Source organism: Jaculus jaculus, chromosome 2 (assembly GCF_020740685.1).
Source record: "Jaculus jaculus isolate mJacJac1 chromosome 2, mJacJac1.mat.Y.cur, whole genome shotgun sequence".
In the NCBI taxonomy this organism is placed as follows: domain Eukaryota; kingdom Metazoa; phylum Chordata; class Mammalia; order Rodentia; family Dipodidae; genus Jaculus; species Jaculus jaculus.
The window spans coordinates 9641080-9711168 of record NC_059103.1 but is presented as its reverse complement, the minus strand read 5'-3'; the positions used below and the strand labels follow the sequence as shown (position 1 = coordinate 9711168).

Here is a 70089-nt window from a genome sequence, read left to right as displayed (position 1 = left end):
CTCCTCCTCCTGGATTGGGCGGGTCCAGGCTGGTCTCGGGTTGGACACGCCCCTCCTGTCTAGACCACGCCCCCTTCCTCCGGAGGCGGGGCTAATGAGGTCTAGACCAGCTCGGGACCGCGGGACGTTGACTCTGAGATGAGCCCGGAGGGAGGCTTGCACAGATGCGAGCCCCTGGGGACGAGGTAGAAGGGGTTCCACCGGGACGGTGCCTCAGCGCCGCCTCGTGGGGTTTGCAGACCCCTGCACAGGGCCTCATGCCATTTTCGTAACGGTTCACCATTTATCTTGCAACTTCCATACATCGTTTCTGAATCCGCACGAGAACACCGGAGAGGTAAACAATAGCCAAATCCCAATTTCATAGTAGAAAAGACCCAGGCTGCAGACTTGAGATAGGCAGCCTTAACGACTTCACTGCAATTATACATCCATAGAGCCGTTGGACGAAACCTCACCTTGGACTACCCACCCCGGCCTCAGTTTCCAAACGTGTTCAATGAGGGTTTGAAAGTTGTCTCCTCTCAAGTTTCTTGGCTCGATAGGAAATCTGCCCCGTGGGTTGTGAAAGCCTCATGGAAAGTTCAACTCAACAACTAGGTTTCCGGAAGTTCTCATAACTGAGGAGCATGTAAACACACTCGTGGCTGGGGAGATAGCTGAGTCCTACAGTGTTTGCCTCAAAAGCCTAAGAACCTGACTTTGATCTTCAGTACCCATGTAAATGCCGGCATGAAGGGGCACTTCTGTAATCTCAGGGCTGGGGAGTAAGTAGGAGACAGGTGGATCCTTGGGGCATGTGGACCAGCCAGTCTAGCCTAACGGTGTGCTTCAATGAGACATCATCTGTTTCAAGCAACTGCCTTCCATCACTGAGCCAGCTTCCCAGCTCCCATGAGACCCTGTCTCAAGAAAGAAAAAAAAAAAGGTGAATCAGGAGAGACTGCTCAGGGGTTAAATGTGCTTGTTTGCAAATCTGTCCGTCCAGGTTTGATTCTCCAGTTCTCTCATAAAGCCAGATGCACAAAATGTCACAAATGTCTGGAGTTCTTGTTCAGTGGTAAGAGGCCCTGACATGCCCATTCTCTCTTTCTATCAAGTAAATAAAAACATTTTTTAAATTACAAAAGGTTGGGCTGGAGAGATGGCTTAGTGGTTAAGACACTTTGCCTGTAAAGCCAAAGGACCTCGGTTCAATTCCCCAGGACCCCTATATGCCAGATGCACAAGGCGGCGCATACATCTGGAGTTTGTTTGTAGAGGCTAGAAGCCCTGGCACGCCCATTCTCTCCCTCTCTCCCCCCCTCAAATAAATAAATAAAAATTTAAAAACTATATAAAAGGTGGATAGTACATTCCTGATGATAATACCCAAAGGTTGTCCTCTGGTCTCCACATGCACTGTGTAAGCACATTCCTGCACTTTGCATGTATGTGTCTATGTATGTATGTTTGTATGTGGGTGCACATGCACATTTGTAAGTGTGTGTGGAGGCCAGAGGTCAATGCTGAGTATCTTCAATTGTTCTCCACCTTTTGTTTATTTGCTTGTTTGTTTGTTGAAGTAGGGTCTCACTGTAGCCTAGGCTGATAGGCCATTCACTCTGTAATCCCAGGTGGGCCTCGAACTCACAGGGATCCTCCCACCTCTGCCTTCTGAGTGAGCACTGGGATCAAAGGCATGCACCACCACGCTTGGCTTCTTTTTATTTATTGATTTATTTTTCTTTTTGGAGACCGGGTCTCTTACTGAACCTAGAGCTCCCTGATTCAGCTGGACTAGCTAGCCAGCAAGCTCCAGGGCTCTGCCACCCAGTGCTGGGATTGCAGGCATGCACCACCACACCCAGCGTTTTTACATGGGTTCTGGGAATCCAAACTCAAGGCCTTATGTTTGCACAGCAAAGTGCACTTTACCCAATGGGACATCTCTCAGCCCCACAGTGACATTCTTTTATTTTTACTTTATGTATTTGAGAGACAGAGAGAGGAAGAATGGATGTCCCATGGCTTCCAGCCACTGCAGACGAACTCAAGATGCAGGCACCACCTTGTGCATCTGGCTTATTTGAATACTGGGGAGTCGAACTGAGATCCTTTGGCTTTGCAGGCAAATGCCTTAACTGCTGAGCCATCTCTCCCAGAGTGACATTATTTAGCACAAATCCCATGCATCTTCACATACCAATGCAAGGACCTGTTAGCAATAGGTAATAAATATCAGTTAGACCTTAGAATTTGGAAAAAGAGATCTTGTAGTTAATTTATGCCAGGTTCCTTGATGCACACAGGGGCTTTTTTTTTTTTTTTTTTTTTTTCTTCTGAGACAGGATTTTGCTCTAGCCAGGCTGACCTGGAATTAACTATGAGGACAGCCTCAAACTAAGGACGATCCTCCTACCTCTCCCTCCCAAGTGTTGAGATTAAAGGAATGTGCCATCACTCCTGGCATGACCCTTTTTTTTTCTTCTGAGAGAGAGGGAGAGAATTGGCACATCAGGGCCTCTAGCCACTATAGTCAAACTCCCGATGCATGCACCACCTTGTTGTGTGTCTGGCTTATGTGGGACCTGGAGAGTCAAACATAGGTCCTTAGGCTTCACAGGCAAGCGCTTTAACTGCTAAGCCATCTCTCCAGCCCCCACTGTGACTTCTTCAAAGCTGCTTAGATAACTAGCAGTGGAAGATTATCCCAGTTCTGCCAATCTCTGCCTTGCTGCTTCCTCCCACTCTGATTTCTGTGCTAACAAACTTCCATGTTTGAACTCCCTCAGGTAATATTTCCTGAGCTCCAGTGATGGAGGAGACGCTGTCCTGTGTGCTCAGGGTACAGGTGCAACCCTCAGCCAACAGGGGCTTTCTAGTCTCTAGAGGAGAAAGACAGTGGGTGAGTGCTGACTGTCTGTATTAGTTACTTTCCTTGTTGCTATGGCAAAATGCCTGACCAAGCCGGGCGTGGTGGTGCATGCCTTTAATCCCAGCACTTGGGAGGCACAGGTAGGAGGATCACTGTGAGTTCAAGGCCACCCTGAGACTACATAGTGAATTTCAGGTCAGCCTGAGCTAGAGTGAAATCCTGCCTCAAAAAACTGAAAAAAAAAATAATTTTTTTATTTGCACACAGAAAGAGAGGGCCAAGCGTGGTGGCACATGCCTTTAATCCCATCACTCAGGAGGCAGAGGTAGGAGGGTCACCATGAATTGGAGGCCACCCTGAGACTACACAGTGAATTCTAGGTCAACCTGGGCTAGAGTGAGATCCTACCTCAAAACAACAAAATTAAACAAACAAAAGAGAGACAGAGAAAAAGAGAAAATGGGCACACCAGGGCCCCCAGCCACTGCAAAGGAACTCCAGATGTGTGCACCACTTTGTGCAACTGACTCTACATGGGTGGTAGTGGGAAATTGAACCTGGGTTGTTGAGCTTTGCAGGCAAGCACCATAACCACTGAGCAATCTCTCCAGCCTCCACAGTATATATATGATTCTTGAGTCTCTGGTCCCCTGCAGGGCTGGGGTTATGGGAGCACATGTTCATGCATAGCAGTTTAACTGGAGTCTGGAGATTCAAGCTCTGGCCCTCTCAGGACCCCTCAGGACCTCATGCTTGCACAGAAAGCACACTTAATTGCTGAGCCATCTCTGCAGCCCAAGAATGGAGCTTCAGGTTAGGATGTTTCAGATTTGAGGTGCCAGGAGAAATGTTCAATAGGTCTGGAGCTGAGCACAGAAATCTGGGTTGCGATGGAGCCTGAGAATAAGTGACAGAGGGGAGCAGATGAAGTCATCAAGAGATTTATGGAAAAGACATAATGGCCTGAGACCAAGCTCTGAAAAACTCCAGTATTTAGAGGTCAGACAAAGCCCAAGCTGCCAATGCAGAAGCCAAGAAGCTGAGGGGGGGAAAAAAAAAAAAGGTATGATGTGGAGTTCTAGATCCAAGGGAAAAGAATGTTGCCAGGGCCGGGGACATGACTGGGGGGATAAAGCTCTTGTAACGCTAGCGTGAGTACCTGAGGTCGGACCCCGTCCATGTAAGAGAAGGAAGCTGGGGCAGGCTTCTGTAATCACAGCAAGGCAACACTGAGAAGGGAGGCAGAGACAGGAGAATTTCCCAGAAGCTAGCCTGGTGAACGCAGCAGTGAACAACAGAAATGAGAGATCCTGCCTCAAACATGATAGGAGAAGGTCACCCCCCAAGAGTTGTCCTCTGACTTCCACATGCATGCTGTGACCACACACATGTCCATACTCAAACATATGAATACATGCACACAGCCATCATACATATACATACACACTTAAAAAATAAAGCCTGTAATTAGGGCTGGAGAGGTAGCTCAGCAATTAAGGCACTTGTCTGAAAAGCCATGGGGCCTGGAATGGATTTCCTTCCCAGTACCCACTTAAAGACAGATGCACAAGGTAGCGCATGAATCTGGAGTTCATTTGCAGTGGCTACAGGCCCTGGCGCATCCTGCCTCTTCCTTTCTCTCTCTCTCTCTCATAAATAAATAGGGCTGAAGAGATGGCTTAGTGGTTAAGGCACTTACCTGCAAAGCCAAAGGACTCAGGTTCAATTCCCCAGGACCACATAAGGCAGGTATACAAGGTAGCACCATATGTCTGGAGTTTGCAGCAGTTGGAGGCTCTGGTAGACGCATTCTCTCTCTCTCTCTCTCCCTCTCTAAAATAAATAAAAATACAATATATATTTTTAAAATATTTCTTAAAAGTTCTTTTTGAGCCAGGTGTGGTGGTGCACATCTTTAATTCCAGCACTCAGGAGGCAGAGGTAGGAGGGTCACTGAGAGACTACATAGTGAATTCCAGTCAGCCGGGGCTAGAGTGAGACCCTATCTCCAACCCCCTCCAAAATTACTTATTTATTTTTATTTTATTTGTATGTGCGTGTGAGGAGGAGAATGGGTGTGCCAGGGCCTCTTGGCCCTGCAAAGAAATTCCAAATGCATGTGCCACTTTGAGCATCTGGCTTTTACATGGATACTGGGGAATCAAATTTGAGCCAGCAGGCTTTGCAAGCAATTACCTTCAAGTACTGAGTCATCTCCCCAGGCCTCCCCCCAAAAAATATTTTAAATGCCAGGTGTAGTGGTGCATGCCTTTAATCCAAGCACTTGGGAGGCAGAGGTAGGAGGATTTCCATGAGTTCGAGGCCACCCTGAGACTACAGAGTGACTTCCAGGTCAGCCTGAGCTAGAGTGAGACCCTACCTTGAAAAATAAAAACAAGCCACACAAGCGCCTTAATCACTAAGCCATCTCTCCAGCCCCACACCTGGCTTTAAATATATATATATATATTTATTTATTTGACAGAGAGAGAAAGAAGCAGATAGAGAATGGGTGCTCAGGGCCTCCAGCCACTGCAAACAAACTCCAGACACATGCATCACCTTGTGCATCTGGCTTACGTGGGTCCTAGGGAGTTGAGCCTGGGTCCTTTGGCTTTGTAGGCAAATGCCTTAATGGCTAAGTCATCTCTCCAGCCCTAAAAAAATATTTATTTATTTATTTGCAAGCAGAGAGACAGAAAGAGAGGGAAAGAAAATATGGGCATGCCAGGGCCTTCAGCTGTTGCAAACAAATTCCAGATACATGTGCCTCTTTGTGCATCTGGCTTTATGTGGAGACTGGGGAATTGGACCCCTGATCATTAGGCTTTGCAATCAAATGCCTTAGCCACTGAATAATCGCTCCAGTCTCCCTTTTTGTATTTTTTAAAAACTTTATTTTTATTTATTTATTTGAGTGAAAGAAAGAGAGAATGGGCATGCCAGGGCCTCCAGCCACTGCAAACGAACTCCAGATGCATGTGCCCCCCTTGTGCATCTGGCTTACGTGGGTCCTGGGGAATCGAACAAGGTCCTTTGGCTTTGCAGGCAAACGCCTTAACCACTAAGCCATCTCTTCTAGCAAGACAGAATCTTGCTAGGTATCCCTGCCTGACCTGATACTTGCTTGGTAGTCCAGGCTGGCCTTAAACTCAAGATCCTCTTGCCTCAGCCTATGATTGCTGGGATGCCATGCATATGCCATTACTAGCATCATTTGTTTTTGCCTTAGTTTTTGTACGTGTATGTTGGTATTCATAAGTGTATGGTCGCACTTGAGTGGATATTCAGTGAAGTCATGCCAGTTGTAGTATCTTGAAACCAGCATGGAAATCAGCAAGTGCTTCTAATCACACTTTCCCTTCCCTGAAGAGCTGGTTGTTAAAACATTCATTACAGGAGCCTCGGGACAAAGCTCAGTCAAGAAACTGTTTGCCTTCCAAGTTTGGGCCCCAAAACCCACATAAAAATGCCAGATCTGCGCTGAAGAGATGGCTCGGTGGGTAACGTGCTTACTGCACAACTGTGAGGCCTGAGTTCGAATCCCCAGAACCCATGTAAACGGCAGATGTTGTAGTATATGTCTGCAGTCCCAGACCCATCATGGTAAGGTGGGAAGCAGAGGTGAGAGAACCCTAGAATCTCACTACCAATCTGTAATACCAGTGCTGGGGAGATGGAGACAGGCAGGTCCCTGGGGCTGGCCAGATAACCAGTCTAGACTAATTGATAAGCTCCAGGCCAATCAAAAGGCAGGGCTAGGGCTGGAGAGATGGCTTAGAGGTTAGGCGTTTGCCTGTGAAGCCTAAGGACCCCGGTTCGAGGCTTGATTCCCCAGGACCCACGTTAGCCAGATGCACAAGGGAGCGCACGCATCTGGAGTTCATTTACAGTGGCTGGAGGCCCTGGTGTGCCCATTCTCTCTCTCTCTCTCTCTGCCCCTCTTTCTCTCTCTGTCTGTCACTCTCAAAGAAATAAAAATTAAAAATAAAAAAAAAAAAACAGAAGGCAGGGCTAAACTGGGCGTGGTGGCGCACGCCTTTAATCCCAGCACTCAGGAGGCAGAGGTAGGAGGATCGCTGTGAGTTCGAGGCCACCCTGAGACTCCATAGTGAATTCCAGGTCAGCCTGGGCTAGAGTGAGACCCTACCTAAAAAAAAAAAAAAAGTCAGGGCTGGGGAGATGCCCAGTGGTTAAAAGCACTTGCTGTCTTTCTGTGCAGATCTGAACCTCATGAAGCCTGCTTCAGTGCGTGCACACCTCAATCCCAGTGTGCCGACGACAGTGGGGAACAGGAGAGCCCAGATGCTCTCAGAGCAGTGAGTCTGATGTTTGCTGAAAACAGGTGGAAGGTGGGGACCGATGCTCCAAGACTGTCATCTGGCCCCCACACATGTGCAGTGGCATGCACACACGCACACACGCACGCACATGCTCACAAAAGGTGGATGGTAATGCTGCCCTCTGGCCTCCATCTTCACACCTACCTGTGCATACACATCCATCCATGAATTCACAAAAGTACATTGTTTGGAGCTGGAGAGATGCCTTAGTGGCAACGGCAAAGGACCCATGTTTGATTCCCCAGGACTCATGGAAGCCAGAGGCACAGGGTAGCACATGCATCTGGAGTTCGGTTTGCAGTGGCTGGAGGCCCTGGCGTGCCCATTCTCTCTATCTGCCTCGTTACCCCTCCACCCCTCTATCAAAAAAAAAATAAAAAATAAAAATACATTGATTACTGCTGTTTGTAAACACAAGGTCGTACTATTAGCCCTGGAGGGCTTTAAATTTGCAATCCTGCTGTTTCAACCTACCAAGTACTGGGAATACAGATGTGCCCCACCACACCCACCTATTCTCAACTAAATTAACCACCTCCCCACACATGCCCTCCTCCTGCCTCCCCTTCGTGTATCTCTTGGCCGCCTTCACTTCAGCGCCGTGCAACCAGTAGCATTTCATTCCCTCACATGCAAAGGGCGGTCCCTTAGTTTTAGTGCAGTGCAAACTGCTCTGACAAAGAGACTTGCTGGGCATGGGGCCAGCAAGCCCAGTGCTCTGAAGGCTAAGGTGGGAGGATTGTCACAAGCGTTAAGCCAGCCTGTGTGACATAGTGAGTTCAAGGCTAGCCTGGGCTACAGAGTGAAACCGTGTCTCAAACAAACAAACCGATCTCCAAATGCAATGACTTAAGCAAAAATCCCCAAATGGATACTTTAGGACCATGACGACATCACTGCCGTCTTCAACATGTGCCTCCCATCTCTGTGACTAGTAAAGCCACCAAGGTATCTGATTCTTATGCATTGGGAAGGGAGAGACTGTGGGAAGCATAAGTTCATCCATGTTTAAAAGACATCACTAACTTCTGCTCAGAAGTTGATCAGGTACAAAGAAAACTGGGATGTGTAGTCATGCATATGTATACAGATAATTCCTTACTATGAAAAGTAAGGGAGGGGCCTGGAGAGATGGCTTAGCAGTTAAGGTGCTTGCCTGCAAAGCCAAAGGACCTCAGTTCAATTCCCCAGGACCCATGTAAGCCAGATGCACAAGGTAGTACATGAATCTGGAGTTCCTTTTCAGTGATGGGAGGCCCTAGCATCTCTCCCTCTCTCTCTGTGTGTGCGTGTGTGTGTCCCTCTTTCTTTCTCTCAAATAATAAATAAAAATAAAATTTAAAAAAAGAAAGGGAAGGTGCATGGGTGTGGCTAAGGCAAGAGGAATTTGAATTGAAAGTCACCCTGAAAAGAAATACAGACAGCCTATAAACATGTAAAAAATGTTCTACATTCTTAGCTTTCAGGGACATGCAAATTAAAACTATCTTGAAGCCATTCTGCATGCAGTTCAATGGGAGAAAGAGAAAACACCAGAGAAGATACTCAACAGCGGACACTGCAAGCCTTACATTTGGCCAGCCAGGCCAAATGAGCCAACGGGTGCAATAGTGGCATGTCTGTCATGGTGGAAACCAACTGCCCTCTAATTGGGCTGGAGGCCTGCTCCATGGAAGGGAACACATCCCTGATACTGAAAACTTAAAACAGGGGTAGTCATGAGCCCTAGGGATGTAACGTCTGCTACTGTCTGGCTAAATGTATATACTATGCTTATCAAACTGCCCAGTAAGCACTTCTCTTAATGTTCATACCCTTATATTAATGCTACTTTCACTTTTGGTAGTGAATCTTCTCTTTTCAGATGGCAATGACCTTGGGATGACTTAGAAGGCATCATGGTGCTGGAAAGAAGTGACGGGAGTGCTCAGCACTGCAATATCTCTATCACACCTTCCAAGGCTCAGGGTCTATTGTGGAAGAGGTGGCAGAAAGAATGTAAGAGCCAAAGGAAGGGTAGGACTCTTTACACCGTGCTCCCCCCAAACACAAAATGGCCTGGATATCCATGACCTCACAGTTCCTGACACTACCTACACAAGACCGTCATAAGAGGAGGACAAGATCATGACATCAACATAAAAGAGAGACTGAGATGGGGAGAATGGAGTTTCAAAGTGGAGAAAGTGCGGGGAGGGAAGGCATTACCATGGAATTTTTTTTTATAATCATGGAAGTTGTTAATAAAAAAAAATTGGAAAAAAAATTAATTAATTAATTTTTTAAAAAACTATTTTGAGCCGGGCATGGTGGCGCATGCTTTTAATCCCAGCACTTGGGAGGCAGAGGTAGGAGGATCCCCATGAGTTCAAGGCCACCCTGAGACTACATAGTGAATTCCAGTTCAGCCTGGGCTACAGTGAGAACTTACCTCGAAAACAAAACAAAAAAAAATTTTTTTTGAGATTCCATCTCATTCCTGTCAGAATGTCTATCGTCAAGAAATCAAATGATGGTCTGGAGAAGATGGCTCAGCGGGAAAGGTGCTCTCCTACAAAGCCAAAGGACCCCAGTTCAACTCCCCAGGATGCACATAAGCCAGATGCAATGTGGTGCATGCATCTGGAGTTTTCAGTGACTGGAGGCCCTGGCATGCCCATTCTCTCTCCATCCCTCTCTCTCAAATAAATAAATAAATAAAATATAAAGATAAAAGAAATCAAATGACAACAAATGCTGGTGAGGATGTGGAAAAAGAGGAATCCTTCTACACTGTTGGTGGGAATGTAAACTGGTCCAGTCATTGTGGAATTCAGTGTGGAGGCTCCTGAGACAAGCTAAAAATAGATTTACTACCAGATGTGGTGGTGCACACCTTTAATGTCAGCACTCGGGAGGCAGAGGTAAGAGGATCTCCATGAGTTCAAAGCCACCCTGAGACTACAGAGTGAATTCCAGGTCAGCCTGGACTAGAGTGAGATCCTACCCCGACAAAACAAAAGAAAAAAAAAATTACCTTATGACCCAGATATAGCAGTCCTGGGCATATATCCTAAGGATTCATCACATTGCCTTAGAGATACCTGCACAACCATGTTTATTGCTTCTCTATTCACAATATCTAAGAAATGGAACCAGCCTAGATGGCCCTCAACTGATGAGGGATGAAGATGTGGCACATTTATACAATGGAGTTCTATTCAGTGGTAAAGAAAAATGGAATTAAGAAATTTGCAGGGAAATGGATGGATCTGGAAAGGATTATACTTAGTGAGATAACCCAGGCCCAGAAAGCCAAGTGCCACATGGTCTCTCTCTCATATGTGGGTCCTAGCTACAAATGATTGGACTTGTATGTGAGTTGGAATAAAACTCGATAGAAAAGCTGGGCGTGGTGGCGCATGCCTTTAATCCCAGCACTCGGAGGCAGAGGTAGGAGAATGACCACGAGTTCAAGGCCACCCTGAGACTACATAGTGAATTCCAGGTCATCCTGGGCTAGAGTAAAACCCTACTTCAAACACACACACACACACACACACACACACACACAGAGAGAGAGAGAGAGAGAGAGAGAGAGAGACACAGAAAGAGATGAGACAGAGACAGAGACAGAGAAATTCAATAGCAGAGGCCAGAAAGCTAAAAAGAGGCTATAAAGGAGGAAGGAGACGGGGGAGGACTTAAGGGGATGGTATTGTATATATGTAAGTATCAGAACAGATTATTAGGGGCGGAAAGGCCTAAGGGAGGTCAGGGAAGAGATTGAGTAAAGGAAAGATGGGGGAGGGTTAGTCAAAATCTAAGAGGGTATGAATAAGTCATATGAAAATCAACCTTTTTGGACAATGCAACATCCAGAAGCCATAGACTGTAACTAGAAAAAAAGGATGGGATACCTTCCAGTGAGTTATTGGCCGGGGGGGGGGGGGAGGTTCCCTGATGCTCCCAAACATTATAGGCCATTGCTGAGGTGCTTGGTTTCCCACCAGGAATAGATGGTAAAACCCTATTGCTGAAGACTCCACATGCTTGTGTTGCAGGGTCACTGAGAAACCCTGCTGGAGCTGAACTGAACACCTCCTCCATGTAGACCAGCTGACAGAAAGCTGGAAAAAGCTATACTGCATGCAGCTCCATTGGAGACAGAGAAGACATCACTGGAGATAACCAACAGTGGACATTGCAAGCCTTAAGTTGGGCCAGCCAGAACAAATAAACCAGTGGGTACAATAGTGGCATGTATGTTATGGGGGAAACCAATTGCTCTGAAGTTGGACTGGAGGCCTGCTCCATGGGAGGGAATACATCCCTGATACTGAAAACCTATGATGGGGGAAGTCATGAGCCGTAGGGGTGTAACACCTGCTGCTGTCTGGCTAAAAGCATATACCATGCTCATCAAACTGCCCGGTAGCACTTTTCTTAATGTATATACTCATATATGAATGCTACTCTCACTTTTGGTTAGAGCAGCTCCTCTTTTCAGATGGCAGTGACCTAGGGATGACTCAGAAGGCACCACAGTGCTGAGAAGAAGTGGTAGAGGAGTGCTCAGCACTGAAACATCCCTATCACACCTTCCAAGGCCCAGGGTCCATTGTACAAGAGGTGGCGGAAAGAATGTAAGAGCCAAAGGAAGGGTAGGACTCCTTACAATGCACTCTTTCAGACACAAAATGGCCTAGAAATCCATGACCTCACAGTGTCTAGCAATACCTACACAAGAGCATCATAAAAGGAGGAAAATATGATGACATCAAATGAAAGAGAGGTCTAAGCCAGGCATGGTGGCACACGCCTTTAATCACAGCACTTGGGAGGCAGAGTTAAGAGTATCGCCATGAGATCGAGGCCACCCTGAGACTACATAGTGAATTCCAGGTCACCCTAGGCTAGAGTGAAACCCTACCTCAAAAAACCCATAGTAATAATAATAATAAAAATAATAATAATGAAAGGTCTATAATTATGAAAATTATTAATAAAAATAAAATAAAGTAAAATTAAAAAATAAGACTGATTGAAAGGGAGAGGGGATATGATGGAGAGTGGAGTTGTGAAGGGGAAAGTGAGGGGGCAGGGAATTATCATGGTTTATTGCCTATAATTATGGATGTTCTCAATAATAAAAATAAACAAATAAATCAATAAATAAAATAAAAGAAAGTCACCCATTTGCACTCTGCCAGAAGATTTCAGGTCATGTTCTGGGACTCAAAGACTCCCTCCCTGACCACACAGGTGTTGGTGCCCCGCTGCAATACTGGCCCCATTCCTAGTGCGTCCTCTGCCAGACTGGGTATTTCGGGACATGCGCCACCTGTAAAGCACTTGGTTTATCACACAGAAGCCTGGAGGAGAGCTGGGTCAACAATGAACCGACTGGTAAGAAGTGCCAAATGGGGCTGAGGAGATGGCTCAGCACTTAAAGGCACTTGCTCTGCAAGCCTGCAGACCTGAGTTCAATCCCCAGGACTTCTGTAAAGCCAGAGGAGGACGTCTAGTGTTCCTCTATCACTTCTTATTTATTGATTGATTTGTAAGCACAGAGAAATAGAATGAAGAGAGACAGAGGGAAGCCTGGCACGGTGGTGCACGCCTTTAATCCCAGTACTTGGGAGGCAAAGGTAAGATGATCGCCATGAGTTCGAGGTCAGCCTGAGACTACATAGTGAATTTCAGGTTAGCCTGGACTAGAGTGAAACCTTACCTCTAAAAATAAAAACAAGGGGTGGGGGAAGAAAGGAAGGAAGGAAAGAAAGGGCGTGCCATGGCCACCAGCCACTGCAAATGAACACCAGCTGCTTGCAGCACTTTGTGCACCTGGCTCTATATGGGTACTGGTGAATCAAACCTGGGTCATTAGGCTTTGCAGGCAAGTGCCTTAACCACTGAGCTATCTCTCCAGTCCCTCTATTGCTTCTTTTTTTTTTCTCAATTTTTATTAACATTTTCCATGATTATAAAAGCTATCCCATGGTAATACCCTCCCCCCCACACTTTCCCCTTTGAAATTCCATTCTCCATCATATCCCCTCCCCATCTCAATCAGTCTCTCTTTTATTTTGATGTCATGATCTTTTCCTCCTATTATGATGGTAGGTAGTGTCAGGCACTGTGAATTCATGGATATCCAGGCCATTTTGTGTCTGGAGGCAGCATGTTGTAAGGAGTCCTACCCTTCCTTTGGCTCTTACATTCTTTCCGCCACCTCTTCCGCATTAGACCCTGAGCCTTGGAAGGCTCTATTGCTTCTTAACATGGAGTCAACACTGAATCTTGAGCTGCCATTTTCATTCAGACTGGCTGACACTGAACCCCAACGATGCTCTGCTCCCCACAGGACTGACGTTACAGGAGTGTATGGCCATACTCAGTCATATATGTGGGTGCTGGGGAGTCGAACTCAGAGTGAATCATGCCCTCTTAGGCCCTCATGCTTGCATGAAAATGTTCTTACCAACTGAACTATCTCCACAGTCCCATTTTTTGTTCTTTTTTGATTTTTTTGGAATAGGTGTCACACTCTAGCCCAGGCTGACTTGGAATTGACTATGAAGTCTCAGGGTGGCCTTAAACTCACAACAATCTTCTTACTTTTGCCTCCCAAGTGCTAGAATTAAAGGCATGTGCCACCAGCCGAGCTCTTTCTTTCTTCTTTTCTTTCCTTTCCTTTCCTTTTCTTTCCTTTCCCTCTCTCTTTCTTTCTTTCTTTCCTCCTCTTTTTCTTTCTTTCTCTCTCTCTCTCTCTCTCTTTCTCTCTCCCTTTCTTTCTTTCTTTCTTTCTTTCTTTCTTTCTTTCTTTCTTTCTTTCTTTCTTTCTTTTATGAGACAGAGAGTCGGTATGCCAGAGCCTCCAGCCACTGCAATCAAATTCCAGACGTGTGCAGGATCTTGTGCTCATGTGTGACCTTGCATGCTTGCATTACCTTGTGTGTCTAGCTTATATGGGATCTGAAGAGTTGAACATGGGTCCTTAGGCAAGTGCCTTAATTGCCAAGCCATCTCTCCAGCTCATCGCTTATTTTTAAAATACTTTTTTAAAAATTATTTATTTATTTATTTGAGAGCGACAGACACAGAGAGAAAGACAGATACAGGGAGAGAGAGAGAATGGGCACACCAAGGCTTCCAGCCTCTGCAAACGCACTCCAGACGCGTGCGCCCCCTTGTGCATCTGGCTAACGTGGGACCTGGGGAACCGAGCCTCCAACCGGGGTCCTTAGGCTTCACAGGCAAGCGCTTAACCGCTAAGCCATCTCTCCAGCCCATCATCCCTTATTTTTTTAAAGACAGGATCTTGGGTTGGAGAGATGGCTTAGTGGTTAAGGTGTTTGCCTGCAAAACCAAAGGATCCAGATCTATTCTCCAGGACCCACGTAAGCCAGATGTACAAGAGGGTGCATGCATCTGGAGTTCATTTGCAGTGGCTAGATTCCCTGGTGTGCCCATTCTCTTTCTCTGTCTCAAATATATAAATAAAATATATTTTTAAAAAGGACAGGATCTTGCTATATAGCCCAGGCTGACCTCAAAGTTACAATCCTCTCTCAGCCTCCCACGTGCTGTTATACCACCACATCCAGGGGAAAAAAAGACACTGTTTCTTTTTAAAAATATTTTTAAATTAATTAATTTATTTATTTGCAGAGAGAGTGGGAGGAAGAGAGAGAATGGTAGAATGTGTGTGCCAGGGCATTTAGCCACTGCAAACAGAACTGAGATGCATGTGCCACTTTGTGCATCTGGCTTTATGTAGGTACTGGGGAATCAAGCCTGGGTCCTCAGGCTTTGGCACAAGTGCCTTACCCACAGAGCCGTGTCTCCAGCCCAAAAAGCTGCTTCTTAAATAGATGAAGGGACAAATTAAATGTATTAATTGCTTTACTTTAACCACTTCTAAAATATGCTGGAATCTATGTCAGGTCCCATGACAAATGAAATTGGCCACAGTTGACTGGGAGGTAAATCAAATCTTCCAGTGGGCCAGCTGTGCCTGTTCCTCCAGCCACAAGAGGAAAATTCACTTATCACCGGATAGACTGCAGATTTCTAATTTAGGCATATAAAACAGGAAAGCCTTTGGACTGGGGGCATGGCTTAGCAGTAGAACACTTGCCTAAAAACCCCTAGTGAGGGCAGGGGACACGGTTTAGCCATCAAGTGTTTACCTGGAATCCCCCAGTGAGGGGGCTGGTGGTGTGTCTCAGAAGTAGAGCTCCTGCCTAGAATCCCCCAGTGAGGGGCTGGGGGCGTGGCTCAGCGGTAGAGCTCCTGCCTAGAATCCCCCAGTGAGGGGCTGGGGGCGTGGCTCAGTGGTAGAGCTCCTGCCTAGAATCCCCCAGTGAGGGGCTGGGGGCGTGGCTCAGTGGTAGAGCTCCTGCCTAGAATCCCCCAGTGAGGGGCTGGGGGTGTGGCTCAGTGGTAGAGCTCCTGCCTAGAATCCCCCAGTGAGGGGCTGGGGGCGTGGCTCAGTGGTAGAGCTCCTGCCTAGAATCCCCCAGTGAGGGGCTGGGGGTGTGGCTCAGTGGTAGAGCCCCTGCCTAGAATCCCCCAGTGAGGAGCTGGGGGCGTGGCTCAGTGGTAGAGCTCCTGCCTAGAATCCCCCAGTGAGGGGCTGGGGGCGTGGCTCAGTGGTAGAGCTCCTGCCTAGAATCCCCCAGTGAGGGGCTGGGGGCGTGGCTCAGTGGTAGAGCTCCTGCCTAGAATCCCCCAGTGAGGGGCTGGGGGTGTGGCTCAGTGGTAGAGCCCCTGCCTAGAATCCCCCAGTAAGGGGCTGGGGACGTGGCTCAGTGGTTAAGTGCTTGCCTAGAGTGGCAGTTTGAATGTGTGTCCTTCAATAGACTCAAATGTTTTATTAAAACTTGTAACTTGGATTACCAGCTGCTTGGCTGGAAGAGGTGTCACTGTGGACAGATCCTGAGTTTCAGCCCTAGGGTGTTACTGGGGAGGGGAGGCACAGATCCGTTTCCAGCCTAAAGGTCCTCAGTGCTTGAGCCCTGCCTGGCGTTACCTGCTATTGGCGTGGTGCTTGCTTGTGGTATTGGTGCTGGTGGCGGTTTCTTCTCTCTCCTCCGTGTGGATCTGTGCCAGGGGCCCAGCCTCTTTCACCATTATGGAACTTCCCCTGGACCTGTAAGCCTGAAATAAATCCCTTCCTCCCTTACACCATGTCCTGCGTGGAGGTTCGCCCCAGCGACTACAACACCTACAATGAGCAAGGCCATAGGTTCCATCTCCAGCACCGAAGAAAGAGAAAGAAAGAGAAAGAAAAATCCAAACAAACGAAAAGAAATGGAGAGATACCTGCTATGAGTAGAATTGGTTTCTCCCCAGCATTCCTTTGACCCCTCACATCAGCATTTTGAAACATGAAGGAATGCAGGCCCTCGGTAATAAAGGGGTTCATGCAGTTTATAGAGGTCAGTGACACTGAAGGTCACTCAGGGACATCTCAATCTGTCAACACTCTCCTCTACGGCTCCCAGTAGTGACACTTGGAGCTCTTCCATCTGGGGAACCAGATCTGGACTCAGAACTGAGCCCAGACATGTAAAATGTCACTGTCACCAGCAGATGACCAATAAGCCAGCCCAACCTATCTACACCCTTACAGGAAAGCATGAGGTGTCTTCCAGAGTGACCTTCCAGTGAGCAGAGGACCTTCAGGCATTCATGGCTGTCACGCAGTCCCTCCTTCCTGTGCCACCTCTAGCCTAAGCCTTCCCTCCACCTCCAAACAAGGAGATGGGAATGTCACAAGTCGCAGGTGCATTCAATGTACGTATGCCTGCATATGCACATGTCTGCTAGCCCACATGAGCACAAAGCATTCATCACAGTCTCATGGCCGCCCCAGGCTGTCAGGGCTGAGCCTGCACTTTCACTATCAAAACTCCTGGGCTGAGAGGCTGGAGAGATGGCTGAGCGGTTAGGTGCTTGCCTGTAAAACCTAAGGACCTCGGTTTGAGGCTCGGTTCCCCAGGACCCAAGTAAGCCAGATGCACAAGGTGGCGCATGCATCTGGAGTTTGTTTGCAGAGGCTGGAGGCTCTGGTGTGCCCATTCTCTCTTTATCTATTTGCCTCTGTGTCTGTTTCTCTCAAATAACTAAAAATAAAATTTAAAAAAAAAAAACTGCTGGGCTGAGGTCAGGAAGATGGCTCAGTGGTTAAACGCACTTGCCTATAAAGCCTGTTAGTCTGGATCCAATTTCCCAGCACACAAACCTGGATGCAAAGTCCTGCATGTGTGGCACATGTACATAAACACATGTGAATAAATTTTTTAAAAATGTTGTTTGGGTGTCTGGGGGAGCTGGGGGGCTGGAGAGATGGCTCAGTGGTTCAAGGTACTTGCTTGCAAATCCTGCTGGTTTGGGTTCCAATTCCCCAGCACCCACATAAAGTGGTACATACATCTGGCATTTATTTGCAGCAGCAACGCATGCACTCACACACCCACGCAAATAAATAAAGCTTTTAAAAAGAGCAAGTGTCTGAATAGAGGAATAGATCAAGGGGATTAATACTGGGTTAGGCACATGCCTACGTGTACATGTGTGCACATACACACATGTGTAAGCATGTATGCAGCATGTGCATGAGTGAGGCCCACACACCAGGGGACGTATAGCAAAAGAGGGACCATCAGAAAGACAAAGCCTACAAAACCTAAGAACCCAGGTTCGATTCCTCAGTGCCACTGAAAACCAGAAGCACAAAGTGGCGCATGCATCTAGAGTTCGTTTGCAGCTGCGAGAGACACTGCGCTTGCTTGCTCTCAATCTCTCTCCCTCCCTCCCTCCCTCTCACAAATAAATAAATAAAAGACTGGGTGGAAAGAAAGATGGAGACACGCTTTCTCCGTCCGATCTGTCTCTATCTTTCCATCTCTCCCTCTCCCTGTGATTATATTCAGGTTCTGAATGTGGTAGAAAGAGGATGGGCTACTGTTGGGGGCCTGGGCTGCCACCTCCCCAAACTGCAGATTCGAAAGCAGACAACATTCCATTCGTCCCCGTACGTAATCCTCGCCTCCGTCTCTTTCCTACTGTCCTTTCTCACGCCTGTTCCTTCGGTCCTAGCTGTTGGTCCATCACCCCCTCCGGACCGCAAAAGGCAGAGGCGTCTGCCCCTTTAAAAAGCAAGGGCCCCCCGGCAGGGTTATTGTCTCTCCTCGCAGCCAATCAGCGGCACCGCTGGGGGCGGGGAATCCAACCCTTGATTGGTCACCGCGCGCCCCGCCCCGCGCGGGATCCCGGGAGCTGTCCGGCCGCCTCGGTGCTGATCCCGCCGCCGCCCACGGGCCGCGAGCCGCCGAGAGAGGGGGCACTATGAGCGGGGGCGTCTACGGCGGAGGTGAGCCGGACTCGGGTTGGTTTGGAGCTCGCGGCTTCGCCCTGCAGTCCTGCGCCCCGAATCCGCGAGTCCCAAGCCCTGGGTACCCCTGGGCCTGTCATCCCCGCGCTGGAGCGGGTCCAGCTCGAGACCGGGGTCTCGCGCCACTTCTGCCTCGCGTCCTCCCCGACACACACCGAGCATGCATGCGCCCGTGCGCACCTCTCCACCCTTCAACCCACCGCCACCGGGCCACTGGCCAAGCGCGGACTCCGGTGGCCTGAGCCTTCACTCCCAGGACCCCATCAGCTCCAGGTTGAGGTCCCACCTGCTCCCCCTGGCTGATGGTAGAGGTGGCTAGACTGAGGCTGTGCGTCCCAGCTACCCCGGGCGGAGGGGGTGGGGACGGAGTTTGGGGGAGGTCCCCTGACACGTCTGTCTCCCCCACACAGATGAAGTGGGAGCGCTGGTCTTTGATATTGGCTCCTTCTCGGTCCGCGCTGGGTACGCTGGGGAGGACTGTCCCAAGGTGAGACTTCCAGTACCCCTCCCCAAATCCCCGAGGGTTCTGTCTACCTTGCCTGGAGGAATGACCCAAGGGCTCACAGCGCATCCAAAAAGTTCCCGCTGAGTGGGAACATGCGACTTAACCCAAGCGCGGTCTGAAGGCCTTGAGCGCTACTGGGCAAGGGGCAAGAGGGTGAGCTTGCTACTTCCTGCCCATCCTTCGCTTTGCCAGGCTGACTTCCCCACCACGGTGGGGCTGCTGGCCGCTGAGGAGGGGGGCGGGCTGGAGCTGGACGGGGAGAAAGAGAAGAAAGGGAAGATCTTCCACATCGACACCAACGCGCTGCACGTACCTCGGGATGGAGCGGAGGTCATGTCACCCCTGAAGAATGGCATGAGTAAGAGGTCCCCATCTACCACCTCCTGGCAAACACTGGAAGCCCACCCCACCGCCCTCACAACTGGGTACACACCACCCCCACCACACCACCCCCCCACACACACACCCACGAACTCTTCTTCCCACGTGCCAAGGGCCTCTTCACTGCTCCTCACAGCTGCCTGGTCCTCAGCCCAGGGCCCCCCCCCCAATCACATTTTGGGACTCGGGGAAGGGAGACTGTGTGCTGAAGTTGGACTCCCCAGCCCAGACTTGGCCTTTTTCCTTTTTCTTCCTGTCTCTGATCCCTGCCTTCCTCCCCATCTGTATCTGTCTGTCCACGCTGGTCCTTTGTCCCCTCAGTCGAGGACTGGGAATGCTTCCGAGCTATCTTGGACCACACCTACAGCAAACATGTCAAGTCTGAGCCAAAGCTGCACCCCGTGCTCATGTCTGAGGCCCCGGTGAGTGCTTCATCCAGACCCACATCCAGCCCCGGGTCCCCGAAGCCGCATCCTTTCCACCATCACTTCTGACTGAGAGCCACGGCTGTCAGTCATGGTTCACCTTTCTCAGATTTCCTTTCCAGCACTGCCATCTTGAAACGCGTTCCTCCTTCCATGGCTTAGTCTCCATCCCTCCTTCTCTCTTCCAGCTCTATCCACTCCACCGCACTTGGTTGTCTCCCCACCCTCACTTCAATTTGGGGGCAACATTATGTAGACACATAAATTGGTTGGTGGGGGGGCGTTATAGCTCAGTTGGCAGAGTGCTTGCCTGGCATGTACAAAACCCTGAGCTCAACACTCAGAACAACTACAACAACAAAAATGTCAAACCTGGAATTTCAGCACATCCTCAGTTGTGCAGTGAGTTCAAGGCCAGCGTGCCTAGCATGCAGGAAGCCCTGAGTTCCATCGCCAACAACACATAAAACAGGCCTGTTATCTTAACAGTTAGGAAGTGGAGGCAGGAGGATGGGGAATTCAAGACCAGCCTGGGCTACATGAGACCATGTCTCAAAAAATAATCGATTTAGCCAGGTATGGTGGTGCATGTCTTTAATCTCAGCAATTGGGAGGCAGAGGTAGGAAGATCGCCATGACTTAGAGGCCACCCTGAGACTATATAGAGAATTCCGGGTCAACTTGGGCCAGAGTGAGGCCCTACCTCAGAATACCAAAATAAATAAATAATAATCAATTTGAGTTATAAATTATATTAAGATAAAAATAGACAGTTTTAATGTTTCTTTTCCATTCCATTTTGCAAAGGTAACTGCTTTCTGACCTTTTAGCTAATTTTTAAATATTTCCTTCCATGTCTCTGTTTTGGGTTTCGTATGTATGTGTACTATGTATTTTTAATGATTTTAATATATTTTAATTTACTTATTTGCTTGTGTGTGTGTGTGTGTATGCCAAAGTTTCTTGCTGCTGAAAACAAACACCAAGTGCATGCACCACTTTTTGTTTTGTTTTGTGTTTTTGGTTTTTCTAGGTAGGGTCTCACTCTGGTCCAGGCATGCACAACTTTTAAGTGTACTTTAGAAGTATTTTATTTATTAATTAACCTATTATATATATACTTTTATTTTACTTTATTTATTTGAGAGAGAGAAATGGAGAGATAGAGGCAGGTAGAGAGAATGGGTGCACCAGGGTCTTCAGCCACTGCAAACAAACTCCAGACGCATGTGCCACCTTGTGCATATGGCATACGTGGGTCTTGGGGAATCAAACCTGGGTCCTTTGGCTTTACAGGCAAGCGCCTTATCCACTAAGCCATCTCTCCAGCCCTCAGTTTATATTCTTCTCTAACTACGTTGGCTAGTAACCGCTGAGACAGGCATAAAAGTAGGGTCACTTTTAAATTCCTGTGCATTTTTTTCTGTTCCCTAGAACTAAAAGCTTAGTTAGTTTAGTTTTCTTTTACCCTCTTAGTTTTCTATTTATTATTATGGTCTTAAGTTACTCATCAATTATTATTATTATTATTATTATTATTATTATTATTATTATTTTGGTTTTTCAAAGTAGGGTCTCACTCTAGCTCAGGCTGACCTGAGATTCACTATGGAGTCTCAGGGTGGCCGTGAACTCACGGCAATCCTCCTACCTCTGCCTCCCGAGTGTTGGGATTAAAGACATGCGCCACCACACTCGGCTTATTCATCAATTATTTATGTTGTTTTTTTTTTTCCTTTTCCTTTTTCTTTTTTTTTTTTAAGGTAGGGTCTCACTCTGGCCCAGGCTGACCTGGAATTAACTATGTAGTCTCAGGGTGGCCTCAAACTCACAGCAATCCGCCTACCTCTGCCTCCCAAGTGCTGGATTAAAGGCGTGTGCCACCATGCCCAGCTTTTATCTATGTAGTTTTTTAATTTTTACTTATTTATTTGAGAGAAAATCAGATATGAGAGAGAGAGAGGGAATGGGCACAACAGGGCTGGAAGCCAAATTCTCCAGCTGCTGCAAATGAACTCCAGACACATGTGCCACCTTGTGCATCTGGCTTACATGGGTACTGGGGTATTGAACCTGGGTCCTTTGGCTTTTTAAGGCAAGTGCATTACCTGGTAAGCCATCACTCCAGCCCATCTAAGTCTTTTCTCAAGACATTAATTACATTAGATATTTATTAATTTCATATTCTGAAAGACATCTCTCTTGGAGCCCTCTGACATGTTCTTCGACCTCCTATCGCACATGAGAGAGCAGCTGTTACCCCAACATTTTTCTTCAGTATCTCCTTGGAGAATTATTTTGCTGCTCTTCTGAGAAGTTGGTTCCTCTACTTACCCCTGTGTCAGGAGTTGTTTTGAATGACTCCTTTCCTTGATTTACTCCTTTGTTCTCACACAGAAGGTGCTCTAGTAACTTCCCTAGAAATGTATAGGAAACAATTTTTCTTTTAAGACCTTGCATAGCTGTCCTTAGGTTGACAGTTTAGCTAGGTATCATACTTCAGGTTTGAAGGCATTTTTCTTCAGATCTTCAAGGAACATCTCCACTGTTTTCCAACATCTATTGTTGATAATAAGAAGGTTGAAGCCATCTGAATGCTGTTTTGCTCTGGTGGTTTTATATTATTATTATTATTATTATTATTATCATTATCATTATCATTATTATTATTGTTTCAGAGGGAGGGGAAGAGAGGGAGGCAGAGAGAATTAGCACACTAGGTCCTCAGCTTCTGAAATTAGATGCTTGTGCCACCTAGTGAGCGTGTGCAACCTTGAACTTGCCTCACCTTTGTGATTGTGGCTTATGTGGGATCTGGAGATTCAACATGGGTCCTTAGGTTTTGCAGGCAAGCACCTTAACTGCTAAGCCATCTCTCCAGCCCTCTGGTGGTTTTTAAAATTTATGAATGCTTATAGAGCTTTTCACGCCATCTTAAGTATCTTGAGTGAAATTTCATCATATTATGAACTGCTATTAGTTTATTTTCATTCATTGCTCTTGGTATATTCCATCTGGAAAAATGTCTTTCAATTGAATGAATTACTTTTAAATTTTTATTTCAGTGTTGGAGAGGGCATGCTAGGGCCTTTTGCTACTGCAAATGAACACCAAATGTTAAATGCCATTTCATTTTGTGCATCTGGCTTATGTTGGTGGCTTGAAAATTGAACCTGGATGGTAGGCTTGCAAGCAAGTGACTTTAACCACTGAACCATTCTCCCAGCCCCTCAATTGAGTGAATTTTTAAAATTGTGTATTATTTGTTTCTTTGAATTTCTTTCTTTTTATATTTTATTTTATTTTATTTTTTTGGCTTCTCAACATAGGGTCTTGCTCTAGCCCAGGCTGACCTGGAGTTCAGTATGTAGTCTCAGGGTGGCCTTGAACTCATGACAATTCTCCTACCTCTGCCTTCCAAGTATTGGGATTAAAGGCATGTGCCACTATGCCTGGCTGTTTCTTAGCATTTCTTCTGTGCCCTCTTTTGAGAAATCTTGTTACTTTGACTTTGCATGTACTGATCCTCTAATTTTCTCAAGAGCCCATTTGGAGGTATTAGCAGGGGAGCACAGCCCCTCGTGTTCCCTTGACTAAAGACTGCCCCTCCTCTGTTTGGGGAAGGTCATGCTCTTTGACAAAGTACACAGCTCTGGAAGGGACCACATACATGGAGCAGTGAGGGAGGAATGGACACCTGCCTAACCAGCCAGATCAGCAGAATCAACGCTGGTGATCAGTGGGGTGACAGATATCACAGTCAGATCACCCCTCACATCCTCTAATTTTCTTATATCTTCTCTTCTTCTATTTTCCATCTTTATCTTTCCCTCTGATTCCCAAGGTATTCTAGCTATGATTTTTTTTTTCATTTCTGCTCCTGTATTCTTAATTTCCCCATGCTAATTTTTTCCTTTATGGATATTATTTTTTTGTGTATCCTGCCCTTGTTTTATGAATATATATCATCTACTTAAATTTTTTAACTTTTATTTATTTGACAGTCAGAGAGAAACAGAAAGAGAGAGAGAGAGAATGGGTCCACCAGGGCCTCTAGCCACTGTAAACAAACTCCAGATGCAGGTGCCACCTTGTGCATCTGGCTTATGTGGGTCCTGGGGAATTGAACCTGGGTCCTTTGGCTTTGAAGGCAAACACTTTAACCACTAAGCCATCCCTCCAGCCTTTTTTGTGTGTATGTGAGGTAGGGACTCAGTCTCCAACCCAGGCTGACCTGGAATTCACTATGTAGTCTCAGGGTGGTCTCAAACTCACAGTGACCCACCTACCTCTGCCTCCCAAATACTTGGATTAAAGGTGTGTGCCACCATGTCAGGGCCTCCAGCCACTGCAATCTAACTCCAGACACATGTGCCACCTTGCGTGCATGTGTGTCTTGTGCTTGTGTCCACTTATGCATCTGGGGAGTGGAACGTTGGTCCCTAGGCTTCGCAGGCTTAACCACTAAGCCATGTCTCCGGCCCTATCATCTATTCCTTTACTAAGGCTGGTCCTGCTTTGTTTTTGGTGTCGGGAATCTTCCTGAGTTCTCTCTTCAGATTACTTTCGTTCCACGCATGCTCATTGTAGAGACTCTTCTCGGGTCTTCTCGGGTACTTGGTTGTCTGTTTCTGTTTAAGGGTGGTGTACTGAAGAGCTGGCAAGAAGCTCAGTGCACAGAGAGAGGGTGTTCACTGTGACCTCTGCATTAGGAATATCTTTTTTTTAAGGTCTGGTCTCACTCTATCCCAGGCTGACCTGGAATTCACTGCAGTCTAATCTAAGAGTGGCTTCAAACTCACAGTAATTCTCCTGTCGCTGCCTCCTGAGTGCTATATAAGATTATCTTAACTAGATGTTTGGGGGAAGGCTTTGATATTGCCATATTTAGATTTTAAAAAATTTAAATATTTTATTTACTTATTTGAGTGAGAAAGAGAGAGAATGGGCACCCCAGATCCTGTAGCTTCTCACTACAAATGTGTGTGGCACCTTCTGCATCTGGCTTTATGTAGGTTCTGAGGAGTCGAACCTGGGTCCTTTGGCTTTGCCAGTAAGTGCTTTAACCATTAAGCCACCTCATCAGCCTTGATCTTTACCTTTCTTTTCTTTTCTTTCTTTTTTTTTTTTTTTTTGTTTTTTGGTTTTTTTTGTTTGTTTGTTTTTCAAGGTAGGGTCTCGCTCTAGCCCAGGCTGACCTGGAATTCACTTGGTAGTTTCAAGGTGACCTTAAACTCATGGTGATCCTCCCACCTCTACCTCCCAAGTGCTAGGATTAAAGGTGTGTGCTACCACACTCAGCTCATATTTAGATTTATTTATTATTTTTACTATTATTGTTATTTGGTTTTTAGAGGTAGGGTCTCACTCTAGCCCAGGCTGACCTGGAATTCACTATGCAGTCTCAGGGTAACCTCAAACTCACAGCAGTCCTCTTACCTCTGCCTCCCAAGTGCTGGGATTAAAGGCATGCGTTGCCACGCCCTGCTAGATTTATTTTTATTTTTAATTTTTCTGTTTATTTTTATTTATTTATTGAGAGCAACAGACAGAGAGGGAAAGAGGCAGAGAAAGAGAGAGAGAGAGAGAGAATGGGCACATCAGGGCCTCCAGCCACTGCAAATGAACTCCAAATGCGGGCACCATCTTGTACATCTGGTTTACGTGGGTACTGGGGAATCGAGCCTAAAACTGGGGTCCTTAGGCTTCACAGGCAAGTGTTTAACCACTAAACCATCTCTCCAGCCCCAGATTTATTTATTTATTTATTTATTGTTTTCAAGGTAGGGTCTCACTCTAGCTCAGGCTGACTTGGAATTCACTATGTAGTCTCAGGGTGGTCTTGAACTCACAGCAATCCTTCTACCTTTGCCTCCCCAGTGCTGGGATTAAAGACATATGCCACCACACCTGGCTTAGATTTATTTATTTTTATTCTTATTTTTTGGTTTTTCAAGGTAAGGTCTCACTCTAGCCCAGGCTGACCTGGGATTCACTATGGAATTCGCTCTCAGGGTGGCTTTGAACTCATGGTGATCCTCCTACCTCTGCCTCCCGAGGGCTGGGATTAAAGCCATGTGCCACCACACCCAGCTTCATCTTTAGATGTTTTGATGTGATCCCACAAACTTTCCTGGCTGCCCCTTTCTTGGAATGAGTATTCTTAGCATTCCATATACTTGTGCACGGTGCTACTGAGTTCTCTGAAGCACAGTGACTCACTTCCATCCGTGTCACACATCCCATCCATTTAGGGACCGCACAGCTTCCCACTCTGGAGAATAAACTTCCAGTCTGCTGAAGCTGAGTTGCTCAGTAGCCCAGTGACATGGAGTTTGATAGAGTTCAGGGGTCTACTCCAGAAATAGCTTGCTGCATAGCCTTGACTGACCTGGAACTCACTATATAGCCTGGTCTAGGCTCAGACTCACAATCCTCCTGCCTCAGTTTTTTTTTTTTTTTTCCCAGTGTTGAGATTACAGATCTAGATCTACACACGTTTCTTCTATGGGCATATCTCTTCTGGATTTCTCATACAGACAGGAACCATACACCATGACTTTTCAACGTGTCAGTATTTTGTTTTGTGCTGGGGATTGAACCGATAGCATCACACATGCTAAGCATGACTTCTACCGCGGCGCTGCCTCCTAGCCCTGCATCTGCATGCTTTCACTTCAAGTATTTCTCATGTTCATCCATGTTGTAACATGTATCAGCTCTTCGTTCCTTGTTGTGGCTAAATACTATTCCATTGTACAGATAAACCACACTTTATTTATTCATTTATTCACCCATCCATTAGCTATTGTGGTTAATGCTATTATAAACATTTGTGAGCACAGATTTGTTTGAGTGCTGTGTTCAGTCCTTCTGGGTGTGGATTTAGGAGAGGGTATGATCTGGCTTCTATGGAAATTCTCTCTTTTTTGTGGGGGGAGGGTTCTAGATAGGGTCTCACTCTAGTCCAGGCTGACCTGGAATTCACTCTGTAGTCTCAGGCTGGCCTCAGACTCACAGCAATCCTCCTATCTCAGCCTCCCGAGCGCTGGGATTAAAGACGTGCACCACCATACCTGGTTTTGTTATGGAACATCTATGTTTACCTTTTTAAAACATATATTAGCAGGGACTTTTTAAAAATTTTTTGTTTATTTTTATTTATTTATTTGAGAGAGAGAGGCAAATAGACAGAGAAAGTGAGCGAATGGGTGCGCCAGGGCCTCCAGCCTCTGCAAACGAACTCCAGACGCGTGCGCCCCCTTGTGCATCTGGCTAACGTGGGTCCTGGGGAATTGAGCCTCAAACCGAGGTCCTTAGGCTTCACAGGCAAGCGCTTAACCGCTAAGCCATCTCTCCAGCCCAATTAGCAGGGACTTTTGCCACTGCAAGCAAACTCCAGATGCATGTGTAGCTTTGTGTCTGGCTTTTTTTTTGTTGTTGTTGTTGTTTTGGTTTTTGAGGTAGGGTCTCACTCTAACCCAGGCTGACCTGGAATTCGCTATGGAGTTTCAGGGTGACCTCGAACTCATGGCGATCCTCCTACCTCTGCCTCCCGAGTGCTGGGATTAAAGGCGTGCACCACCACGCCCGGCTGTGTCTGGCTTTATATGGGTGCTAGGGAAGAAATCAAAGCGTGGACCAGCAGGCTTTGTAAGCAAGTAAGTCTCTTTAGCCACTGAGTGATCTCCTCAGATCCCTATACTTCCTCTTTTTTTTTTTTTTTTTTTTTTTTTTTTTTTTTTTTGAGATATCGAACTCACAGCAATCCTCCTACCTCTGCCTCCTAAATGCTGGGGTTAAAGGTGTGCACCACCACGCACGCCCACTTTCCCGGCGCTTAACTTTTTGAAGAGCCACCAACTACTTTCTACAGTAGCTGAACCATTTCACATTCCTGTCAGCAATGTAAGAAGGTTCCAATTTCTTGTCAGCACTTGCTACTTTCAGGTTTTTAATTGTCATCATCACTCTAGTGGGTGGAAAGTGGGACCTCATTATGCCTTTGATTTGCATTTCTCCAGTGACTGATGACGCTTAAATGCATTTCCCTAGTGGCATTTCTTCATGAGCTTTTAGTTTCTAAAAGCCTCTCTGTCTCCCTCTCCCCCCACCGTGTGTGTGTATATGTGTGTGTGTGTGTACATATAGTGTGTATATGTGCATGTGTAGATGCGTGCACCCTGGGTACATGTACCTGGAGCCTAGCTAAAGGCTGTCAGGTGTCCTCCTCTGTCTCTCTTCCACCGTGGTTCCCTGAGGCAGTCTCTCGCTGAACCTGGAGTTCCCTGGTTTTCAGTCAGACTGACTGACCAGGAAGCCGCAGAGGTACTCCTGTCTCGGCTTCACCTCCTCCTTCAGCACTGGGGTGACAAGTATGCACAACTGTGCTTTTTTTTTTTTTTTCCTTTTTCTTTTTTTAGGCAGGGTTTCACTCTAGCCCAGGCTGACCTGGAATTCACTATGGAGTCTCAGGCTGGCCTCGAACTCACAGCGATCCTCCTACCTCTGCCTCCCAAGTGCTGGGATTAAAGGTGTGCGCCCCCACGCCCGGCCCAGGCCTTTCTTTTTATGTGGGCTATGAGGATCAAACTCAAGTCCTCATGCTTGCACGTGAAGTGCTCTTATTCACTGAGCCATCTCCCAATTTTAGTATATCTTTTATTTTATTTTATTGGTTTTTCAAGGTAGGGCTTTACTCTAACCCAGGCTGACCTGGAATTCATTATGTCATCTCAGGGTGGCCTTGAGCTCATGGCAATCCTCCTACCACTACCTTCTGAGTGCTGGGATTAAAGGTGTGCGCCATCACAGCCAGCTTAGTATATCTGCTTTTATTTTTATTTATTTATTTATTTATTTGACAGAGAAAGAAAGAGAAAAAAAATGGGTGCACCAGGGCCTCCAGCCACTGCAAATGAACTCCAGATGTTTGTGCTCCCTTCTGCATCTGGCTAACACGGGTCCTGGGGAATGAAACCTGGGTCCTTTGGCTTTGCAGACAAACGACTTAACCGCTAAGCCATCTTTCCTGCCTGTATATCTATTTTTTTTATTAATCTTATTTTATTTTTTCTCAAATTTTAAAAACATTTTCCATGATTATAAAAAATATCCTATGGTAATACCCTCCCTCCCCCCTCTTTTTCCTTTGAAATTCCATTCTCCATCATATCCCCTCCCCATCTCAATCAGTCTCTCTTTTATTTTGATGTCGTGATCTTTCCCTCCTCTTATGATGGTCTTGTGTAGGTAGTGTCAGGCACTATGAGGTCATGGATATCCAGGCCATTTTATGTCTGGAGGGAGCACGTTGTAAGGAGTCTTACCCTTCCTTTGGCTCTTACATTCTTTCCACCACCTTTTCCACATTAGACCCTGAGCCTTGGACGGTGTGATCGAGATGTTACTCAGTAATCTAGTCACTTATTTCCAGCACCATGATGCTTTCTGAGTCATCCCAAGGTCACTGCCATCTGAAAAGAGAAGGTTCCCTACCAAAAGTGAGAGTAGCATTAATATAAGGGTATGAATATTAAGAGAAGTGCTTACTGGACAGTTTGATAAGCATAGTATATACACTTATCCAGACATCAGCAGATGTTACATTCCCAGGGCTCACGACAACCCCTGTTTTAAGTTTTCAATATCAGGGATGTATTTCCTCCCTTGGAGTGGGCCCCCAGTCCAATTGGACGTAAATCTATTTTTTTTTTTTTTTTTGAGGTAGGGTCTCATTCTGGCTCAGGCTGACCTGGAATTCACTATGTAGTCTCAGGGTGGCCTCGAACTCACAGCGATCCTCCTACCTCTGCCTCCCGAGTGCTGGGATTAAAGGCGTGCGCCACCACGCCCGGCTCTATTTTTTTTAATTTTATTTATTTATTTGAGAGCGACAGACACAGAGAGAAAGACAGAGGGAGAGAGAGAGAATGGGCGCGCCAGGGCTTCCAGCCTCTGCAAACGAACTCCAGACGCGTGCGCCCCCTTGTGCATCTGGCTAACGTGGGACCTGGGGAACTGAGCCTCGAACTGGGGTCCTTAGGCTTCACAGGCAAGTGCTTAACCGCTAAGCCATCTCTCCAGCCCCGTATATCTATTTTTTAATGTCTTTTTTAAAAAAAAATTTTCTGGGACCTTGGATGGGAATAAAATGAGATGTTTATTTTTGATCCTTGACTGTGACCTTTAAAATTTCTAGCTGGTGCTGGGCATGATGGTGCCCACTTTTAATCCCAGCACTCGGAAGGCAAAGGTAGGAGGATTACTGCGAGTTGAAGGCCAGCCTGGAACTACAGAATGAGTTCCAGGTAGGCGTGGACTTGAGTGAGACCCTACATCGAAACAACAACAACAGGAATTTCTAGCTGGCACGGGCCTGTAACCCCAGCCCTTGGGAGTCCAGCACCACAGGGTCACAAGTTCAAGGTCAGCTTGGGTTACACAGTAAGATCCTACCCTAAAATGAATAATAAAATCAATTAGGTAAAATAAAATTCTTGGGATTAGGGAAATGGATTAGTGGTTCAAAGCACTTGCTCTTCAAGTCTACTGACCAGAGTTCAGATGTCCAGCACCCATGTAAAGCCAGATGCTCAATGGCGTATGCATCTGTAATCCCAATGCATTTATGGTGATAGAAGCGAAGATGGAAGAGAATCCCAAAGCTTGCAGGCCAGCTTCTCAGGCCTTCCCAGTGGGAGGGCAACAAGATAGACCCTTTCTCAAGCAAGGTGGAAGGAGACAGCCAACACCTTGAGGTTAACCTCTGATCTTCACACACACATACAAAAAAGAAAAAAAGAAAAAAGAACACAGAAGCCAGGCATGGTGGTTCGCACCTTTAATCCCAGCACTTGGGAGGCAGATGTAGGAGGATTGCAGTGAGTTTGAGGCCACCCTGAGACTACACAGTGAATTGCAGGTCAGTTTGGACCAGAGTGAAACCCTACCTCAAAAAACAAACAAACAAAAACCAAGTAAATTCTTCCCACACATAGTGCACATGACTATAAGATTACATGAGATCTTGTCTAAAAAAAAAAAGGAAAAATAAGCTGGCGTGGTGGCACTTATCTTTAATCCCAGCATTTGGGAGGCAGAGGTAGGAGGATTGCTGTGAGTTCGAGGTCAGTTTGAGACTACATAGTGAATTCCAGGTCATCCTGGGCTAGAGTGAGACCCTTCTCCTCCCCACTAAAAAAAAGAAAAATAAAATTCTTAGCGAGGCATGGTCATGGGGCTGTTACCCCAGCTCTTAGGATGCTGACATAGGAGAGTTAAGGACTCAAAAGTCTGGGATATAGCTCAGTGGAAGAGCACTTGTCTAGCATACAAAAGGCCCTGGGTTCACTAGCCAGTACCTAAAAAAAAAAAAAAGATCTGGGCATGGTGCCACACGCCTTTAATCCCAGCACTCGGGAGGAGGCAGAGGTAGGAAGATCGCCATGAGCTCGAGGCCACCCTGAAACTACATAGTGAATTCCAGATCAGCCTGACCTAGAGCGAGACCCTACCTCAAAAAAAAAAAAAGAAAAAGAAAAAGAAAAAGAAAAAGAAAAAGGAAGAAAAGAAAGAAAGAGAGCTGGAGAGGTGGCGCAGCTGTTAATGGTACTTGCTTACAAAGCCTGCTCACAAGGGTATGATTCCCTAGTAAAGCCAGACACACAAAGTGGCTCATGGATCTGGAGTATATTTGCACTGTCAAGTGGTCCTGATGTGACTGTTCTCTCTCTCTCTCTCCTCACAAATAAATTAATTAAAATTAAGGGGCAAGAGAGATAGCTTAGAGGTTAAGGCACTTGTCTGCAAAGCCTTAGATACATGTTCGACTCTCCAGATCCCATGTAAGCCAGATGCACAAAGGTGAGGCAAGTACAAGGTCACATGTGCCCAGTAGGTAGCACATCTGGAGTTTGATTATAGTGGCTGAGGCTCTGATATGCCAATTCCCTCTCTGTCTCTCTCTCGCTACCTCTAAAATAAAAGAAAAATAATTAAAAATAAGATAAAATAAAAATAGACAGGCATGGTGGTGCATGCCTTTAGTCTCAGCAGTCTCCAGGTTAGAGAGAGACCCTACCTTGAAAATCCTAAAAAATTAATTTAATTTAATTTTTTTTAAGCCAGCCCTGAGATTACATAGTGACTTCCAGCTCAGCCTGGCCTAGGGTGAGAAGACCCTACCTCAAAAAACCAAAAGAAGAAATAAAAGAAAATCTGGGTGTGGTGGCACACTCCTGTAATCCCAGCACTCAGGAGGCAGAGGTAGAAGGATCGCCATGAGTATAGAGTGAGGGCAGCCTGGAGATATAAAGTGAGTTCCAGGTCAGCCTGGGCCAGAGTGAGACCCTACCTCAAAAATAAATATATAAAGTAAATAATAAAAGAGGGCTGGGAAGATGGCTCAGCACTTAAAGTCCCTTGCTTGCAAAGCCCACTGGCCCCCATGTAAAGCTAGATGCACAGATTGACGCACACATCTGTAGTTCGTTTGCAGGGGTAAGAGGCCCTGGCAGGCCCACACTCTCTCTTTTTCTCTCATTGTCTCTTTATCTGCAAAGCGTAGGGTCCCATGTTCTACTCTCCAGGTTCCACGTAAACCAGATGCACAAGGTGACGCAAACACACAAGGTTACACATGTGCACAAGATGGTGTACACATCTGGAGTTCAATTGCAGTGGCTGGAAGCTCTCGCTCTCCCCCTCTCTCTCTCTCATTAAAAAAATAATAATAAAAAAAAGAAAGGAAGGCTGAACATGGTAGCACATGCCTTTAATCCCAGCACTCTGGAGGCAGGGGTAGAAGGATCACCATGAGTTTGAGGTCACCCTGAGATTACGTAGTAAATTCCAGGTCAGCCTGACTTAGAGTAAAATTTTGCCTCAAAACAAAACAAAACAAAAAAAAAAAAAAAAAAAAAAAAAAAGGATGGAGAGAGAGAGAAGAGGTTAAAAAAAAAAAAAAAAGAATTCAAGGCCAGCCTGGGCTACAGAGTAAAACTCTGTCTCAAAACAAAGTAATAAAATAAAGTAAAATTAAATAAGGTTGGGCCAAGTGTAGTGGCGCTTGCCTTTAATCCCAGCACTCGGGAGGCAGAGGTAGAAGAATCAGTGTGAGTTCAAGGCCAGCCTGAGACAACAGAGTGAGTTCCATGTCAGCCTAGGTTAGAGCCAGGCCCTGCCTTGAAAAACCAAAACAAACAAACAAACAAACAAAAATTAAATAAGGTTGGAATGTTGCTCAATGATCTAGTATCTAGTGCTTACCGAGCACGCATAAGACCCTGGGTTTCATCCTCAGCACCACAAAAACATGTAAAAACAAAATCAAATTCTTCATAGTTCTCACACTGTAAAGGTGTATATGGGTCAAGGCACCTGGCTTCTGTTGCCAGTACCAATTACGTGTGTGTGTGAGTACACGTATATATTTGTGTATGTGTATATGAAGTGAGTGTGAACAGGTGTGCACGGGAGCGTTTGTATATGTAAGCCTGAGTACATATGTTGCTCCGCGTCGTGTGCACGCCTGTGTGAACGCCCACAGGGGCTGCTTCTCTCCCCCGACTGTGCCCTCCCGAACTGTCTCCGCAGTGGAACACGCGAGCCAAGCGGGAGAAGCTGACGGAGCTGATGTTCGAGCAGTACAACATTCCTGCCTTCTTCTTATGCAAGACGGCGGTGCTCACGGCGTATCCTCTGGCTTGAGCCGCGCTGCCTGGGTGGAGAGCCGGGGACGGGTGTGTGATGCACTGAAGCTGATTCCCTGGAGATCGGTATCTTGGGTGGGAAGACACTCCCTCCACCCCACTGGTGCAGAGGGTCCCTCCCAACAGCTTCCCTTTCCTATTCCTGGAATCAGGCCCAGATGGAGACAGTTAGGCCAAGTGGAGAGCAGGGGCCAGGGCCGGACAGAGGAGAAAGTGGCGTAGATACTGAGGCAGATCCTTCCCTGAAAGCCAGCTGCCGTTGCCTTTCATCCTGTTATGTCATGCACTGAACCCTGTGCACGAGGGGACAGGGACCCTAATCAGGGGCTCCATAGGACACAGAACTGCACACAGCTGTCATCCCAGCACTTGGGAGTCTGAGGCAGGTGGATCACAGGTTCAAGGCCAGCCCGGCCTATATAGCATGACTCTGTTTTCAAAAGACAAAAGGAAGGAGCTGGGGCTGTAGCTCAGTGGGTGCTGTGCTTGCGTAGCATGCATGAAGCCGTGTTGTTTGGTCTCCAGCACCGCGTGGACCAGGCATGGTAGTGCATGCTTCTAATGCAAGTGCCGAGGAGGTAGAGGCGGGGGTCGGAAGATCAAGGCCAGCCTCAGTTACAACAGACCCTTCCTCAAACACACACACACACACACATACACACATGGTCTGGACTCGGTGGCTTATTCCTGGAATCCCAGCCCTTGGGAGACTGAGGCAGGAGGACTGTCTTGAGTTTGAGGCCAACTTGTCCTACATAGGAAGTTCAAAGCCAGCCTGGACTACAGAGTGAGATCATGTATCACAAAACAAAACAAAAAGCTGGGCGTGGTGGCGTACACTTTTAATCCCAGGACTCGGGAGGCAGAGGTAGGAGGAGAGCTGTGAGTTCAAGGCCACCCTGAGACTACAGAGTGAATTCAGCCTGGGCTAAGGTGAGACCCTATCTCGAAAACCAAAAAATAGAGAGAGACTGAGGTCTCACGAGCTGATGTTTGGGAGATGGGCGGTAAATCAACAGGAGATGTTTGTAGCGGGGAGGGGGGCGATCGCCCCAGACTCAGGGAAAGCAGACAGAACCAGACCAGGTCCAGGCCCAGTTCCCTCATGCGGCGCTGCTATTTCTTTAACTGGCCTGTCTCACCCCAGCTTCGCAAACGGACGCTCTACGGGCCTCGTGCTGGACAGTGGGGCCACCCACACCACGGCCATTCCAGTACATGATGGCTACGTCCTGCAGCAAGGTGGGGCCTCGGCGAGAGCCGGGCAGCGGGGGGGGGGGGTGGCATGGGCGGGGCCGGGCCCTGGCACTGCCTCTCCTTCCAGGTATCGTCAAGTCGCCGCTGGCAGGGGACTTCATCTCCATGCAGTGCCGGGAGCTCTTCCAGGAGATGGCGATTGACATCATCCCCCCTTACATGATCGCAGCCAAGGTGGGGTCTCCGCCACCTGTAACCCTGGACTGACCCGTGAGATATCAGAGCGAGAAGCAGCGAAGTCTTCCTAGAGATCACGAGTCCAGTTCCTCACTTCACTGAGATGGGGACATGTGGAGGGACATGGCCCAAGCCATACACTCCACAGGCAGCATACATATGTGGGCCAGTGTCATGGGTTCTGGAGTCCAATTAACCGAGGTTCAAGAGAGGGGTGTGGTGGCACACGCCTGTAATCCCAGCCCTTGGAAAGTTCAGGCAGGAAGACCAGAATGTCAAGGTCATCTTTGGCTTATAGAATTCAAAGCCAGCCTGAGCTCCAATGAGCTCCTTTCTGAGGAAAAAACGGGAGGCTGTGGATGGAGCTCCGGGGGTGGAGAGCTTGTGCAGCATGCAAGAGGTCCTAGGTTCAGTCCCTAGCACTGCATAAACCTGGGCGTTGGAACATGCCTGTAATCCCAGCACTCGGGAGGTAGAGGCAGTAAGATCAGGGGTTCTAGGTTTTCCTCGGCTACCTAGTGAGTTCAAGGCCCACCTCGGCTACACAAGAGTCTGTCTCAAAAACAAACAAATACCCAGGTTCATGTTCTGCCTCCACTATGAAAAAGCTGTGTGACCCAAAGCATTGTAGTAAAACTCCCCAGGCCTCACTTTCTTCTATAAAGCAGGAGAGAGGACCTTGTGAACGTCATATGACACACGTACGTGCAAAGGACCTCTCTGGGCAGCCGCATGGAGCACAGCCCAGGCAAAGGCCTTCCCACATGTCTTCAGCCATCTCTGATTTGGACTCCCCCACCCTTTTCTTTTGTTGTTCCTTTTTCCCCTCCCTCTCTCTCTCCTTTGGTTTTTCAAGGTAGGGTTTCACTCTAGCCAGGCCGACCTAGAATTCACTATGTAGTCTCAGGCTGGCCTCAAACTCATAGTGATCCTCCTACCTTGGACCTCCCAAGTGTTGGAACTAAAGGCGTGCACCCCTACATGAGAAAGAGAGAGAGAGAGAGACAGAGAGACAGAGAGAGAGAGAACCAGGACCTCTAGCAGCTGCAAACAGAATTCCAGATGCATGCACCACTGTGCATCTGGCTTTCTGTGGGTACTGGGGAATCAAACTAGGGTCTTTAAGCTTTATGGGCAAGCACCTTATCTACTGAGCCATCTCTCCAGCCCTCTTTCTTCTTTCTTTCTTTCTTTTTTTTCTTTCTTTCTTTCTTTCTTTCTTTCTTTCTTTCTTTCTTTCTTTCTTTCTTTCTTTCTGTCTCTGCTCTCTCTCTCTCTCTCTCTCTTTCCTTCTTTCTTTGAAAGAGTCTCATGTAGCCCAATCTGGCCTTAAACTCATTACATAGCTAAGGATGACCTTAAGCTTCTGATCCTCCTGCCTCCACCTTCTGGGTGTTGAGATCAGCAGTGTGTCCCACCACACCTGGGTGACGTGGCACTGTGCTAGGCGAGCTCCCTGTCACTCGTGCCACATTGCCAGCCCCGATTCGGGAGCTTTCAGATTAGCGAGTGTCACTCACGCAGCAGGCTTTTGCCATCCTGGCTTTTCTGTCAGGGATGTTCTGGGACGCAGAGCAGACTTCCCAGCGCGGGTCAGCTGCAGAGCTAGCAGTCCTAGGGAGATGGGTGCTGGGCAAGGGTGATTCAAAACGGTATCCTCACAGGAGCCTGTAAGGGAGGGAGCCCCTCCGAACTGGAAGAAGAAAGAGAAGCTGCCTCAAGTCTCCAAGTCCTGGCATAACTACATGTGCAATGTGAGCTTCTGAAACCACCCCCTCCCCAGCTCCTGCTCCCCGCCACGACCAAGGGGGGCTCTGACTAGAGCTGGGGGGAGGGGCTGCACGGCGCTCTGGAAGTCCCGAGCTCACCCTCCCCTGCTTCACAGGAAGTGATCCAGGACTTCCAGGCCTCCGTGTTGCAAGTGTCAGACTCGCCCTACGATGAGCAGTGAGTTGGGGGTCAGCCTGGGGAGGGAGGCGCAAAAGGGGGTCGAACTGAAGCAGGGTGTGGTGGTGGCACTTGCCTGTAATCCCAGCACTCAGAAGCTGAGGCAGGAGAAATGTGTGCTCAAGGCCAGCCTGGGCTACATAGTGAGACCCTGTCTCAAAAACAAACAAAAAAAAAAAAATTAGTGCTACCGGGCGTGGTGGAGCAACCTTTGATCCCAGCACTGAGGAGGCAGAGGTAGGAGGATCACCATGAGTTCAAGGCCACCCTGAGACTACGGAGTGAATCCCAGGTCAGCCTGGGTTACAGAGAGACCCTACCTTGGGAAAAAAAAAAAAAAAAAAAGCATGAGGACTTGGGCTAAAATCCCCAGTACCCATGCAAAGCCGGGTGCAGGGCCATGAGCTTACAGTTCCACTGCTGGGAAGGCGAGGATAGGGGCCCCCTGGGGCTTAGTGGCTAGTCCCCCAAGTCAGTGAGGTCCAGGTTCAGGAAGAGATCCTACATCAAAACAATAAGAGCCTGGCATGGTGGCGCACACCTTTAATCCCAGCACCTGGGAGGCAGAGGTAGAAGGATCCCTGTGGATTCGAGGCCAGCCTGAGACTACATAGTGAGTTCCAGGTCAGCCTGAGCTACAGAGAGACCCTACCTCAAAAGGCCAATACTAATAATCGTAATTATAGTTAAATATAGCAACTGAGAAAGACACTTGACATCCACTTCTGGCCCCCACACACATGGGAATGTACATACATACACACGTGAAAGTACACCATTCCACACACACATACACATCAGAACAACAAAAGTGGAGCTGGAGATGGGGCTCATTTAGTTTGCCTTAGCGTGCACGAGGGGTCAGCCCCACAAGAAACCAGGCAGGATGGTGCACCCTGATAATCCCAGCACTCTAGAAGCAGAGGATCAGGAATTAAAGACATCCTTAGCTACATAACAAGTTTGAGGCCAACTGGGGCTACATGAGACTCTGACCCCCCAAAAAAAGAGAGACGGCCAGTGTGATGGCGCATGTCTTTAGTCCCAGGACTTGGGAGACAGAGGTAGAAGGATCGCTGTGAGTTCGAGGCCAGCCTGGAACTACAGAGTGACCAGCAGACTGAGAAACCCTGCCTCAAAGGAGGTGGAAAGACAGAAGCCATACCCGAAAGTTGTCCTCTCGCCTCCACAGGGACACTGTGGCACATGCAACCCTGTCTCTCTCTCTCTCTCTCTCTCTCTGACACACACACACACACACACACACACACACACACAAATAATGTTTTTTTAAAGGTAGAGGGGGCGCCAGAATTGGGGTTTATGGGAGCCCCACCTGGCAGTCTTTCCTGAGCACCCCAGGCAGGTTCTTGTTCCTTCCTGGTCAGGGTGGCTGCGCAAATGCCCACGGTACATTATGAGATGCCCAATGGCTACAACACCGACTATGGCGCCGAGCGACTCCGCATCCCCGAGGGCCTGTTTGACCCATCCAATGTCAAGGTTTGGCTGGGTGGTCGGCTCCGTTTGGGGTGGGGCTGGTTGGAGCCCATGGGTCCTGTTGTATGGGAGGGGTTGGGAAGGATTACAAGGCTGGGGAGCAGAAGCAACAAGAGACCCCAGAGCCCTTGTCGCCTTTGACCGCAGGGCTTGTCCGGGAACACCATGTTAGGTGTGGGCCACGTGGTGACCACGAGCATCGGCATGTGTGACATTGACATTCGCCCGGTGAGGCCTGAGGCTGAGACTGGGTAAAGGGACTCAGGAGTTGTAGGGAGGGAAGGAGAGCTTCAGCTCTGGACACTCATGTCTCTCCCCTTGCTCGCAGGGCCTGTACGGCAGTGTTATTGTCACCGGTGGGAACACACTGCTTCAGGGTTTCACAGACAGACTAAATCGGGAGCTCTCCCAGAAGACCCCACCAGTAAGAGCCCACTCCTTGCCTCGGGCCCCTGTTTTCCAAACATGGAAATGTTCAGACCTCCTGCTTCCGTGGCTTCCTCCTGCCTCTCAAACCCAGTTCCTTCCCAGAGCCTGACATCAAGGCTAAAAGAAAGCCTGCCTAGAATCCCCCAGTGTGGGCTGGGGGCGTGGCTCAGTGGTAGAGCTCCTGCCTAGAATCCCCCAGTGAGGGGCTAGGGTCCTGGCTCAGTGGAAGGGATCCTGGCTCAGTGGTAGAGCACCTGCCTAGAATCCCCCAGAGAGGGGCTGGGGGTGTGGCTCAGTGGTAGAGCTCCTGCCTAGAATCCCCCAGTGAGGGGCTGGGGGCGTGGCTCAGCGGTAGAGCTCCTGCCTAGAATCCCCCAGTGAGGGGCTGGGGGCGTGGCTCAGTGGTAGAGCTCCTGCCTAGAATCCCCCAGTGAGGGGCTGGGGGCGTGGCTCAGCGGTAGACCTCCTGCCTAGAATCCCCCAGTGAGGGGCTGGGGGCGTGGCTCAGCGGTAGAGCTCCTGCCTAGAATCCCCCAGTGAGGGGCTGGGGGTGTGGCTCAGTGGTAGAGCTCCTGCCTAGAATCCCCCAGTGAGGGGCTGGGGCGTGGTTCAGTGGTAGAGCTCCTGCCTAGAATCCCCCAGTGAGGGGCTGGGGGCGTGGCTCAGTGGTAGAGCTCCTGCCTGGAATCCCCCAGTGAGGGGCTGGGGTGTGGCTCAGTGGTAGAGCTCCTGCCTAGAATCCCCCAGTGAGGGGCTGGGGGCGTGGCTCAGCAGTAGAGCTCCTGCCTAGAATCCCCCAGTGAGGAGCTAGGGTCCTGGCTCACTGGAAGAGATCCTGGCTCAGTGGTAGAGCACCTGCCTAGAATACCCCAGTGAGGGGCTGGGGGCGTGGGTCAGTGGTAGAGCTCCTGCCTAGAACCCCCCAGTGAGGGGCTGGGGGCAGGGCCCAGAAGTACAGCACTTCGCCTGCCTTTTCCACCCTCAGAGCATGCGACTGAAGCTCATCGCCAGCAACAGCACCATGGAACGCAAGTTCAGCCCCTGGATTGGGGGCTCCATCTTGGCCTCACTGGTGAGGGGAAAGGGCCTGACCTAGCACTGAATGTGGGGAAAAGAAGACCCTGACAGCTTTAGTGGCCTTGTCCAACTCCCCGCTCATTTATTCAACAAGGAATTAATGCAGACACGGTGGTAACGAGCAGTTAAGATCTTAAGTTTAAGGTCAGCTTGAACTGTGTAGCAAGACTGTCTTGAAAAACCAAGGGTTGGAAGTATGACTCATCCATGCCTAGAATTCCCCCAGCGAGGGGCTGGGAGAGTGGCTTACCAGAGCTTCCGCCCAGCATGAGTGAGGCCTTCCCTGGATCCCATGCCCAGGACAGCAATCTCTGGCATGAGGGTGGCTGGACCAGTGGGTGCATGTGTGCATGAACAGGTAAGCCATGACAGAGCAAAGAAGGATGTCGCCCCTTCCTCCCAGGGCACGTTCCAGCAGATGTGGATCTCCAAGCAGGAATACGAGGAAGGTGGGAAGCAGTGCGTGGAGCGGAAGTGCCCCTGAGGGCGCCCACCCGCGCGCGTGCGCACACGCACCCTCCAGGAGGGGAGGGGGACGCCAGAGAGGGCGTTTCCCCTGCCAGGCTTCCACGAGCGCAGATCGAAACCCCTCCCGACCCTCCATGCTCCCCCATTGCCCTCTCCTCTCTTCTCATCTTCTTAGATTGTGACGTTTCTGAGTTGAAAGAAGTAAAAATGTTTTAAGAAAAAAAAAAAGTTTGACTTCCTTTGCAGGTGGAGAGTGGGCACAGGGAGGGGAACCAGGGATGGGTGGGTCATACCTACATGGTTGCCAGATCCAAGTGTGGGCGCTGGGGGCACATCCTTGGGAGCCACTGAGTCCTCAGGGGTTTAATCGAGGCCATGCCCCTGGGAGGACCAGCAAGTCAGGAGGTGATGCTGAATGAATCCAGTCTCTGGGCGAGGGTCTGGAGAGAGCCCGCCGTGGGGAAGGGAGTGTGTGGGGGAACCAATCAGGAGGCGGGGCGTGATTGGTGGGCGGGGCCTCAATGCTGGCTTTGGGTCTCTGGGTGCCTTGATCCAGTAACCCCGGACCTGGGGGCTCAGGTGAGCTAGGCTGCGCTGCTGCGGGGAGCCGGGCATAGGTAAGCCCCGAAGCTTCAGGCCTCTCCGGGTCTGGGTTGCAGCTAAGGTTTCCCCCGGGGCAGACCCCAGCAAAGGGGACCTTGAGCTTTCCTAACCAGAGTTACTTGTCCTGGGGTCCACAGCGGGGCTTGGAAATCTGCGGCCTCTGAAACTTCAGGGAAATCAGACATTTGTGCCTATGGTGTGTTTCTGGATCGAGGTTATTGTGCGTTTCATCAGACTCCGTGGCACTTATCTAATCAACACTTTGGTGACTTGAAGAGGTGCCAGTGCTCACAAAGGACCATGGCTTATCCAGGGTCACGTACCTCTGCCCATGCTTAGGCCACACTTCTGCCTCCTCTGATGGTGTGGGGGGCTCTAACCCACAGATCCCTGACCCAGGCCCCTTTGCCAACCTTACCTTACCTTACCTGCCTCTCCCTCCCCAGAAGCCATCAGGGGCCTGACTCCAAAGAGACAGAAATCCATATGGCCAGTTCAAACCCTCAGGTCACTCCAATGGAGTGTCTCCAGTTTTAGGATTCACCTGAGGTCAGCCGGTGTCAGGGCTGATGGAGGGGCCTGTGTTTAGGGAGGCAGGGGGTGGGGTGGAGGGCTATACGTTCAGGGAATCTTCCGTGGTGGCCTGGTGGCCTAGGAGTTAGGAAGCGTTCCTCGGGAACACCTAGAGAGAGGGCTGCAAGCAGGAGAGGAGAGTTGTACCCATCTCCCTTTCCGTCGCGGTTTTCAGTACCCCTCCCCCACCTCTGATGGGAACTAAGAGGCCAAAGTCTGTCCCAAGGTTAAAAAAGAAAATTGATTGTTTTGCAGGGAAAGGGCAGGAATGGGACTGGCAGGATTGGCAGGGGAGGGGCACAGCCTCCTGTCATCTAGCCTGAGTTGGTGTGTGTGGGGTGGGGGGGGGGTGTTGTCTGTAAAGCTGGACTGAGACCAGACTATGCCCCCACCCTTGTAGGGGGGTGGTGAGGAACGGCCTGGGCTCAGGCTGCCTGCCAGAGCTGATAAGGGGCCCCGTGGGGCTCCCACAAACGGTTTATCATTGGTGGGGGGGGATAACTTACAGGGTTCAGGAGGGGGCACCAGCATGGAGCGGCTTTGGGGTCTACTCCAGAGAGCGGTAAGATCAGTGGGCTTGCGGGGGGCACCCTAAGCCTTCACTTGGGTCCCTAAGCTCTCTCCCAGATGCATAAGGATGGGCCCCCCTCCCCTCCAGCCTCCCTGACCCAAGCTCGTTTGGCCAGCCCAAGTCCCCAATCATTGCCAGCTCCCCACCCAGTGGGTCTCGTTCCCTACTCTCATGCCTGCCCGGCCCTCCACAGCCACAGTGGCCCCCCAAACCCATCCAGACCATCTACAAACGTGTGGAAGGCCCCCACCAGGGGCGCCTAGAGGAGGAAGAGGAAGACGGGGAGGAAGGGGCAGAGCTACCTGCCCACTTCTGCCCCATGGAGCTCAAAGGCCCTGAGACCCTGGGAGCTAGACCCGTCCACGTCCCGTGGGCTGCTGCAGGACGGAAGGCCGCCCCCTACCTGTTCCTCACGGCCCTGCTCATCTTCACTGGGGGTGAGAGTCGTTCCCTTCTCGGCCAGTGAGGGGCCTGGGCAGGGGAAGATCCCTGGGGTCCAGCGGAAACTGCTCCTGAGCATCTTCGTCTTGCCATCCACCAGCCTTCCTCCTGGGCTATGTGGCCTTCCGCGGGTCCTGCCAGGCGTGTGGGGACTCCGTGCTGGTGGTCAGCGAGGACGTCAACTATGAGCTAGGTCTGGACTCCCGCCAGGGCACCTTGTATTGGAGCGACCTCCAGGCCATGTTCCTGCGGATCCTGGGGGAGGGGCGCCTGGAAGACGCCATCAGGTAAGAGGGCCTCCTGACTGTCCCCTCATGGCCCCCCGCGGGGAGTGTCCTCCTCGGCTGGCTCTGACTTCAGTTCCTCTCTGCTTTGGTGCTGTCCCTTCTTGGGTCTTTCCTCTGTGGTCACTCTGGTCAGTGATCCAGGAGCTGAGAATCCTGGGGTCCTGAGGCTGCGAGAGAGTGGTCTATTTAGGAAATGGGGAGCTGACTGAAGGAGAACCCAAGGAGCTAGGGACTGGTGATACAGACCTGTCATCCCTATCGCTCAGAAAGCTGAGGCTGAAGGATTGCAAGTTCAAGGACTGCCTGGGCTATAACAGAGTGAGTTCAAGGCTGGCCTGGGCAACTTAGACCATGTCTCACAATAAAAAGTAAAAAAAAATAAAGAAAGAAAAGAAAAAGGCTGAGCCGGGCGTGGTGGCACACGTCTTTAATCCCAGTACTCCCAGAGGTAGGAGGATCACCATGAGTTCGAGGCCACCCTGAGACTCCATAGTGAATTTAACATCAGCCTGGGCTAGAGTGAGACCCTACCTCGGGAAAAATTTAAAAAAGAGGACTGAGGATATAATCCAAAGATAAATTTGTGGGTTCAGAACCCCATCTACAATGTGGAGGATCCCAACAAAGCATGGGCTGTGTGGCCTTCCGTGCGGCAAAGACGGCCAGTGTTTCTTGTGCTACAGTGATCCTTGCTTCCTTCTGGGAAAGAACCACGCGGATAGGTTCAGAGAAGAGGTCAGGCCACCATCTGCCCTTTTCTGGCTCAGGAATAACTCCTTTCTTTTCCGAGGTAGGGTCTCACTCTAGCCCAGGCTGACCTGGAATTCACTATGTAGTCTCAGGCAGGCCTGGAACCCACAGCGATTCTGCTATCTCTGCCTCCTGAGTGCTGGGGTCAAAGGAGTGTGCCACTACATCTGGCTCAGGACAAATCTTTCAGATGGTCTTTCTGGGGCTTGGGGTTAGTTTGCTTTTTAAAAAATTATTCATTTAAGCCAAGGGTGGAGGCACACCTTTAATGCCAGCACTCAGATGGCAGAGGTAGGAGAATCGTTGTGGGTTCCAGGCCAGCCTGAGACTACACTGTGAATTCCAGGAGAGCAATAGCCTACCTTGAAAAACAACAACAACAACAACAACAAAAACTTGCTTTAATTTATTTTTGAGACAAGGTCTCATGTAACCCAGGCTGGATTCAAACTCTTTTATAAGCCAAGGATAACGCTGAGCTCCTGAGGTTGCTGCCTGTACTTCCCGAGTGCTAGGATTACAGATGTGCACCACCATACCCAGTTTTTTAATTTTTACTTTGTTTTAGTTTTTATGTAGTGCTGAGGATGGAACTCAAGGCTTTGTGCTTGCTGGACAAGTACTCTACCAACTGAGCTCCATCCCCACATTGCAGAGGATATGGGCTTAGCCTGCTTCCTGGCTTTGAATGGAATCTTTGTTTTACTTTTTAAACTCCCAGTGATCTTGCCTCTGCTTCCCAAGTGGACAGGTGTGCGCCAGCCCGTGGGTACATCATGGAAATCTTTTGTATACTATTGTGTCCTTGAATATGTACGGTGCTGCAGACTCCGAACAACTTTTTCTTTTATTAAATATTTCATTTTATTTATTTGTTTGTTTGAGAGAGAGAGAGAGAGACAGGGAGAGAAAGAGGCAGTCACAGAAAGAGAATGAATGGGCACATCAGGGCCTCCAACCACTGCAAACGAACTCCAGATGCATGTGCCACCTGTGCATCTGGCTTATGTGGGTCCTGAGGAATTGAATCTGGGTCTTTAGGCTTCACAGACAAGTGCTACAACCGCTAAGCCATTTCTCCAGCCTTGAGCATAATTTTTTTTTCATATTTTATTTGAGCTTAGTGGCTAAGGCACTTGCCTGCAAAGCCAGTGGACCTTGGTTCGATTCCCCAGGACCCATGTAAACCAGATGCATAAGGTGGTGCATGCATCTGGAGCTCGTTTGCAGTGGCTGGAGGCCCTGGAACACCCATTCTCTCTCTCTCTCTCTTTCTCTCGCTCTCTCAAATTAGAAAATAAAATATTTAAAATATTGTATTTATTCATTTTTAAATTATCTTATTTATTTATTTATTTATTTATTTATTTATTTGAGAAAGAGAAAGAGGCAGATAGAAAACGGATGTACTAGGGCTTCCAGCCACTGCAGATGAACTCCAGATGCATGTGAAACCTTGTGCATCTGGCTTTACGTTGGTACTGGAGAATCAAATTCACGTCCTTAGGCTTTGCAGGCAAGTGCCTTAACCACTGAGCCATCTCTCCAGACCCTAGAGAATATTTTTATTTTATGTAGTCATCAGACCATGAAGAACAGGCATGGAATTGTGTCTGAATGTGTTTGCCGCTTGTACATTAATTTTTTCTAGCCCAAGCTGACCTGGAATTCATGATGTAATCTCAGGGTGGCCTCAAACTCACAGCAATCCTACCTCAGCCTCCGTAATTCTGGGTTAAAGGCATGAGCCACCATGCCCATCTTTCTTTACATTTTTAATATATTTTATTTATTTGAGAAAAAGAAAGAGGCAGAGAGAGAGAGAATGGGCATGCCAGGAACTCTAGCCACTGCAACCAGACTCCAGACACTTGCGCCACCTTGTGCATCTGGCTTTACATGGGTATTAAAGACTCTGGGTCCTTTGGCTTTATAGGTGAGCGCCTTAACTGCTAAGCCATCTCTCCAGCCCTTTCTTGACATTTTTAATGTTGACATGTGTGTGTAGTTTGTATGGTGGGTGTATGTATAGTGAATGCACATGTGTGTGCAGATGCATGCGCATGTGGAGGCCGGAGGAGAACATCAGATGTCCTCTGTGGCTCTTCCACATTCTTTCCTTGAGACGAGTCTCTCACTAAACCTGGAGCTGCCATATTTTTCAGCCAGACTGGCTGACCTTCAAGGGTCAGTGATCATCCTGTCTCCCCACTCCCCCACCCCCACAGAACTGGGGTTGCAGGAGTGTGTAACCACGCCCAGGTTTTTATGTGGGTGCTGGGGATTGAAGGCAGGCCTCATAGTCACACAGCAAGCACTCTGACCTCTGAGCCATTTCTCCAGTCCCTTCTTTGCACTTTTTTTTTGTTGTTGTTGCTATTTGTTGTTCTGGGATTCCTTAGGGCCTGGTACACACCGGGCAAGTGATCTATCACTGAGCTATACCTTCAGCCCCTTTGCGTTTTTTTTTTAAATTTTTTAATACTTTATTCATTCATTTATTTATTTGACAGAGAAAGAGGGCGGGAGAGAGAGAGAGAATGGGCACGCTAGGGCCTCCAACCACTGCAGTCGAACTCCAGACACTTGCACCGTGTAATGGGCACATGCGACCTTGTGCTTGCCTCACCTTTATGCATCTGGTTTGGGTCCTTAGGCTTCACAGGCAAGCAGTTTAACCACTAAGCCATCTCTCCAGCCCTAAATATTTTTACCTACTTATTTGCAAGCAGAGAGATACAGAAAGGAAGAGGATGAGAATGAGCACACCAGGGTCTCTAGCCCCTGCAAACGAATGCCAGATGCATACATCACCTTGTGCATCTGGCTTACATGGGTCCTGGGGAGTCAAACCTGGGTCCTTAGGCTTTGCAGGCAAGCACTTTAGCCACTGAAACATCTCTCCAGCTCTGTTTTGTTTTTTTGAGACAGGGTCTCACTATGTAGCCTGGCTGGCCCCAAACTTGAGATCCTCCTGCTTCAGCCTCTCAAATACTAGATTAGCCAGGCGTGGTGGTGCACACCTCTAATCCCAGCACTCCGAGGCAGAGGCAGGAGGATCACCATGAGTTTGAGGCCACCTTGAGACTCCATAGTGAATCCCAAGTCAGCCTGGGCCAGAGAGAGACCCGTCCTTTGAGCGCTTAACCGCTAAGCCATCTCTCCAGCCCTGAAAACCCAATAATAATAATAACAATTTTAAAAAATCAAATACCAGATCGCAAGTGTGTACCTGGTGTCTTCTCCTGCTCCTCTTCGTCTTCTTCTTTTCTTCTTTCGCTTCTTCTTCCTCTTTGTCCGCCCCTCCCTCTCCTCTTCCTCCTCTTTCTTCTCCTTCTCGAGGCTGAGAATCAAAGCTCAGTGGTTAAGTATGCTTCCTGAACAACCTTGAGGCCTGAGGGATCCTGAGCTGCCAGAGTTCAAATCTCCAGATCCCGCATAAACAGCTGGGTGTGCCAGTGTGAGCCTATAAACCCAGCCCCACATGGGAGAGGAGTAGAGACCAGACCCAAGAACTGAAACCAAAGGATGGGGTGCCCCTCACTGCAGTTGAGTGTCCAGGATACCAAACTATATCCATCACCCCATACACACAGGCACACAGTCAAAAAGAAAACAAAAATGCTGCCAGGTATGGTGGCACACTTTTTTAATCCCAGCACTCAGGAGACAGAGGTGGTAGGATAGCTGTGAGTTCCAGGCCACCCTGAGACTACATAGTGAATTCCAGGTCAGCCTGGGCCAGAGTGAGACCCTACCTCAAATAACCCACACCCCGCCCCCACAAAAAAATGCTAAGCAAGCTCTGGCTTTTTCCTTCTTCTTTAATTTTGTGGTTTTTCGAAGTAAAATCTAGCTCAGGGTGACCTGTAACTCACTCTTTAGTCTCAGGGTGGCCTCGAACTCATGGCGATCCTCCTACCTCTGCCTCCCACGTGCTGGGATTACAGGCATGCGCCACCACACCTGGCCTTGGCTTTCTTTTTTTTTAATATATATATTTTAAATTTTTATTTATTTATTTATTTGAGAGCGACAGACACAAAGAGAAAGAAAGATAGAGGGAGAGAGAGAATGGGCGCGCCAGGGCTTCCAGCCTCTGCAAACGAACTCCAGACGCGTGCGCCCCCTTGTGCATCTGGCTAACGTGGGACCTGGGGAACCGAGCCTCCAGCCGGGGTCCTTAGGCTTCACAGGCAAGCGCTTAACCGCTAAACCATCTCTCCAGCCCAAATGAATTTTTTTTTTTGGTTTTTCTTTTTTTTTTTTTATTTTTATTTATGAGCGACAGACACAGAGAGAAAGACAGAGAGAGGGAGAGAGAGAGAATGGGCGCGCCAGGGCTTCCAGCCTCTGCAAACGAACTCCAGACGCGTGCGCCCCCTTGTGCATCTGGCTAACGTGGGACCTGGGGAACCAAGCCTCGAACCGAGGTCCTTAGGCTTCACAGGCAAGCGCTTAACCGCTAAACCATCTCTCCAGCCCTTTGGCTTTCTTTTTTAATGCTTGTTTAGTAATTTGTAGACATAGATTTCCTTGTCTAAGCTTCACCATTGGGTGTTATTACTCTTTGGATATACTGCTAGGAACTTGGTCAAGGTGTCTTTTTTGCGTGTGAATGTGTGTGTACATGTGGGCGTGTATATGGACACTTGTGTGGGGTGCAGGCTTGCAAGCAACTGTTATTTTTTTTTTCTTCTGTTCAGTTTTGTTTTGTTTCATTTTTTAAGGTAAGGTCTCACCCTAGCCCAGGCTGACCTGGAAATAACTTTGTAATCTCAGGGTGGCCTCAAACTCATGACGATCCTCCTACCTTTGCCTCCCCAGTGCTGGGACTAAAGGTGTGAGCCACTACACCCCCTCTATTTTTTAAAAAAAATATTATTTTAGGGCTGGAGAGATGGCTTAGCAGTTCAAGGTGCTTGCCTGCAAAGCCAAAGGATCCAGGTTCCATTCCCCAGTACCCACATAAACCAGATGCACAATGTGGCACATGTGTCTGGAGTTCATTTGTAGTGGCTGAAGGCCCTTGAATGCCCGTTTTCTCGTTCTCTCTCTCTGTCTGTCTCTTCTCTCTATATCTCTCTGCTTGTAAATAAATAAATAAAAATTTTTAAAAAATAACTTAAATTTTTATTGTATTTTATTTGAGAGAGAGAGAGAGAATGAGCACACCAACGCCTGCCGCCACTACAAACACAATTCGACACAGGCACCATCTTGTGCATATGGTTTCATGTGGGTACTGGGGAACCAAACCTGAGTCGTTAGGCTTTGCAGGCAAGTGCCTTAACTCCTGAGCCATCCCTCCAGCCCTCTTTTTTGTTTTTTTGAGGCAGAGTCTTGATAGGTATCCTCAGCTGGCCTCAAACTATCCATCCTTCTGCCTCTGCCTTCAAAGTGCTAGCATTACGTAAGTGTGTCATGATGTCTGGTGACTGATTTCCACACAGGCACTTGAGATCGTGGATGGGGACAGGACGGGGGTGAGGGAAAGTCGAGAGGCATTGAGCCCATGGGGCTGTAGCGAGCCTTGTGAGAGCTGAGGATGGTGGCTGAGGCTAAGGGCCTCACCCATGTGGAATCTACGGCCATGCAGCATTGTGGACCCGTGTGAGGAGGAACGTGATAAGCTAAATGTTAAAGTTCTGGGCCAGAGTAGGGGAGCTACAGATTGGTTGTAAGATAGCAGCCATGGGGAAGAAGGGACAGCAGGAGATCTGCAAGAAACTTGTCCAATCAGGATTAGTCAGACATGAAAAATGGGAGCCTCTCCCACAAGGTGACTCATGCCTGGATTCTAAGCACTCAGGAGACTGAGGTGGGAGGGTTGCCAACAAGCTCCAGGCCAGCCTAAGCTACGGTGAGAGCCTGTCTCAAAAAAAGGATGTCGGGGGCTGGGGAAATGGCTTAGTGGTTAAGGCATTTGCCTGCCAAGTCTAAGGACCCTGGTTCAATTCCGCAGGACCCATGTAAGCCAGATGCATAAGGGGACACATGTGTCTGGAGTTCGGTTGCACTGGTCGGACGCCCTGGCATGCCCATTCTCTCTTTCTCTCTGCCTCTTCCTCTCTCTCTCTGAAATAAATTTTTTTTTTTTAAAAAAAAGGAGGAGTCAGGGCTGGAGAGATGGTTTAGCAGTTAAGGTGCTTGTCTGCAAAGCCAAAGGACCCAGGTTTGATTCTCCAGTATTCATGTAAGCCAGATGCACAAGGTGGTGCATGCATCTGGCGTCTATTTGCAGTGCCTGGAGGCCCTGGCATGCCCATTCTTTTTCTTGTTTTTTTTTTTTGTTTGTTTGTTTGTTTGGTTGGTTGGTTTTTTGAGGTAGGGTCTTCTCTAGCTCAGGCTGACCTGGAATTAGTCTCAGGGTGGCCTTGAACTCATGGCAGTCCTCCTACCTCTGCCTCCCGAGTGTTGGGATTAAAGGCATGCACCACCACACCAGCTTCCATTCTTTTTCTACCTGCCTTTCTCTCTCTCTCTTTCTCCCTCAAGTGTAGGGCTGGAAAGATGGCTTAGCAGTGAAGGCACTTGCCTGTGAAATCTAAGAACCCAGGTTTGATTTCCACATAAGCCAGATACACATGATGGTGCATGCATCTGGAGTTCGTTTGCAGTGGCTGGAGGCCCTGGTATGCCCATTCTCTTTGTCTGCCTCTTCTGTCTCTCTCTGCTTACAAATGAATACATTTTTTTAAAAAGTGAGTTGGGCATGGTGGCACAAACCTTTAATCCCAGTACTGGGAAGATCACCATGAGTTTGAGGCCACCCTGAGACTACATAGTGAATTCCAGGTTAGCCTGGGCTGAAGCAAGACCCTACATAGAATCCACTCCCCCCCCCAAAAAAAATGTCATGGTAGTACACACCTTTAATCCCAGCACTTGGGAGGCAGAGGTAGGAGGATCACCATGAGTTCAAAGCCACCCTGAGACTACATAGTGAATTCCAGGTCAGCCTGGGCTAGTGGGAAACGCTACCTCAAAAAACAAATACACAAAGAAACAAGCAAAAAAGATAAATCGATAGGTGGAAGGAGAAAAGGAAGGGAGAAGAAAACTCGAGCCCCAAGGGAGCAACATGGGCGCAGTAGGGACGGTGTTAGTCTTTGCCAAGGCCTTAGTCTTCTGTGATCACCGGTGGAGGGGGAGCTTACCCTGCGAAAGTCAGAGGTAGACCCAAGTGACAGACTAGGAGAAGGTATTGAGATGGAAGAACTGGCTGAGTTCTGGTGACAGTTACCTGCTAGATTGATGGCTAGGGAAGACAAGGTGAAGTCCTGTCCTGGGGCTACTGCCGGTGGTACCGTAGGGACAGTAGAAAACTCAGGGTGAACTATCTTTTTATTTTTTTAAATTGATTTTTTATTTGAGAGTGACTTACGTGGGTCCTGGGGAATCGAACCTGGGTCCTTTGGCTTTGCAGGCAAGCGCCTTAACCGTCAAGCCATCCCTCCAGCCCCTGAGTGAACTATCTTAAATGTTGCCAGCCCCTCACCTCCCCTGCCCTAGAAACACAGTCTCAACGTAGCCCAGGCTGCCCTCAAACTCGCTATGTAGCTGAGGATGGCCTTGAACTCCTGATCCTCCTGCCTCGACCTCCCAAGTGGTAGGCCTTACAGGCAATCCTCCTTCCCACTTATGTGGGAGCGCAGAAGTCCCCCTCCTGGACCCCAATCTGAGCTCTTCCCGCTCAGGCAGACCAGCCGCCGGGAGCGCGTGGCGGGCTCGCCGGAGATGAGCGCTATGGCCGAGGACCTCCTGGAGGGGCTGTCCCGCCAGAAGCTGGACCACGTGTGGACGGACACTCACTACGTGGGGCTGCAGTTTCCGGACGCGTGAGTGCCGGGGGCGCGTGCCAGGGGGTCCGGGGGAGGGGGGCGTGGCGCGAGGCAGGCCAGGGGGTGCTCACCACACCACCCTACCCCCCCTGCCCTCAGAGCTCACCCCAACACCCTGCACTGGGTCGATGCGGCCGGGGGCTCGGAGGAGCAGCTACCTCTGGAGGACCCCGACGCCTACTGTCCCTACAGCGCCACGGGCAACGCCACGGTGAGAGCGCCGGTCCTCCCGCCGCGGGGATCCGCGCGCGCCCATCCCGCTGTCGCGGGGCCGGGACTCGATCGCGCGTCTCACCGTCCCCCCGCGTCCGCAGGGCCAGCTGGTGTACGCCCACTACGGGCGGCCCGAGGACCTGCAGGCCCTGAGGGCCAAGGGCGTGGAGCTGGCCCACTGCCTCCTGCTGGTGCGCGTGGGGATGACCAGCTTCGCGCAGAAGGTGAGGACCCCCAGCCCCTCCCATCCCCTGGCCAAACAGGGGAGTTTGTGGAGGAGTGGGGACAAGTGGGCTGGAGAAGCGACCAAGGGTCGACTTAACGACCCGAAGTGGGTACGAGGCTGTCAGAGGAGGAAAAGAAAGATCAGGTACGCTTTAAGAAAATGCTGGACGTGGTAGCGCGCGCCTTTCATCGCTTGGGAGGCAGAGGTAAGACTGCTGTGAATTCCAAGCCGGCCTGAGAATGCATAGTGCCATTCAGGTCAGCTTGGGCTAGAGTGAGACCCTACCTTGAAAAACCAAAATTTAAAAACAAAAACAAAAAGTTAAATAAATGAAAGAAATAGGTTTGGGAACCAGATGTAGTGGTGCAGGGCTGTAATCCCAGGATTTGGGAGGTTGGAGGCAGGAGAATCAGGAAAGACAATATACTGGCAATATAATGAATTTAAGAGCAGCCTGTCTACATGAGGCCATTTTGAAAAATAAAACCATGCCAAATAAAATGGCTTTTTAAAATATGGCTGGGGGTGTAGCTTGGTGGTGGTTTTTGCCTAGCATATGCAAGGTTGAATCCCCAGTACTGGGTGGGTGGGGGGGGAATGTTGTTAGTGACCCAAATCAGGCTTGGTCATATCAGATAGGGAAGGGGGAAGCCAGGCGTGGTGACTCACGCCTTTAATCCCAACACTTAGCAGGCAGAGGTAGGAGGATCACCGTGAGTTTGAAGTCACCCTGAGAATACAGAGTGAGTTCCAGGTCAGCCTGGGCTAGAGTGAAACCCTAGAGTGGAAAACAAAACAAACAAACCAAAAAAAAAAAAAAAGAGGGGGGGAGGTGACTGCTGAAAGGGGGCTGTGGAGTGCCAGGGTTTGTGACAACTGCAGAGACAGAGGAAGGCCAGAGTCCCTTAAGGATGACAGCTGCAGTCCCAAGAGGCCACTTCAGTTTTTTCCTTGCTTTCTGGTCTTCCTCCAGGTGGCCAATGCCCAGAAGTTTGGGGCCCGTGGAGTACTCATATACCCTGACCCAAAAGATTTCTTCCAGGACCCACACAAGCCAGGCCTGTCCAGCCACAGGGCAGTGTATGGACACGTGAGTCTGGGGAAGCCCCGTCTGTTTGGGGCCCAGGACACCATGAATGGGGCTAGCCTAGGCCATAGTTTCAGAATGGGCACCCCTTTCCCTTCAGGTGCACTTGGGGACGGGAGACCCATACACGCCTGGCTTCCCTTCCTTCAATCAAACCCAGTTCCCTCCAGTGGAATCGTCGGGCCTCCCCAGCATCCCTGCCCAGCCCATCAGTGCCGACATTGCCGACCTCTTGATCAGGTAGATAACAGGTGCAAGGGAACAGGAGAGAGGAGAGAGAGAAAACCCGAAGTGTAGTTAGCCGTGGAGTACCTTTGGATGAACTAGAAAAAGGTGATCCAGGCTGGAGAGATGGCTTAGTGGTTGAGGTGCTTGCCTGCAAAGCCTAAGGACCCAGGTTCCATCCATTCACCGGTACCCACATAAGCCAGATGCACAAGGTGGCACATGCGTCTGCAATTGTTTGTAGTGGCTGGAGGCCCTGGTGCACCCATTCTATCTGCCTCTTCCCCTCCCCCCAAATTATAAATAACATATATATATATACATATATGTGTGTGTGTGTGTGTGTGTGTATATAAATATAAATATATATATATATTTTTTTTTTTTTGATTTTTCAAGGCAGGGTCTCACACTAGCTCAGGCTGACCTGGCATTCACTATGGAGTCTCAGAGTGGCCTTGAACTCACAATGATCCTCCTACCTCTGCCTCCCAAGTGTGCCACCACATCTGGCTTAAATAACATGTTTTATTGCAACTTTTAAATTTATTTTTGGTTTTTTGAGATAGGGTCTCACTCTAGCCAAGGCTGACCTGGAATTCACTCTGTATTCTCAGGCTGGCCTCAAATTCATCCTCCTACCTCTGCCTCTAGAGTGCTGGGATTAAAGGTGCATGCCACCATGCCCGGCTAACTTTTTAATTTTTTTTAAGAGAGAAAGAATTGGTACGCCAGGGCCTCAGCTACTGAAATCGAACTCCAGACGCTTCCACCACCTAGCGGGCATGTGCAACCTTGCGCTCGCCTCACCTTTGTGAGTCTGGCTTAGGTGGGATCTGGAGAGTAGAACATGGGTCCTTAGGCTTCGCAAACAAAAATCTTAATTTCTAAGCCATCTCTCCAGCCTATAAATAAAATAGTCTAAAAAAGTGGTGACCCTTCTGGGTGGGCACATCTCTTACCCACCTCTGCTTGGCACCTTAAGCAGGGCACCACCTGTACCACTGTGCAAGAAGCCTCCAGACTGCCCTGTCGTGCATGCAGGCTGCAGACGCAAAGGTCTCCGGCCAGAGGGTAGAAGGAAGAACAAGAGTGGGCAGCCTGCTCTGCAGTAGTCCAGGCTCCTTTGCCACTTCCAGTCTTTCCCGCTCTCCCCTGTTCCAGGAAACTCAAAGGTCCTGTGGCTCCCCAGGAATGGCAGGGCCATCTCCCAGGCTCCCCTCATCACCTGGGCCCTGGGCCGAACCTGCGCCTAGTGGTCAACAACCATAGAACGTCCACTCCCATCAGAAACATATTTGCCTGTATTGAGGGTTTCGCAGAGCCAGGTGAGTTCATTTGCCAACATCACCCATGGCTTTGGGGATCAGAGCCTCTGCTCCTAATCCTGGCCAGGTAGGGCCAGTGTAGAAGGCCCTGGAAAGCGAACAAGAGTGGTGTCCAGGGCAGGGAGGCTGGCAAGTAGAAACGGAGCTGGAACTGATGGGGGTGACTGGAAGGAGTTGTCACATCGCAGTCTGTCCAGACTTAGGATGGGCCTATTTCTCAGAAGCGAGTTCCCTGGGGCACTGGACGGGAACAAGCATTAAATTGGCACCAAAGAGAGGTCACTCTGGTGGTGGGGGACCAAATATTACTGAACTTGGGATCACATGGAGAAGACTGATGGACTCATGAGTCCAGATGCCAAGGACGAAGCAAAAGTCATAGGAGGATGCTGTGGGGTGTGGGGGGCTGCAGAAGGAAAAGCAGGACCGCGGTGGAACTTGGATGCCTAGGGAAAGAATGGAATCCAGAATGTCCCCCAAGGCTTAAGCCAGGCATAGTGGCTGCCAACTGTAATCCCAACACTCAGGTAGGAGAATTACGTGAGTTCACACCTATACTGGGTTATATATCAAGCTTAATACCAGACTGGGCTATATAGCAAGTCTGAGGCTAAACTGAGCTACAGAGCAAGTTCAGGGCCAGCCTGGGCTACATATTGAGACACTCTTTGTTTTTCTTTTCTTTTCTTTTATCTTGGTTTTTTGAGGTAGGGTCTCACTCTAGCCCAGACTGACCTGGAATTCACTACGCAGTCATCTCAGGGTGGCCTCTAACTCATGACGATCCTCCTACTTCTGCCTCCTGAGTGCTGGGATTCAAGGCATGTACCACCACTCCTGGCTGAGACCCGGTTTTAAGGAGAAAAATAAAAGTTACGCGCATGCACTTGCGAGGTGGAGGCAGGAGTTCAAGGCTATCCTAGGCTATAGGGAGTCCAATACCAGCCTAAAATACATAAGATCCTATCTCAATACAAAAACAGCTGGGTGTAGTGGCGCACACCTTTAATGCCAGCACTCAGGAGGCAGAGGTAGGAGGGTCGCCATGAGGTCAGCCTGGACTAGTGACATACTACCTAAAAAACAAAAAACCAAAACAGAAAACCACCAGAGGGCCAAAGTGAGACAGGAAGGATTTCAGAGGTATGGTAACAGAGATCTGAGAGCTTCAGAGAAGCTGGTAGGCTCTGGGGCCACCTGCCCTCCCAAGCTTTAGGAGAAAAGCTTGGGTTCTGCCAGGGTAAGATGCAAACGTGTCCTCCCCAGATCACTATGTTGTCATCGGAGCCCAGAGGGATGCATGGGGCCCAGGAGCAGCCAAGTCCGCAGTGGGGACCGCCATATTGCTGGAGCTCGTGAGGACGTTTTCCTCCATGGTGAGCAATGGTAAGGTCCAGGACCAGGGCCTGTGTTCCAAGCCAGGCGGTTGACAACATGAACTAGAGAGATCTGAGTTCCACACTTGGGAGTCCCCACTTCCTAGTGTGTGGTGTTGGGCAAGCCGTTTCACCTTTATATTTCCTCATCTAAAACTGAGTATGTGAGGGCTGGAGAGATGGCTTAGCAGTTAAGGCATTTGCCTGCAAAGCCAAAGGATCCCGGTTCGATTCCCCAGGACCCACGTAAGCCACATGCACGAGGGGCCGCATGCATCTGGAGTTCATTTGCAGTGGCTGGAGGCCCTGGCACACCCATTCTCTCTCTGCCTCTTTCTCTCTTTCTCTCTCAAATAATTTTTTTAAAAACCTTAAAACGAGTATATGTGCTAGGGATATGGCTCAGAAGTCAAAAGTGCTTGCTTACAAACTGGGCGTGGTGGCACAAGCTTTTAATCCCAGCACTCGACAGAGGTAGGAGAGCCACTATGAGTTCAAGGCCACCCTGAGACTACATAGTGAATTCCAGGTCAGCCTGGGCTAGAGCAAGACCCTACCTCAAAAATAAATAAACAAAGAAAGAAATAAAAGTGCTTGGGCTGGAGAGATGGTTTAGCGGTTAAGCGCTTGCCTGTGAAGCCTAAGGACCCCGGTTCAAGGCTCAGTTCCCCAGGTCCCACGTTAGCCAGATGCACAAGGGGGCGCACGCGTCTGGAGTTCGTTTGCAGAGGCTGGAAGCCCTGGCGCGCCCATTCCCTCTCTCCCCCTCTATCTGTCTTTCTCTCTGTGTCTCTCGCTCTCAAATAAATAAATAAATAAAAATTAGAAATAAAAGTGCTTGTTTGCAAAGCGTACTGGCCTGGATTTGATTCTCCAGTACCTGTGTGAAGCCGGCCACACAAAATGGCACAAGGCATGTGCATCTGAAGTTCATCTACACTAGCAAGAGGCTCTGGCGTGTGCCGGTTCCCAGTCTTTTACTGTCTCTCTTGGAAATAAATCAATCCAAATGTATTTATTTTATTTTATTTTATATAGATTGGTTTTTCCAGGTAGGGTCTCACTCTAGCCCAGGCTGACCTAGAATTCACTATGGAGTCTCAGGATGACCTTGAACTCACGGCAGTCCTCCTACCTCTGCCTCCCGAGTGCTAGGATTAAAGGAGGGTGTCAGCTTATTAGTTTATTTATATTTTTAAGTGAACATGCTAGCTGTGCATAGTGTTGCATGCTTATAATCCCAGCACTCAGGAGGCTGTCAGGAGAATCAAGAGTTCAAGGCCATCCTCAGCTACATAGCAAATTCAAGGCCAGCCTGAGCTGAGATTCTTCCTCCCTCCCTCCCTCTCTCTCTCTCTATATATATACATACATATACATATACATATACATATACATATACATATACATATACATATACATATACATATATTGAGCTGGGCATGGTGGTGCACACCTTTAACCACAGCACTCGGAAGGCAGAGGTAGGAGGATTGCTGTGAGTTTGAGGCTACCCTGAGACCAGGTCAGCCTAAGCTAAAGTGAGAACCTACCGCGAAAAACCAAAAAAAAAGAAAGAAAGAAAAGAATATTTCCAGGCATGGTGGTGCATGTCTTTAATCCCAGAACCCAGGAGGCAGAGAGAGGAGGATTGCTGTGAGTTTGAGGCCAGCCTGAGACTATATGATTTCCAGGTTAGCCTAGACTAGCACAAGACCCTACCTCAAAAAAAATTGAATTAGGGCTGGAGAGATGGCTTAGCGGTTAAGCGCTTGCCTGTGAAGCCTAAGGACCCCGGTTCGAGGCTCGGTTCCCTGTGTCTGTCACTCTCAAATAAATAAATAAATAAATAAATAATTTAAAAAAAATTGAATTAATTTTATTTATTTATTAGAGTGAGAGTGGTCATGCCAGGGCCTCCAGACACTGCAAATGAACTTCAGACACGTGTGCCACCTTGTGTATCTGCCGTTTCATGGGTACTGGGGAAGTGAAACTGGGGCCTTTGTCTTTGTGGGCAACCACCCTAACCACTAAGCCATCTCTCCACACCCAAAATTTGAATTAAAAAAAGGGACTAAGGCTGGAGAGATGCCTTAGAGGTTAAGCGGTTGCCTGTGAAGCCTAAGGACCCCAGTTCAAGGCTCAATGCCCCAGGACCCACATAAGACAGATGCATAAGGTGGCACATGCATCTGGAATTCATTTGCAGTAGCTGGAGGCACTGGCGTGCCCATTCTTACTGTCTCTCTGCCTCTGTCTGTCTGTCACTCTCAAATAAATAAATAAACAAACAAAAATTTGTTAAAAAGGGACCATATGCTGGAGAGATGGCTTAGTAATTAAGGTGCTTGCCCTAGAAGCCTAAGAACTCATGTTCAAATCTCCAGGTCCCACATAGCCAGATGCACAATGATGCAAGCATGCAATGTCACACAAGGGAACATATATGTTTGGAGTTCATTTACAATGGTAGAAAAGCCCTGGCACACCCATCCCCCCTCCTCTCTCAAAAAAGGGGGGGGACTGGGGCTGGAGAGATGGCTTAGCGGTTAAGACATTTGCTTGTAAAGCCAAAGGATCCTGGTTTGATTCTCCAGGACCCATGTAAGCCAGATACACAGGGGGCATCATGCATCTGGAATTCATTTGCAGTGGCTAGAGGCCCTGGCATATCCATTCACTCTCTCTCTTTCTCTCAAATAAAATAAATATTTAAATTTTTTAAAGGACTGGAGGGCTGAGAGATAGCTCAGTGGTTAAAGGCACTTGTTTGCAAAGCCTGATCCCGATTTCAACTCCCCCATACCCACATAAAGGCAGATGCACAAAGTGGTGCATCCATCTGGAGTTCATTTGTAGTGGCAGAAGGCCCTGGCACACTCACACACTCTCTCTGCCTCTCTCTTTCTTAAACAACAACAACAACAAATATATATATGTTAAAACACAGGGACTTGTGGGCTGGAGAGATGGCTTAGCAGTTAAGGTGCTTGAAGGACCCAGGTTCGATTCCCTAGTGCCCACGTAAGCCAGATGCACAAGGTGGCACATGCACCTGGAGTTGGTTTGCAGTGGTTAGAGGTCCTGGCGTGCCCATTCTCTCTTTTTTCTTTTTCTTTTTGGTTTTTCAAGGTAGGGTTTCACTATAGCCCTGCTGACCTGGAGTTCACTACGGAGTCACAGGGTGGCCTCAAATTCACAGCGATTCTCCTACCTGTGCCTCCTGAGTGCTGGGATTAAAGGCGTGCGCCACCATGCCTGGCTCACATTCTCTCTTTCTTTCTTTTTTTAAACTTTATGTATTTATTTATTTGTAAGCAAAGAGAGAGAGAGAGAGACGAGAGACAGACAGAATAGGCATGCCAGGCCCTCCAGCCACTGCAAACAAACTCCAGATGCATGTGTCCCTTGTGCATCTGGTTTACGTGGGTCCTGGAGAATTGAACCTGTGTCCTTTGGCTTTGCAGGCAAATGCCTTAACCATTAAGCCATCTCTCCAGCCCCCATTCTCTCTTTCTATCTGCTTCTTTCTCTCTCTCTCTCTCTCTTAAATAAATAAATATTTTTATAAAAGAACACAGGGACTTGTGCTAGAGAGATGGCTCAGAGATCAATATGTGTGCCTGCAGAACCTAATGACCCATATTCAATTCCCCAGGACCCATGTAAAGTCAAATGCACAAAGTGGCACATGTGTCTGGAGTTCATTTGCAGGGGCTGGTGGCCCTGGCACACCCATTCTCTCTGTCACTCTTTTCTCTATCTCTCTGCTTGTAAATAACAAAAATACTTAAAACAAACAAACAAACAAACATAGGGACTGGGGAGACAGCTAAATCCATAAAGCACTTGCCACACAAGTAAGTATGAGGAAGTGAGGACCTGAGTTTACATCCCTAGCCCCTATACAAAAGCCTGGTGCAGCTGGGTGTGGGGACGCACACCTTGAATCCCAGCGCTCAGGAGGAAGAGGTAGGAGGGTCGCTGTGAGTTCAAGGCCAGTCTGAGACTACACAGTGAATTCCAGGTCAGCCTGGGCTAAAGCGAGACCCTACCTTGAAAAACAAAAAAAACAAAAAATGCCTGGTGCAGGGCTACAGAGATGGCTTAGCAGCTAAGGCGCATCCTTGCAAAACATAAAGACTCATGTTCGACTCACCAGAACCCACGTAAGCCAGACACACGAAGTGACGTACGCACATAAGGTGGCTCATGTGTTTGGAATTCAGATGCAGTGGCTAGAGGCCCTGGCATGCCAATTCATATTCTTTCTCTCTCTCTCTCTCTCTCTCTCACACACACACACACACTTTCATAAAAATAAGAATAAAGGGCCTTTAATCTCAGCACTTGGGAGGCAGAGGTAGGGAGGTAAGAGGATCGTTGTGAGTTCAAGGCCACCCTGAGACTACACAGTAAATTCCAGGCCAGCCTGGGCTAGAGTGAGACCCTACCTTGAAAAGAATAAAAAGCCTGGTGCAGCAGCGGTTGGAAGATGGGGAAGGAGGATCAGGAGTTCAAGTTTATCACTTACCATACAGGGAGGCGGGGCTCTTTGGTATGTGTTTATATATATGGTGTATGTGCATGTGTGTGTATTCATATGTGTAGGCACATACATGTGTGTGGTTGTGCATGCACACGTGTGGAGGCCAGAGATCAACACCCGGTGTCTTCCTCCTTTGTTCTCAACCTTATCCCTTGAGACAAAGTCTTTCTCTGTACCTGGAGCTCACTGATTCAACTAGACTAGCTAGCCACAAGCCCTTGGGATCGTCCTGTCTCTGCCCCCCTGGTGCCAGGATGCCAGACACGTGCCACCACTCCCCGCTTTTACCTGGGTGTTGGGGGATCTGAACTCAGATCCTCATGCTTGAATGGCAAGCACCTTACCAACTAAGTCTTCTCCCCTGGCCCCTACATAGAGAGTTTAAGGACAAGCTTGGGTTACATGAGACTGTCTCAAGACAAAAATTAGACAAAGTGAAGGAAAGAAAGAAGGAGAAAAGCACAATAGAACATAATAAAGTGTCCACACATCCGAGTAACAATCAAGCAAGAGACTTTGTGCACAGAACCTCAGCCCACTTCCATGGGGATGAGGACAGACCCAGAGTGCCATAGGCTGGGTTGCCGGATTGAGAATGGATTCCCCGGGGGGCTGAGACAGGGTCTAGGACAAGGGAAGGTGTCTTTGGTGACACCCCAGCACAGCTCTGTCCTCCCCTGCCCCTCTGTCCCCAGGCTTTCGGCCTCGCAGAAGCCTTCTCTTCATCAGCTGGGACGGAGGTGACTTCGGCAGCGTGGGCTCCACCGAATGGCTGGAGGTAACTGGGGGTTCTGGGCGAGGAGGCAGGCAGTGGGGAGAGGTGGGAGGACTTCCTTCCCCACGCGCTTCCCCTACCCACAGGGCTACCTCAGCATGCTGCACCTCAAAGCCGTGGCCTACGTGAGCCTGGACAACGCTGTGTTTGGTGAGCTGAGGAAATGCCACCCCTTAACCCACTCAGGCCACATCACTGGACTGAGCCCTGAGCCTGGCATCCCTCTCCTCCCCTCTCCTCAGGGGATGACAAGTTCCAGGCCAAGACCAGCCCGCTTCTGATCAGCCTCATTGAGAACATACTGAAGCAGGCAAGGGGGGGGGGGCGATAGGGAATGAGGGGGAGCCAAGGAGGGCGGAGCCCGGGGGGCAGCCTGAGCAGCGATCTCACCTTGCCTGCAGGTGGACTCTCCGAATCACAGCGGACAGACCCTGTATGAGCAGGTGGCTTTCGCCAATCCCAGCTGGGATGCTGAAGTGTAAGTTGGGGTGGAACAGGGACCTAGGGGTGCAGGTTAGGGGACGATGAACGCCCCACCCACAGCCCTCCAACCTGCCTGTCCCCCCCCCCAGGATCCAGCCTCTGCCCATGGACAGCAGCGCTTATTCCTTCACGGCCTTTGCGGGGGTCCCAGCCGTGGAGTTTTCTTTCATGGAGGTGAGACTTTACGACCCTGCCCTAGGGTACCAGCCCCCCCCCGCCCGCCCCCCCCCCCCCGCTTGTCTGAACCACACCCCTACCCCCAGCCGGGTCGTGTTCACACAGGACGATCAGGCCTATCCGTTCCTGAACACGAAGGAGGACACGTATGACAACCTGCACAAGGTGCTGCGGGGTCGCCTGCCCGCCGTGGCCCAGGCCGTGGCCCAGCTCGCCGGCCAGCTCCTCATCCGCCTGAGCCACGATCACCTGCTGCCCCTTGACTTCGGCCGCTATGGGGACGTGGTCCTCCGGCACATAGGCAACTTCAATGAGTTCTCGGCTGACCTCAAGGTCCAAGATGCTATCCTCGCTCCGGGCCTAGTGGGGTCGCTCCATCCCAAGGGGTCTAGACTCTCCTTTAAAAAAATATTTTATTTATTTGAGAGAGGGAGATACAGAAATTGGCTGGTGGAGAAAGAGAGAGAGAATGGGCGCATCAGGGCCTCCAGCCACTGCAAACGAACTCCAGACGCGTGCGCCCCCTTGCGCATCTGGCTAACGTGGGTCCTGGGGAGTGGAACCTGGGTCCTTTGGCTTTGCAGGCAAGCGCCTTAACCATTAAGCCATCTCTCCAGCCCCCCCCCCCAGTCTCTTTTTCTCTCCTGTCCCTGAGGTCCACATCCCATCCAGCACCTTGGTCCCTTCCACTTCTCTCTCCAGTCCCGTGGAGACAGCCAGTACGACTTAACCCCCACCCCCTCGATCTGCCGTCCACACCCTCCATCTCCCCCATCCAGACTTCTCTCCCTACATCCCCTCCCCTGTCCCCTCAAGTCCTCCCCGCTGCCCCCACTTCCAGCCAGGCTCAGGGTTCCAGTCTCATCCTCGCAGGCGTGGGGTCCTGGCACCTGCCGTGGGCCTCAGCCTGCGCCTCGCCCTCAGGCCCGCGGGCTGACCCTGCAGTGGGTGTTCTCGGCGCGGGGGGACTACATGCGGGCTGCGGAGAAGCTGCGGAAGGACATCTACAGCTCGGAGCAGAGCGACGAGCGGCTGATGCGCATGTACAACGTGCGCATCATGAGGGTGAGGCCCCGCCCCCTTCCTCCGGCCCTGGGGTCCTTTCCCCCGCGCCCCGGTGGCCCTCCCGCTTCCTGAGCCTTTTTCTTTTCATTTCTTTGTTTCTTTTTTTTCCTCTTTTTGGTTTTTCGAGGTAAGGTCTCACTCTAGCGCAGGCTGGCCTGAAATTCACTGTGTAGTCTCACGGTGGCCTCGAACTCACGGCGATCCTCCTACCTCTGCGCCTCCCGCGTGCTGGGATTAAAGGCGCGCTCCACCATCCCCGGCCTGTTTTCTTGGCCGATGTGTCCGCGTTCTCTGGGTGCACGCTGTACTGGACACACAGCGGGAACAGATCAGATAGGCTAGAGGACCTGACCTGTCACCGAGGTAGGCTCTGCAAGCTGATAAAAACGGATGGGGAGGGGAGCTCTTTCCCTACAATCGCCTGGCAAGAACATTTTCTCTGTCATGCCTTTGGACAGGGAAAGTATGTCCACAATGGCCCTACCTCGAAAAAAAAAAAAAAAGAGAGAAAAAAAAATAAATTCAGAGACTGGGTGCAGTGGTGTGCACCTGTAGTTCCAGTATTCAGGAGGATAGGCAAGGGGGTTGGAAGTTCCTGGCCACCTTGGGCTACACTGTGAGATCCTATCTCAAAACAAAAATGTTAAGAGAGCTGAGAGCATAGCTCAGTAGTAAGTAGCGTGCTTGCCTGGAATCTACCACAAGGCTGTACCACAGAGCCACATCCCATCTTGCTTTTTTACATTTGTTTGTTGCTTTTCGAGGTAGGGTTTCACTCTAGCCCAGGCTAATCAGGAACTCACTATGTAGTCTCAGCCTGTCCTTAAACTCACCATAACCCTCCTACCTCTGCTTCTTCAGTGCTGGAATTGAAGATGTGCACCCAGCCTTTGATTTATTTGAGAGAGAGAATGGGCACATTAGGGCCTCCAGCCACTGCAAACGTATTCCAGCCATATGCACCACCTTGTGAATCTGGTTCATGTGGGTACTGGGGAATCAAACCTGGGTCCTTAGGCTTCGCAGGAAAGCGATCTAAACATTAGGCCATCTCTCCAGCCGGGAAGTTTGGGTTTTGAGTCTAGGCATCAAGGAAATGTCCTGTAAGGAGGAGATGTGGGCAAAGTGGAAAGGGCTGAAGGGAGGCATTTGGTAGAAAGAATGGACAATTAAGCCGGGCGTGGTGGCGCACACCTTTAATCTCAGCACACGGGAGGCAGAGGTAGGAGGATGGCTGTGAGCTCAAGGACACCCTGAGGATACAGAGTGTATTCCAGGTCAGCCTGAGCTAGAGTGAGACCCTACCTTGAAAAAAAAAAGAAAGAAAAGAAAAGAAAAAAATAATTGTCCATTTTAACCACTCTTTTTTACATCCCAGTAAAGTTACCCAAGATCAGAATGGAAATTAGACACCAGGGACTCTGACCTCACAGTCCATTCTCACTCACTTCACTCTCAAAGTTAAAAGCCCGGCCCCAGTGAAATGTGGTGCTATTGAATGAAATGGCATGTTCTAAGTCTTAGGTTCAATTCCCAGTACAATAAAAAAAAAATTTTTTTTTTAAAGGAGGAAGGCCAGGTGTGGTGGCTCACGCCTTTAATCCCAGCAGTCGGGAGGTAGAGGTGGGAGGGTCACCATGAGTTCAGGGCCACCCTGAGACGACATAGTGAATTCCAGGTCAGCCTGGGCTAGAGTGAGACCCTACCTCGAAAAACCAAAAAATAAAATAAAAGAAGAATAAAAATAAAGAAAGAAAGAAGGAAGAAAATAGGCTGGGAAAATGGCTAGATCAGTAAAGGGCTTGCTTTGCAAGCATAAGCTTGATTGCAAGAACCCGTTTTGCTTTTTGAGGCAAACCCAACAGACTGACCTTTTCTTTTTAATGTGAGAGAGCAAGAGTGAAAGAGAGAATTGGCATGCCAGAGCCTGTAGCCACTGTAATCGAACTCCAGACACATGCACCACCTGGTGCACTTGCATCATCTTGTGCTAACCCAGGACCTGGAGAGTTGAACATGGGTCCCTAGGCTTTGCAGGCAAGTGCCTTAACCACTAACCCATCTCTCCAGCCCAGAACCCTTTTTTTTTTTTTTTAAGCTACAGCACTCGTGAAGCTGAGCAGGATTGCTATGAGTGCAAGACTAGCCTGGACTATAGAATGAGTTCCAGGTCAGCCTGGGCTAGAGTGAGACCCTGCCTCCAAAAACAAATAAAAAACAAAAGCTAGGCATGGTGGTGTACACCTATAATCCCAGTGCTCGTAGAGGCAGGCATGTCCCCTGGGGCTCACTAGCAAGCTAGTCTAGCCTACTTGGTGAGCTCCTTGTCAGTGAAAGCTTGGTCTCAAAAACAGGTGCAGGGCTGCAGAGATGGCTTAGTGGTTAAGGCGCTTACCTGCGAAGCCTAAGAACGCATGTTCAAATCTCCAGAGCCCATGTAGCCAGATGCAGTGATGCAAGCATGCAGTGTTGCAAGGTGCCACAAGGGGACACATGCATGTGAAGAGCGTTCACAGTGGCTGAAAGGCCCACTTTCTCTCTCTCAAAAACAAATTAAAAAAAAAAAAAAAAGGTGCTGCTGGGTGTGGTGGCATACACTTTTAATCCCAGCACTCCATAGGCAGAGGTAGGAGGACCGCTGTGAGTTCGAGGCCAGCCTGAGACTACATAGTCAATTCCAGGTCAGCCTGGGCTACAGTGAGACTCTACCTCAAAACAAACAAAAGATGCAGACAAGCGTTTATAAATGAGGAAAAAAACAGGCGGAGATGTGTTTGAGGAACAATACTCTAGCTTGTCCTCTGGCTGTCATACATTTACATGCATGTGCACACTCACAAAGAAACAAAATGTGGGTGCTGCCTGGATATAGTTCCCCCACACACACTGAGTATGCCCACTATAGGGTCAGCCTGCGCGTCGCCCTCAGACCCGCAGGCTGAGGTCCACGGAAGGTGTCAGCACCCATGCCTACTTAGGCAAGATGCTGGAGAACAGCACTAGGGCCCTGGGCCTGGCTGAGGGGAAAGGGTATCAAAGGACAAGAGTTCAGGGAAAGGAAAACGCTGGAGAGAGAGGGATGACAGATCCGGGGGAGTGCCTCACACTGGCTGTATCCTTGAAATCCTTGAAACCAGTGCCTCACGTTCTAACACAAAGCCACGCTCCAAGCCTCTGAGGTTTTGGAAGACGTTCGTGCTGCCGCGTGTGTCTGGTGTCCCCTGTTCCCATAGGGCAGGATTCCTGTGGCTGATTTGGTGAGAATTTTGCAGCTGTGCCCACTGAGAGCCCCATAAAGCCATGAGCGGATGAGCTTGTGAACAGAGATGGGCGCAATGCCAGGCATGGTGCCTCACACCTATAATCCCAGCACTCGGGAGGCTGAGGCAGACAGATTGCTGAGTTCAGGGCCAGTCTGAACTACATAGTGAGTTCGGGATAGCCTGGGCTAAACAGACTCTCAAAAAATAAAGTGGGAAGCCAAGCATGGTGGCACGTGCCTTTCATCCCAGCACTGAGGAGGCAAGGGTAGGAGGATTGCTGTGAGTTTGGGGCCAGCCTGAAATTGCATAGTGAATTCCATGTCAGCCCGGGCCAGAGTGAGAACCTACCTAAAATAAATTAATTAAAAAGTGGAGAGTGAGCCGGGTGTGGTGGCGCATGCCTTTAATCCCAGCATTCGGAAGGCAGGGATAGGAGGATCGCTGTGAGTTTGAGGTTGCCCTGAGACTACATAGTGAAGTCCAGGTCAGCCTGAGCTAGAGTGAGACCTTACCTCCTCGAACAACCAAAAAAAAAAAAAGTGGAGAGTGACTGGAGAAGACATCTAGCCCCCACACATACACCTGCACACACATGTGCACCTGCGTGCACACAAACACGAACATACTTACACTCACCACACATACACACTCACAGAAGCAAGCTGAAAAAGATATGAGCAACTAAGGCAACTCCAGGGACTCTAAGATTTTTTTCTGGGGTGGGATTCAGGCAATGGTTATTCCTGCAAGCGCACACCTGTATTTCTAGCACTTGGGAGGCTGAGGCAGAAGGATTGCCTCAAGTGGGAGGCCAGCCTGGGCTCCATAGTGAGTTCTAAGTCAGCCTAGGCTATATAGCAAACAATAGTCCTCCGCCAGTGAGTGTCCCATGCGGGGTCCAGAAGTCTGGACTGTAGGTGTAGTGAAGGATGGAAAGAGGTCACTTCTGGAGGCCTGCACACAGGTAGAGGCTGAAGGGTCAGAGATAGGCAGGAAGGAGGGAGAAAGGCCAGGAACCAGGAAAGAGGAGGAAACACCTGTGGCAGAGGGCAATCACACTTCCTTAGCACTCGACTGGCCCCGTGACCTTTGGTTCTTTGCTGTGGACATTGGAGGGGAGGCAGGATGAGTTAGGGTGTAGAGAGGAGTGCTACCAGGGCGAAACGGCAGGGCAGGAGTTTGTGCTCTGAGGCTTTGGACTGGGAAGAGAATGGGTGAGAACGGAAGATTCGGGAGACCTAGATGCAGTCTTGGGAGCCCTGGCCAGAGAAAGGAAGGAATAAGGCTGAGGCAGGAGCACTGGGAACTGGAGGGTAGCTTGGACCCTGGCAAGACCCTGTCTCAAAAAAAAAAAAAAAAAAAGTGTGTGTGTGTGTTGGAGGAATGTGGCTCAGTTGGAAGAGTTCTTGCCTAGTGCATGAAGCCCTGGGTTTGATTCCTACCTAGTACAACATAAACCTGGTATGGTGGTGCACACCTGTAATCCCAGCGCTTTGAATATTGAGGCAGGAGGATCAGGCGTTCAAAGCTATATATATAGTTTGAGGCTAGCGTGGGCTAGGTGAGACGCTGTCTCAAAAAAAAAAAAAAAAAAAAAAAAAAAAGGAGATAGGCTGGGCATGATGGCGCACGCCTTTAATCCCAGTACTGGGCTGGGGAGGCAGAGGTAGGAGGATCGCTGTGAGTTCGAGGCCACTCTGAGGCCTCATAGTGAATTCCAAGTCAGCCTGGGCTAGAGTGAGACCCTACCTCGGAAAAAAAAAAGGGGGGGGGGTAACGGCGAGACACTAGAACCCACACTTATCTGGGAGACATTCTGCCTGGGTACTGGTGACGCCATACAATGCTAATAGTTGATTGGACAGCCGAAGGGGGGTGGCAAGCCTTCGGGGGAGCTGCTGAATCTTATTCTGGGAGCAGGTGCCAGCGTTAGTTTAGCTAGTGAGTGAGTTTTAGTTCGTTAGGAGCTGTTGAAGAGAGGGATGGCTGGAGCCTTCCTTGGACACCCCTCAACCTAGACCTGATCCCCCCTATGCCGCGCAGGTGGAGTTCTACTTCCTGTCCCAGTACGTGTCGCCGGCCGACTCCCCGTTCCGCCACATCTTCCTGGGCCGCGGAGAGCACACGCTGGACGCCCTGCTGGAGCACCTGCGGCTGCTGCGCTCCGGCGCCGCCTCCGCCTCCGCCCCGGGCCCGGCCCCCGCGCAGGGCTTCCAGGAGAGCCGCTTCCGGCGCCAGCTGGCCCTGCTCACCTGGACGCTGCAGGGGGCAGCCAACGCGCTGAGCGGCGACGTCTGGAACATTGATAACAACTTCTGAGGCCGCCCCGCATGCCCCCGTCCCTTGGCCGGCAGCCCTTTCTTTTCCTGCTTGGGGTCGGTCCGCGGTGTGAAGGCGGTGCCCCGCGCGCCTCTCATGGCAACTCATTGCTCACTAACTTTCCTGGTCTTTCCACGGCGCTCCGCGCGCACACTCACGTAACACACCCCTGGAAGGACAGTGTCGGTGAGCAGCCCTTACGCACAACGGTGATGGTTCATCTGAAAGCTGCATCCAGCAATCACGACCCTGTGCCCTCTTCAGGAGCACAGCCCCCCCCCCCCCCACTACCTAGAGCGTACCTGGAGCCACCTAGGCACACGGACCTGGCCAGCTCCCGTAGTGGGAAAGATGGTAGGGCCAACAGGTGGTGGAAAAGGGGGTCGGACGTCAGTAAACCACCTGGTGACCTTTGTGACTCATAAACATGAGCATCTTCCTCATCCCCATCCCCCATTCTCTCCCTTGAGATAGGGAAAGAGTGGGCAGAAAGGACTAGAGAGGGTGCCTGCAAGATTCAGTTTCCATGGGGGAAAACTGTTGCATTATGTAAGGGAACTGCCTAAACAGATGAGAAAGCTCTGTTCTCTGAAGACCACCAAGGGATTGGGGGTGGGGAGCACAGCTGGGTTTGGACCACGGGTGGCTACATAATTTTCACAGCCAGGTGCAGAGTAAAAACGCAGGGTCCTGGCTAAAAAAAAAAAAAAAAAGCAGAAATGTGGGCTGAGGAGACGTCTTAGTGGGTATGAGTGCTTGCCACAACCAAGAGGGCCTCAGAAGACTTGAAACTGCCTGAGCTCCATTCCCTCGGATCCACATGAATAACTGGGTGTGGGCAGATGTGTCTTTAACTCCAGTCTTGTGGGGAGCAGATGGGGCTTGTGCTCACAAAAAAAAAAAAATAAATAAAACATGAAAAACCGCAGCTCCTTCTTCATGGGTATTGGAAACTGAACCCAGGTTGTCAGGCTTTGAAAGCAAGCACCTTTAACCACTGAGCCATTGCTCTAGCCTTTAATATTTATCTTTGTTTGAGAGAGAGAGAAATGGAGAGGGGAGAGAATGGGTACAGCATGGCCTCCTGCCAGGCAAACTCCAGATACAGGCGCTATTTTGTGCATGGCTTCACGGGTACTGGGGAATCAAACCAAGTCATAAGATTTTTGCAAGCAAGCACCTTTATTGTTTTTCGTTATTTTTTTTCATTTATTTTTATTTACTTATTTGAGAGCAACAGACAGAAAGAGGCAGATAGAGAGAGAGAGAATGGGCGCGCCAGGGCCTCCAGCCACTACAAACGACCTCCAGACACGTGCACCCCCTTGTGCATCTGGCTAACGTGGGACCTGGGGAATCAAGCCTGGAACCGGGATCCTTAGGCTTCACAGGCAAGTGCCTAACCGCTAAGACATCTCTCCAGCCCTCGTTATTTTTTTATGAGAGAATGAATTGGCATGTCAAGGTCTC

The 70089-nt window shown here is 49.3% G+C and overlaps 2 protein-coding genes across 2 annotated transcripts; both read left to right on the top strand.

The window, feature by feature from the left end:
- Positions 1-18461: 18461 nt before the first annotated feature.
- On the top strand, positions 18462-40659 carry Actl6b (actin like 6B). Its single transcript, XM_004666307.2, has 14 exons — positions 18462-18562; positions 18994-19070; positions 19281-19446; positions 19791-19891; positions 33491-33588; positions 34754-34848; positions 34931-35037; positions 36705-36794; positions 36926-36987; positions 38376-38490; positions 38635-38715; positions 38816-38911; positions 39902-39988; positions 40397-40659. The coding sequence occupies exons 1-14, from the start codon at positions 18538-18540 to the stop codon at positions 40475-40477; spliced, it is 1281 nt and encodes a 426-aa protein (XP_004666364.1). The 5' UTR covers positions 18462-18537; the 3' UTR covers positions 40478-40659.
- A 1507-nt stretch (positions 40660-42166) lies between these two features.
- Positions 42167-69486, top strand: Tfr2 (transferrin receptor 2). Its single transcript, XM_045144081.1, has 18 exons — positions 42167-42199; positions 42402-42645; positions 42750-42936; positions 51387-51527; positions 51630-51741; positions 51845-51967; positions 52943-53059; positions 53157-53296; positions 54446-54609; positions 55876-55995; positions 61233-61315; positions 61399-61462; positions 61555-61622; positions 61714-61790; positions 61885-61969; positions 62078-62305; positions 62897-63037; positions 68344-69486. Exons 1-18 carry the CDS (start codon positions 42167-42169, stop codon positions 68617-68619), a joined length of 2403 nt encoding a protein of 800 aa, XP_045000016.1. The 3' UTR covers positions 68620-69486.
- The last annotated feature ends 603 nt before the right edge of the window (positions 69487-70089 follow it).

Coding starts and splice junctions, on each gene's coding strand:
- Tfr2 (XM_045144081.1), top strand. CDS start 42,167: ATGGAGCGGCTTTGGGGTCTACTCCAGAGAGCG. Junction 54,610..55,875: donor TGAGGGTTTCGCAGAGCCAG/GTGAGTTCATTT, acceptor TGTCCTCCCCAG/ATCACTATGTTGTCATCGGA. Junction 61,791..61,884: donor CCCAGCTGGGATGCTGAAGT/GTAAGTTGGGGT, acceptor CCCCCCCCCCAG/GATCCAGCCTCTGCCCATGG.
- Actl6b (XM_004666307.2), top strand. CDS start 18,538: ATGAGCGGGGGCGTCTACGGCGGAG. Junction 36,988..38,375: donor GACTCGCCCTACGATGAGCA/GTGAGTTGGGGG, acceptor CTTCCTGGTCAG/GGTGGCTGCGCAAATGCCCA. Junction 39,989..40,396: donor GCTCCATCTTGGCCTCACTG/GTGAGGGGAAAG, acceptor CCTTCCTCCCAG/GGCACGTTCCAGCAGATGTG.